Source organism: Megalops cyprinoides, chromosome 4 (assembly GCF_013368585.1).
Source record: "Megalops cyprinoides isolate fMegCyp1 chromosome 4, fMegCyp1.pri, whole genome shotgun sequence".
NCBI classification, from domain to species: Eukaryota; Metazoa; Chordata; class Actinopteri; order Elopiformes; family Megalopidae; genus Megalops; species Megalops cyprinoides.
The window spans coordinates 46412240-46484328 of NC_050586.1; the positions used below are offsets into that span (position 1 = coordinate 46412240).

At 41.5% G+C, this 72089-nt stretch overlaps 1 protein-coding gene across 1 annotated transcript; it reads left to right on the forward strand.

Annotated features, from left to right (window-relative positions):
- The first annotated feature begins 416 nt into the window (after nt 1-416).
- Nucleotides 417-28917, forward strand: fgf10b (fibroblast growth factor 10b). Its single transcript, XM_036527803.1, has 3 exons — nt 417-797; nt 25671-25774; nt 28726-28917. Exons 1-3 carry the CDS (start codon nt 488-490, stop codon nt 28915-28917), a joined length of 606 nt encoding a protein of 201 aa, XP_036383696.1. The 5' UTR covers nt 417-487.
- Nucleotides 28918-72089: the final 43172 nt, after the last annotated feature.

Here is a 72089-nt window from a genome sequence, read left to right on the forward strand (position 1 = left end):
AGCCCAGAACCCTTCAGCAAAGAGGGAGTTGTTGGGAGAGAGGAGCGCTCACTCATTCAGAGAGACAGAAACAGGGAGAAGCAAGGCGAGAGAAAAAGAGAGGGTGCGCTTCAAACACACAAAACTAACCCACAGACTCCAAAAGGGATTACATCTCCTGTCTTCAGTTCTCTTCTTTCCTTGTTTTGCGAAAAAGACAACCCTTGGAATTTTTCCTCTGTCTCCCAGAGGCACCAGTGGCCAGCTGCTGCGCTTTCCGTCAGGAGAGCCTTGGCTAGGACAGGAGGGACAGCGAGACCCCCACAGAGGTGATCCCAAATTATGCGCGCCTGCGGACCCCATTCTGACAGGAGTAGAACCAGCCCAGGAACACACAGCGACCACATCGGTTCGGAGGCCCCCCTCCCGTGCTTGCCCCTTCTCCTCCCTGCTCCTTCAGCATGTACCTTTCCATGAGGCTCCTCCTGATCCTCCAAGCTCAGTTACCATGTGGAAATGGGAATTGACTAAGGGTGCCTCAGCCTGGTTTCACCTGCTCCTGCTCTCGCTCCTGCTGGCGCTGCTGTTTTCCTCCCTGCCCTCCGCTGCTGCCACTGACGCCAATTGCCATGCTCGCCTGGTCGTTCGCTTGCCCCGCACCACTGGCTCCTCAGCGGTGGTCGGCCGGCACGTGCGCAGCTACGACCACCTCCAGGGAGATGTGCGTCAGAGGAAGCTCTTCTCCTTCCAGAAGTTCTTCCTCAGGATTGATAAAAGTGGCAAAGTCAATGGCACCAAGAGGAAGGACGACCCCTTCAGTAAGTAGCCAGAGCAATGACTCTTCACTTCTTGGTTAATCTGAAAGAGTAATAGTCTTGATTGATTCTCACGCGGAATGCTGATTTTTCATCTGCTGCCACTGTTTGCGTGCACCCGTCACATTAGGATGATAAGAACACAGACAAAAATAGTAGCAGGAAGCCCCAGCCCTGTATGGTAGCCACTGACTCTTGTGCAATGTTACCCATAACAAACTACTGGAATCTGAAAACAACCAGATGCTGCCTTTAAAGAGGCAGAGGAAGGAAACAACACGTTAACAAGTTTTAAACATTTTAGCCATTATTATTATTATTATTATACAGTCCTATCTGAGAGCAAGAGAGAACAGAATTGATATGCCCATGTAATATTTAGTATCGAGTTCCTTTGCGATCACAGTAAATTCTCAATGTGTGACACTTCTCAGTTCACCCGTAACTGCTACAGGAGAGTTATGTCTCCTCTCCTCTGTCGGCATGACTTTAAAGCGCAGCGTTTACCGCCGCGCCGTACTTTATCCCACCCCGACAGCCCAGACCCACCATCGTGGAGCACCAGCTCGGGGCACCTTGCGCACTTCCGAAAAAAGCCACACGCGCTTTCCCATAAGTGCCGCGCGCACACATGGGTACCAACGATAATAATGAAAAAAAAAGCTTTTTCATATGGTGCCCATGTGCCCGGGCTCTACGCATCAGACAAGGGGAACTATGCAAGATACGGTCTTTGGAATTTCAATCAAGTCTCTTTCCTCTCTGCAGGAATTTCCAGCAGCAGCCTCTCCCTTCTCTTTGATGGCTTGGAATCCTCGCTAATGCGAGACAATCCGTTTAAAAGTATATGTTTAAAACATCAGCCCCTAGAACATGTGTATATCATAATTTTCTCATGTGTTTGATGGTGACTGATATTTACGTTTTCCAATGTTATGACTGCAAAAAAAAAAAAAAAAAAAAAAAAATTCCCAAACTTTTAGGAAAATAAATGCTTTCGTCCCTCATTGACGGTTACCTTTAAAAAGAACCGTGTAATGCTGATTTAAATATTTGGTCCAATATTGAAATGGGTAACTTGCAATTTTTTCTTTTATAAAACGTTTTAATTTAAAAGCAAGGCTTCACAAAGAAAACTGATTTTAAAGCCATTTTGTAACTTTTCTACGACATCTTGCAACGTCATTTTGATTGTTGATTTCTGTAACTATTTACATACTGATTTAATGTAATGAACATCTCATGTCTGATAGATGAATTCTCACAGGGAGCTCTACAGTATTTTCGGCTGGTCCTAGTTTCGCAGCGTGTTACGAGATTATATGTTTATGTTGTGTGAATTATTATCAGATGAAGGTGCTTTGCAGGCAGTGAGCTATATGTCAGTCTTAAAAATGAGATATTCAACTTATCTTTCTCTGAAAGGGGTACTTTGAACGTTTGGGTTTGTTTTGGTGACACCGTTGGCAATATATTTTCTTCTATGGTCTGTAAAACACTTTCTGTAAAACGCTTCTTCTGTAAAACGCTTTCTTGATATAACAGTCCTGATAACCACACATTGTTTATTTATACAACAATGTGATACCCTGATCACTGTTCGTCCTATTCAAACGACTTACACACTGATAGTGATATTTCAAAAGAACATAAAACAACCTGATTCAACAATGTTTGTCTTGCAGTATTGACTTTTCATAGGTAAACAGTACAGATAGTACCAATTGTAATTCAAGAAAGTGGGGGGTGATACTTCAGTTAATGTGATGTTTAGAGACGGATTCTATGTTTCTCTGGTTGATCGGGGTAAAAAAAAAATAGTGCTGGGGCATTATTCTCTGGATGAATCCACACATGAATGCACACACCCAAAAACAGGCAAAGAGACCTAGCGTATCCACACAAATACAGGGACATATGTGTGCAAGCTATGCTTGCATGCACTTCAGTATATTCCTGTTAGACTGCAAAATACTGTAGAATATTGATGTGTGATAAAACAATCTGTGTGCAGTTCAGTAGAGGTCAGTACTCTGCTCCTTATATTTGCTCTCACAGATGGATTCCAATGGTGGTTGCATTTTTATCTGTCATTTCCAGTTCCCATTGAAAATAAAATAAATACATGCATTATCCTCAGCTTTCATTTTGAGTTCAGTTTATTTATTTACGTCTTAGTTTTTTGTAAGATTTCCAAGGAAGCCATAGTTTTCTAAATAATAATATTTATTGGTTGAACATCTTTTATTGTGCATTCTGGGGGGAAATGTCAGTGCCTACTTAAGTAGTTGTTGTGTTATATACATATATCCAAAAAGTTCTTGAAAAATAAGACCTTGGAATTGTGCATTTGGGGGGAAAAAGTCAGTAACTACTTGAAATAAACTGCAGAGAATGTGTTTATTTGGACCTGCCTGCACCAAGTAAATGACTTTGAGACTGTACTTAAACACAGAACACACTGACCAGCCAGGCTATCAGATTTTTCATTAGAGAAACTGTTTTATTGTGTATTTGATTTGTCTGATCATATCTGCATAAGAGTACTATATGGTGTGGGCGTAACTGACACAGTCCGGGAGGGATGATCAGGGAGAGGAGGATACTGAGCCTTAGTGTTGCTACTGCGACACATGTCAGGAAGGAGAGTGTGTTCAGTGATTCTGCAGATCGGGGTCTGCAAAACAGACACAGCTGACAGCGGATTCGGCTCAAACAGAACTCGTCTGCATCTAACTTAAGGCCCCCTGTCAAAAGTGGAGGAAATCAATAGGATGTTTATGGAAGAATCAGTGCCCTCTGTGGTCCAAGCAGTCTCAGAGATCAAAGTCCATTTTAATTGTTTAATGTAGGTGTTCCTCATCCTTGCTAGTAATGGTAATTCATTTTTATCCTTTGGTTGTGTCTGTGGTGGGCAGTTGCTGGTCTGGGTCTGCATTTTGGCCACCTTTGGATTCCATGCAGTCTCAAGGAGCACCGCATCAACATTTATGAACTGTTAAGGTGCTGGCACACAGTGATTACTTGTGGTTCCTAGTTCTGAAAAGAGAATTTAAAAGTAAGCCCTGTGTTTCCTGGCTTTGTTTATAACGTCCTTACAATGTCCATACAAACATATTTTATAGCATTTTTCTAAGGTAATGATATTTGATTTGTGACTTATCAATTTTCATGGATGAGGAGGAAATTATAGATCTCCATCAGCTGAACAAAATCTAGAACAAGAAATCTCTGTGTGTGTACATGGAGGCATGCAGCCACTTCACAGGAATCTCTATGTAATTCTACCCTCAAGTTTAATGTCTCACATGAGCAAAGAGCTAAACAAATGTATAAATTTCAGAGGAACATTCCCAATGTCACAGTGACTTGTCGTCGACTGTAACAAATTACCACACTTTTGGGCAGCATGTTACTGGGGGGATGATTTGGGCAAAGCTTTTACAGATCTTTGTCATTTTTATGGGTCTTTTAAACAAAGCCTTTCTGGAATGGGACTGGCTTGCTCTTATCCTCGGTCTGGCTTTAGGACTTTTTTATTTTTAGATTTGTGGACAAAGACACAAATGGAATTGTTCTATGTAGGAAAGATAAAGGACTGCACAAGAAAGTAAAATCACATACAGCAAATACTATAGCCTAATCTGAGGGCCTCACCTGGCTTTGAGCTTCCTTTTAGCAATGTCAGTCAACAGTGCTTTAAGAGAAGAAAAATAAAAGACCTTCTTAGGACCAACTCAGAATCCTCTCTTATGTTAATTGATCTCATCCACAAATTTGTCTGCTGAATATCACGTTATTTTAATAACAGTTTATTTAAAAACACACTGCACCATACAGCAGAAACAATGATTGCAGGCGCAAGGTCACTGAGATCTATGATACAGTGAATTTTCGAATTTTGTTATTAGCTAGTCAATATACACCCTACAAAACACTTTGTGTCCATAAAGCCTCAGATATATACAATTATATATACAATTTCAGTACATCTAAAATTTAGTGATAATAATTAGATTCACGGTATTACAGTAAACAATACAAAACACCATCAGCATTATCACAGAGATTCTGCAAATGAAGTCACATCACAGACTGCTTACATCCATCCATACAACAATTGAAAAAAGACCCAAAAAGTCAACTTTCATCATTCCAGCATTGAATTAATTTTGTGTCAGTCCCACAGTAATTGCCACAATAAGAGAAATGTGTTACATACAATTACATTATGTCTTATGTGATAGGGAGTATTTAGCTGCCTCCTATCTGTGGTTCAGAGTTCAACTACCACTTAGATTAAGAGGTCCATGCTGTAGGATTTTTTTTCATTCGTGTTGTCAGGTTTGTGGGCTTCACGTGCCACTGTCTGTCTCTTCCGCTTGCACACAGTTTCTCAACCAGTTTAAACTGGTTCTGTTGATTCAGGATTAGTGCTGTTACAAGCCTCCACTCTCCTTGAAATCTGAATGTGCAATGTTGTGAATGTGCCAGAATGAATCCAATGATGTATCATGGTGTTGCAGCAGACAATTTGTCAACAACCTGAAACCCGTGCCCTTCCTTTGGGAAACATGCTAGAGATCCCCACCAATTCAGAAATACTGTACAACACCACTAATGAATACCTATGTTGAAAGGCATTTGTTCCAGATGCCAAACAACTGAGTTTTGGATATAAAATCAATATAATAATACAGTAAGCAACGGATTAGTATGTGTAATTACATAATAACACTATAGGCATGTGTAATATGTTAACTAAATGTAAGGGGGCATCTGTTGCTATGATCTGAGGCCTGGGAACAGGGTGAAGCTTTGAACAGGACCTGCTGCCTGGTGTGAACACTTCAAACCACAATTATTTGTCCTCTAGGAGTGTAAGCACCATGGAATAAGTGCTGACAAGAAGATTCAGTTACAAATGCACCAAGACATTTCATAAGGAAAGCAACAGCCTCAAACAGTTATATTTTGAAACTTCAACTGGATAATTCTGATATATGGACTTCAAATGTTACATTCTAAAATCATTGGTTACTCTGGATGGGTATAAAAATAAGTGTTTGAGGGTTCCAAAATAATCTGTGGTAGTATATAGGTTTTCAATAGAGGCTGACACTTCCTACCCCTCTTTTAGTGGCTATGTTTGCATAGATCTACTAAAGTAGTCCCTAGCTCTTCATTGTAACAAAAGATGCGATAAGCTTAAGGTTTTAAATGCCTACATTGTGTGAAGATATTAATTAGGCAACACTTTACCATACAGGGCTTGTTTACACAGTGATGATGTATTACAAAGAACCTCTAAATACTATAGATGACATTCATTATTTATCATCACCAGTTCTTTATAAACATCCATAGCCAGTTGTAACTATTATGGCAAAGGTTGTAAAACAGGCAGTGCACCATAAAAATGCAACATGTTGTCAATATAGGCTTTTCATCACAGTATTTGATTATACCTAAACAATTTAGAAATAATTACAAATTTCATTAGCTTATCTTTTGAATATTAATGAATGGTTATGAGTGCTAATATACAGGCTACTGTAGAGCTTAATAAGGCCTTTTTTATGTTTATTAACCCCCCCTCAGTACTTACTGTATATGTTACAGGACTATCTAGACATTGTCTTTCCACTGGGAATCACAATATATGCACCTTCCGATTATCACTGCATCATTCATGTCCCATTTTTGTTCTGCTGCAAAAACTTATAATTTTTGCATCCCCAGCTGGCTCCACACCGGAATGGAGCAGTGAGAGCAAGAAGAAAGGGCATTGAGGGGGATTCTCTTATTCTGCCTCTCTACACCGTGGGCCTGCAGTGGTACTCTGTGCAACAACCCCAGTAAACATCGCCAGTATAGACCAATTAAATAGGGCATCCTCATGTGATGATGAATGAGGCACACAAGCCTTTTTGCTGAATGTGTGTGTGGCTGTTTCTCTGTGCGTGTATGTGCGTGTCTTTATGTCTGATACATGTGTGTATGTATGTGCTCGTGTAAGCAGCTGTCCATTATGACAATGTTTATAGTTCTCTTTTGTGGTTCTCGAGGGAGTTCTCAACTGCACTTACAATAAAAGTGAGTTATAAGGGGCAGTGAGTGAAAGAGCAAGAGCACTCTCAGCATACCTTTATGTATAACCTGACCGGAACGTCTTCACAGACTTTCCCTTGTTTGAAGCTTAAGTAAGAAAAACACATGGCATCCATTATTCACTGTATTTTTGACAGCTAAGGTTGCATGTTTTCCAAAGCATGTACTACAGAAACTTACATGTCACACTATATCTGCATTTTTACATATATATTCATAGATGTAACATGTTTACAAAAGAAACTTAGTCATAGGCTTTCCCTGCATTGCCTCTACAGCTGTATATTTGAATCGATTGGGTGTCTGCTTAGGTGTGTTGATTAAAATCTCAAAAATTATTCAACATGTGCACAGTAGTCAATTTAATTGATACAGTTCTTTGTTCTTTTGTTTGCAACACATTTAAGGATATGCTACTGGTCTTCTGATTTGTGCTAGCCTTATATAGCCACGCAATGGTTCAGTCAACCACAAAGATCTCATCACCTAATGTATTTCTAGTTTGATTCATTGTAATCATTTAGTGTTTTGGTTGTTTTATGTCAGAAATGATGCTACAGCAATTTATGTGCATATTACATATGTTTTTGGCAGTGAATATTGTGATGATCATGTGGAAGTGTTGTGTATTGTGATGATCATGTGGAAGTAGAATATGAATGAGTATTCTGTGGACTGTATTAAAGATCACAGCCTGCCATTACTCCCTTAAAAATCACAAAAAAATATTTTTTACTTAGAAAGAATGGAAACAATTTAATCATGAACATATATGATAATAACACTTTTTAGTTGTACATGTATTAATGCATTCATAAAGCTGTCATGTATGCAGAAGTGTAATTTGAAGTCAATCAGTGTCAAATTTGGATTTACTTACAAGCTGAGGTTAAAAAAAAAGAAGAAGAAATTAAATCAATCTCACCTCAATCCTAAAAAACGCAGCAGGCTCAAAACCTAACCTCACAATTCTGACCCACTGGCAGGTCCATGAATCTAAGGGGGCTACACTGTGTTTTCTCATAATGACATTTACTCCCACGAATGGACACATGACTCGCCAGTGCGGCATTTGTTTGACATAACGTATATAACCCCGAACAAAAGGTTCAGGGTCATATAAACTGTCATTCCTTACAAGCGTACTGCAAAGGGACATGAGTAATGAACGAGCAGAATCTGAGACGACTGCACAGAATTCTGTGTGTATCATAGATCCATCACTGTCTTTTTCGGAGTCTCAGTGTCTCATTATTGAGGGTCAATGGATATATTTTAAACAAAACAGAAATGAAAAGCAAAAGACTTGAAAGGTATTTGGTTTTGTGGTTCAGTCAAACAAGGTTTGCAATAATATCAGTTGCCTTCAGTGTCTGTTCAAACATTTTTACCTGTGTGTGTGTGTGTTTTCACATTTCTGTGTTCTTTGAGATGAGTCTGACTGCAGAGGGCTTATATATCACATTGCATTAAAAACGTCACGCGCACCCCAAGCAGGGCTGTGAAGTTTCTGCCCACCCCTCGACCTCCTCCCACCTTTGGTGAAGGAAACAAGCTAAACTCCTGTGTAGTAATCAAAGGCAGACTCTATCTGAACCAGAGCCCCTTCAGAGTGGGGGGGGGGGGGGGGGGGGGGCAGTCAACATTAAGTGATGGGCAGTCTGGTCATCTTATCTGCCAGTGTTGTTTGAACCAGGACTCCAAGTATTCATTCTTGCCCCCAAAGGATTATTATTTGTTAGTTTTTTGGGCCTTAGGCATTTGCTATTAATTTCAGTGACCATTGAACGCATATGAAAAGTAACACTTGTTGAAATTCACTACCCAATATCAAAAGTCTATTGCCACACTGAATACATGCAATAGCAATGGTGTTGAATCTTTGAATGTGTGATTTACTTCCCTCCTCCTCTCCTGCTCCTTTTACATAGTGGTCAGCTGAAGGTGTAATATATAGAATGATTAACTTCATATTCCAGTTTATGCAATCTGTGTAGCCCCTTAACATTAAATTTGCTTAAGCTATCAAGCATGAGATATGTTTACCATTACTGCAGAAGAGCATCTTTTATGCCAGAAGGTTTGAGTTGTGGTTCCAAACAACGTCCATTATTGGACAACTATTTTTGTTGTCTGAAAATGTTGGATTTATTGTGACAGTGACAACATGATTATCACAAGGGCCAGAGCTGTATACCATAACAGCATCTGCAGTTTTCCTGCATAGAGGGAAATGTGTATTTTTAAACTCAAGTCTCATGTTAAGATGGTAAATCTAAACAGAAATCATTATATAAGATAAACTCCTCCTTTGGTGTGCATCACTCGGGTCCTCTTTCATCCATGCATTGAGTATCTCATATAGTCTTACTGACCAGCCACTGATATATTTATCAACCTCCAGACTAAGAGCTACTAAAGAGCTTCCTCCAATAAAAAGGTGATTGACTGCCTATGATGTTGGTCTGCTCTGGCTGCATGTTGCAACTGTTGTCAGTAAAGGGGAGAAGAATTTACAAAGGAGTGCACCCTATGCTTGTGCTGTAGCTTGAAGGAAGAATCAGTTAGTCTAGGAAGTAGAGTTGTCACCATAGACAGAGCACATATGAATATAATTGCTTTATCTACTGCGAACTGTGTGTTTGCCTTTACCAAGAGAGGTACTTTCTTTAGCAGTACCAGTTAAAGACAGACTAATTAAACCTTCTCAGACAGTATTGTGGCATAAAAATATAATTAATCCTGATACTCACTTCATAGTTCGCGGTGCATTTGACCAACCACATCTATTGCTAGTATAGAGAGCACAATACATAACATGACATAAGCAATTACAGATTTTGACTGAAATTCTCATTTGATGGCTGGAAACGTGAGTGCAATATCTATACACTGTGTGACATAATATCCGTAAACATTCCCAGTGTGCTAACAAATATTACATGTGTAACATAAAGTAAAGACAACCTAAATGATACCATTAGACTGGTGATAGGAATTTCAGTCTGAGACTGACCCACTTGCCCTAACCTCTTATTTAGGATTTTCTCAGTGTTTACCAGATACTGCTGCTCTTTGCATGACAGTAAAATATTTCAAAAGTATAAGCAAGTTGATGAGCTTCCGCACGAGCCCAAATTTATGGGAAAAAGTGTTAAACCCATTTTAATGTGTCATGTCACAAAGCCGCTAATTAGTTGCTTCTGGCTCTCGTCACTGACAGCTTAATGTGGCCCGCTGGGGGAGGGTGCTGCCACAGGCTTGTTTAAGTGTGGTTTCCCCCATGAATCAATTTGTGCAGGGCCTGGGTATCCTTAATGAGCTCTCTGTGATGTAGGAGCCATATACCGCAGTGCCTCCCACCAGCCAAAGCACAACCCCATCACACAATGCAGGCTCTGTGTTGAAAGAAGAGGGTTAGGGTCCTGCTCAAGCTCTGGATCCAGCTTCAACATTCGGGGTGCAGACTGCTATAGTGGAATCCTACCTGAATATGAAGGTGAAATGTCTTTATCAAGAGTTACAGTAACCCTACACTTTTTATGGCCATAAATGCATAAGAGAACTTCCAAACTTATAACTGGTAAGATTGGAGGCAGATGTAATGTGGACTGCATACGCTCCATGCATCTGTGTTTCATGGACTTGTTGTGTAATTGCACTGCATAGGACTATGCAACCCAAACATTGGTACAGTTTGTTTGCTTGGCAGAAGCACCTTTGCAAGGCAGTATAGAAAAGTTTACATGATGCACATAATCTAGCACTGTATATATGTCCCTTAATAGTGGTTACTAGAGCCCACCTGGCCATCAAACCTGCAAGCCCAGTGTCTTAGCTGCTCAACTCCACATATACACTATTGTGTCAGGCACTTCTCCGTTTCCAGTCTTCCTTGAATTATCTGCTATGTCATGGCCTGGGAAATACTTAGTGAACAGGCTGGGAATGGGGGAATGGCAGGGGTGTGTGTGTCTGGGAGGGTTGGCGTAGAACCTTCAATTCAGATTCATCAAAGTTAATAAAGGGGGAACAGCGCTCTGACCAGAGCTCCATCTGGATGGGCACTTTTTTTAAAGAGCAGGCAGGAAGGAATGCAATTATCCATTGCGTGCACAGGAGGCTGAGGGGAGGGGGAGATGTTAGTTGGGAGTCCTGAGGCGGCTGGTGGCTGGTCCAGGGGCCTGGTCTTATCCATGGCAGATCTTAAAATCCCGCCCCTGCTGCTTTACGGGACACTAATGCAACATGTTCCCACACCAGCCCACATGCTGCCAGGTGCCTGCTCTGATATTTAACAGGGAAGCTGGAACCTATTCTCCACCACCTTCCTGGGTGTGTGTGAGGACACATGGACGCAATTCCTGCTGAATACCCGCGTGACGCCAGAAGGTCAACTACATATGTACTGGTGCTCTTGCGTGACCTGAAGGTGACACTAGTCACAGGAAGGGATGTCCAGTAATGGATTTTGCAATTTTCTCAGTTCAACAAGGGGATGAAACTGAAGTTATATTCATCTGACATCCATCCTAAAAGGATTTGTGTTTTTTGTTTTTCTTACACACTATATTTCATATTTGCATAATATGCAGTAGTGTTCTCTTTGTCATTCATTAAGGGTTCTTGTGCAACCTCATGCCAGGTTAACAAGTGGTCTGGTATTCATCAGCCTTCAAAAGGGTCGCAGAAGGGTCTCACATCCTCACATCCATCCTCTTCACAGATTCATCATTCACAGATTCCCCACAGATTCATCATTCAATTTTTGTGAAGCATGAATTCAACTAGAGTTAATGCTGCTGCCAATTATTAAAGCTATTTCCTTTGTTTTCCACACAGCTGAAGTCTAATAGGGGGACAAATAATTGGGCTGTAGAAACTCTACTCATCCACTGCAGGCTTCATTGTCTCTCTCTTTTTGGAGGTAATTAAGACACCCAACAAGATAAGTGAGTCCAAATCAAATCAAAGAAGAGACATTTCAGAGTGCAAGTGTCATGAAGGGAGTCATGAACATACTGTTCAGCATTCTGCTACAGTGTCGTGTAAGGCTTTTGAAACCACTCACACAACCTACTCTTGTGAAGTTGGTGGAGATCACATCACATTAACTATTGCCAAAGGGTTTGCTCATGATGATGCCCTCATTTTTGGACTTTTGAGAATGGCTAGGCAATACTTTATTAAAACACACTATGAATGAAATGAATTGTGCATCACAAAGTTTTGTAAAGGTTTTATCTTTCCTGTTTACACTATGCAACGACATATGGTTTTAACATGTAAGAGTCACCATTGTGATTCATGTATCCGGTCTCAGTATCTTAACATCAACCCCCTTGTGAAAACCCCCGCATGTGAAAGCATTACATAGCCATTCTGGTGAGAGGGAATGCATATCCCAGTGACTGTGTGAGAAAACTGTACCAGGAAGCAGTGTCAATACAGTGTTCAGGAAGATGAATGGCTCCAAGACAAAGCAGTCTAATTTCAATGCTGAGTTGCATTTTTAGTATTTTGCAAAAGAGAGGGGAACAATGTGAGAAAGAGGTGGTCAATTGGACAAATCAAAGACAAGACATCTGAACCAGTTTTGCTGATTGCAGAATTACAGATAGCATGCTGCCAACTATTATCAATAGGAAATGGCTGATAACACCAAAGCTTATCTTAAAAAGGCACGATTGAAGTTCCTGATGACCTGTGTTACCGCACAGGCTGGCCCATGAGCCCCTGCTGGGGGAGGGAGTTAGCAGGGAGGCTGGGAACCAGCAGAACAGTAATGAGAAGTGGCAAGTCTGATAAACATTCACCATGCATTTTGAGTAGATTTCCATGTCCTTTTAACTAAGGATCGTAAACCTTGCACCTTGAAAATTCAACTGTCAGTGGATCAAACTAAATTTGATGAGCTCTTAAGACTAATGAATGATTTATGCAAACTGAAGTATGCTGCATTGTACTTTTGTTTTACTGTTTTTCCTGTAAAAAGGTGTTTAAACATTATTTGCTTAAGAATTAATATAGAGTACTTGATGGAAATCTAAATATTCTTTAATATCAAGACAGAAAAGAAAGAAACTCAATATTCTTACCTAAGAGCTGAAATGGGAGCAGAAATGTGGCTTTAAAGTGAGTTTAATACTAAATAAAGGGAAAAATGTCAACATTTTGACTGAAATAACTTAACTAACTTAAGAAAGAGAAACAATTCACTGTTTTAAAGACAAAGTTATTCTGCACAGCCATTGCTGGTCAAATGCATTTCATTCATCTCAGATATCAGGACTCAAGACTTAAACATAAAACAGTTGTACCAGCAGGTAACAAAAAAAACAAAACAAAACAGATTAAGGGCCAGATCAAGTGAAAACTAAATCCAGTTTCTTACACTCATGTTATTGACATGAGGGTCCTTCCTTCAGTAAGTCAAATGAGAAAGGCTGGATTGGTAAACCAGACTCCACCTGCAGTAGCAGTGTTTTTTTTAACATAAAAGAACTAAGAAGTCTATGCAAACCTGCCTCTAAGACTTTGGTGAAACCTTGAAATGTAGTTTGGCATATGAAGACAGGGAATGGATAAGGAATCATATTATGTGAATCACATAATGATTATTGTACAACAGATATTAGCTTACACAACATTCTCTGGTTCAAAACAAAACCAAACATTTGTATCTAGTTATATTTGTCCAGATACAGAACTTACCAGGGCAGAAGTGAATGTACTATAGGCCAATCAGGCCACAGAACACTGCCCAACCACGCTTCTAAATATGTGTCAGTACATTGCCAACTACATTTACATTTACATTTATTTATTTAGCAGACGCTTTTATCCAAAGCGACTTACAAAAGTGCATACAGTAGGTACAGCGACAGTACGGGGACAGGATGTGTACAGTTCCACAATGAGACAGTTCTCAGCTGAGAGCAAGGTCTGTTTGAGGACGCAGTACTATCAGATTTTTACAATTACAGCCTAAAGGGCAACTAGTACGATATACTTTCGAACGGCAAACTTCAACAACTTCAAACGGCACAATGAGCGTCAGGGTAAAGGCGGCAACAAGAGACAAAATTTAAAAGCACAATTTAAAAAGCACAGCAATTTACGACAGCACTGATGGGCGGGGGGGGGGGGGCAGCAAATGTGTGCTGGGTCAGTCCAGGTAGAGTCTGAAGAGGTGCGTCTTCAGGCCCCGTCTGAAGGACTGGGGTGAAGGAGCTGTCCGTAGCGAGACCGGGAGTTCGTTCCACCACTGGGGAGCGATGTATGCGAAACGCCGATGTCTGGCAGAACGAGCACCTCCTGCCTTGACCATGCAGGGAGCAAGGCGTCCAGTTGCTGCTGAGCGTAGGGGTCGGGCTGGTGTGTAGGGCTGGATGAGTTCTTGGAGGTAGGCAGGGGCTGTCCTGTTGACTGCAGAGAAGGCGAGGGTCAGGGTCTTGAATCTGATCCTGGCAGCGACAGGAAGCCAGTGGAGGGATTTCAGCAGGGGAGTAACATGGGAGAATTTGGGGAGGTTGAAGATCAGTCGGGCAGCTGCATTCTGGATGAGCTGGAGAGGGTGGGTGGTGCATGCTGGGAGGCCTGCAAGGAGAGCGTTGCAGTAGTCCAGTCGAGGGAGAACTGTGGCCTGGATAAGGAGCTGCGTCGCGTATGTGGTTAGGAACGGGCGAATCCTCCTGATGTTGTGGAGGAGGAATCAGCAGGTCCGTGACGTGCGAGCAATGTACTCCTTGAAGTCCAGGTTACTGTCGAGGGTGATGCCCAAGCTCTTTGCTGTCCGAGAGGATGGTATTGTGGTGCCATCGAAGGTGATGGAAAGGTCATGCAGGGGGGAAGGGCCGGCTGGGATGAAGAGGAGATCCGTTTTACTGAGGTTCAGCTTCAGGTGGTGGGATGTCATCCATTTGGAGATGTCAGCCAGGCATGCAGAGATTCTTTCGTTGACCTGGGGGGTAGAGGGAGGGAAAGAGAAAAAGAGTTGGATGTCGTCAGCATAGCAGTGATAGGAGAAACCATGCGATTTGATAACTGAGCCAAGAGAGTTAATATAAATTGAGAAGAGTAGGGGTCCCAGGACAGAACCCTGTGGGACTCCTGTAGTGAGGGGGGTGGGTGCAGAGGTGGAGCCTTTCCAGTAGATCTGGGAAGATCTACCAGTCAGGTAGGACGTGAACCAGGAGAGGGCAGTTCCAGAGATGCCCATCTCAGACAGCTTTGATAATAGTGTCTGGTGGTTGACTGTATCGAAAGCAGCAGAGAGGTCGAGGAGGATGAGGACAGATGACGAGCCGGAGGCTCTAGCCGTGTGGAGAGCCTCTGTCACGGCCAGGAGTGCAGTTTCTGTTGAGTGTCCAGCTCTGAATCCTGACTGATGGGGGTCTAGGAGGTTGTTCCTGAGAAGAAAAGGGGAGAGTTGGTTAAGTACTGCACGTTCCAAGGTTTTAGATAGAAATGAGAGAAGAGATACCGGTCGGTAGTTTGTAGCATCGGATGGGTCGGTAGATGGTTTCTTGAGGAGCGGTGTGACCAGAGCTTTCTTGAAGTCTGTGGGGACAGTGCCAGAGGTTAGTGAGGAGTTGATAAATGAGGAAAGAAATGGGGCGATCTCACCAGATATGGATTGGAGCAGGGTAGAGGGGATGGGGTCCAGAGGGCAGGTTGTGGCGTGGTGGTCTGTGATGAGTTGTAGTACTTCCAAGTCTTTGAGCGGCATGAAGGAAGACAGCTGGTTGATGGAGTTGCCTGTGGTGGTCAAGAATGTTGTTGAGGGAGAGAAGGAGTCCCGGATGCTGGTCACCTTTTCCTCGAAGTAGACCCTGAAATCATTGGCAGAGAGGTGGGAGGGGGAGGGGGGGTGAGGAGGGTGGAGGGTGGAGGGTGGAGAAGGTGGAGAACAACTACAAATCCCTTTTCAAAACAAACTTTTCATCGCTGCTCTAAAAATTGCCACCTAGTATTTATCTCTGGTGCAAATAACCTATTACAGTAAAAGGAAACAACAAAGCAATTAAAATAATTTTCCTGAACATCTGTTTCATAATTTCATATTTCTTCAAGCAGATAGATTCAATTATAAATCCATTCTTTGGGGGCTGTACATCCCACCCATCTGGCAAGAAACATCTTTGGAAACCTATTGCAATACTGCTGCACCACTGGTCTTTGTGCACTATTATTCTAACTGAGGTCATGGTAGAACTGACCTGGCTTTAGATGGAGATGTGTGGATTGTGAGATGCAATCTCTCTGCCTCCCACTGGGGATTACACAACCTCATTGGATGATGGAAACACATCAGAAAGCATCACACTCTACATACAGTTCCATTTGCATACTGATACCTGGATTGGACATTTTCCTTTAATGAATAGATACAATGTAAATCTGAATTATGGTGCCATTTTCTTTGGCACCTCCAAGGTATGGAGAGTTTTAAAACACAGAGACATCTGGGCTGGATCCATGCAGTATCACTGTGTTATAGAAATATGACATGATATGATAATATATCACTTTTACAATACATTTTATGACACAGGCTGGGTTACATTTATATAAAATAAGTCTGGAAGATTTTTGCCATGGAACTTTTGACATTTTGCAAAACAAAAATATATGCTCAATCAATACCACTCATTGTATGATAGGGTTTGAAATATTGAACAAGCTACATTTTTTACACCAGAATTGCACAAAATAAATGCTGACATGTAATGTCCCCCATATGTGATAAACCTCAGTTTGAAACTACCCTGCTCCATGGTTATGTTTTACATCCCAAAGTACAAAACTACTGCATAGTCAATGTTAAGGCAAACTCCAAAATTTTTAACACAGGTAGAGCTGGAACCCAACCCAAAAGAGAGATGTTTTGTTTTTTGGTAGGGGTGTAGCAAGCAATGCTTTGTTTTTGTGATATTTATTCCGTATCATTTGTGCATTTTTGTTAATAATAAAAAACATAGTGTGAACACATTACAGCATAATTCACAGATGAAAAGATAATAATGTTCTCCACTGTAATACTGTAATGTCTATCTTGGTTGTAAATAGGGAAAATAAGTGGGGCTGAAAAGTTAAAAGCCACAGCATTAAAAGTTCTGGGGACATTTCTCTTGTGAAAACTGTTTCATCTTAAAAGAAAAGTGCTAACTTCATTATAGTGCGATCTCCATAGTGCAGATCTGTGTGTATGGTTCGGCAACATTTTTGAAGAGTAAAACAGATTATAGAAAATTAAATCACAGAGCCACAGTGGCATTTGTGTTTTGTGGCAGACTTCATTGTGCTTGTCTTCTGCCCAGTTGAGTTACACACTCTGTGGCTGAATTATGAACCGCGGGAAAGAGCTCTGATATCTTCAAAAGAGGGTCGTTCTAAACAGCGGAAGCTCTCTGACAGCCTCCCCACCCTCGGCTGCTGAAGTTAATCTAATGCAGAGGTGTCAGACAGCGGGCCAGATGCAGCTGGAAAATAAATAATGCTAGGATCAATGACCCAGGTGGTTTGTGTAGGCTGTCGAACAAGAACAACGGCACTGTCTTTCTGATCATTTAGAAGTAGCTGTGACCTATGTGTGCACTGTTGTTTTTCACCGCCAGTGCTCATGTTGGTTACATCTGTGGGAACGGCTCTGTGTATTTCAACTCAAGCCAAAAAACAAGAGTTTTGGTATATGTTTATGTTTATGTATGATTGCTTCTGTTTGTTCTTCTTCTTACTATTGTTATTATTAGTATGCAAACCCACCTGAAAAGCTGGGTCAAATGCCTAAGGATTGAGGTATATTTAGTCTGCTTCTATGGCTTGTATACGCCCACTTGCTAATTCCAGAAGTTCTGTGTCACCCTGTGATCCCTATGAAATGCAGACTGTCTGAATCTGTGACACCCTGTGGTCCCTGTGAAAAAGCAGACTGTTTGAAACTGTGACACCCTGTGATCCCTGTGAAATGCAGACTGTCTGAATCTGTGACACCCTGTGATCCAAAATGCAGACTGTCTGAATCTGTGACACGCTGTGATCCCTGTGAAAAAGAAGACTGTCTGAACCTGTGTCACCCTGTGATCCCTGTGAAATGCAGATTGTCTGAACCTGTGTCACCCTGTGATCCAAAATGCAGACTGTCTGAACCTGTGTCACCCTGTGATCCAAAATGCAGACTGTCCGAATCTGTGACACCCTGTGTTCCAAAATGCAGACTGTCCGAATCTGTGACACCCTGTGTTCCAAAATGCAGACTGTCTGAATCTGTGGTGCCCTGTGATCTCTGTGAAAAAGCAGGCTGTCTGACTCTGTGACACCATGCAATCCCTGTGAAATGCAGACTGTCTGAACCTGTGACACCCTGCAATCCCTGTGAAATGCAGATGTCTGAACCTGTGACACCCTGCGGTCCCTGTGAAATGCAGACTGTCTGAATCTGTGACAGCCTGTGATCCCTGTGAAATGCAGACTGTCTGACCCTGTGACACCCTGTGATCCCTGTGAAAAAGCAGACTTTCTGAACCTGTGACACCCTGTGATCCCTGTGAAATGCAGACTGTCTGAATCTGTGACACCCTGTGATCCCTGTGAATTGCAGACTGTCTGAACCTGTGACACCCTGTGATCCCTGTGACAAAGCAGACTGTCTGAACCTGTGTCACCCTGTGATCCAAAATGCAGACTGTCTGAACCTGTGTCACTCTGTGATCCACAATGCAGACTGTCTGAATCTGTGACACCCTGTGTTCCGAAATGCAGACTGTCTGAACCTGTGACACCCTGCAATCCCTGTGAAATGCAGACTGTCTGACCCTGTGACACCCTGTGATCCCTGTGAAAAAGCAGACTGTCTGAATCTGTGACACCCTGTGATCCCTGTGAAAAAGCAGACTGTCTGACCCTGTGACACCCTGTGATCCCTGTGAAAAAGCAGACTGTCTGAATCTGTGACACCCTGTGATCCCTGTGAAATGCAGACTGTCTGACCCTGTGACACCCTGTGATCCAAAATGCAGACTGTCTGAACCTGTGTCACCCTGTGATCCAAAATGCAGACTGTCCTAATCTGTGACACCCTGTGATCCGAAATGCAGACTGTCTGACCCTGTGACACCCTGTGATCCCTGTGAAATGCAGTCTGTCTGACCCTGTGACACCCTGTGATCCCTGTGAAATGCAGACTGTCTGAATCTGTGACACCCTGTGATCCCTGTGAAATGCAGACTGTCTGACCCTGTGACACCCTGTGATCCCTGTGAAAAAGCAGACTGTCTGAATCTGTGACACCCTGTGATCCCTGTGAAATGCAGGCTGTCTGACCCTGTGACACCCTGTGATCCCTGTGAAGAATCATCAGCTTGATCAGGCCCTGCAAACCCTTCTCTGAGGTATCTTTGCAATCACGTTTATTTGCTGACCAAGAGTTAGCAGCTTTTCAGTGACCCATCGCATATAGCTACTTACTCAACAGGCGACCCACAGGCCGCATCCGGCCCATAAGCCTTTATTTTGTGGCCCCTGACATATCTGGTTATGATTGTATAATTATTATAATTAGTCACCAAAAGTCGTGTTGAAATTAAGCCGTACCCCTTTAATTTTGTGCCACTCTAAGTTACAACAGGAATGTTAAGCATAGCCTATTAATCGCTAGAGCTCATCTGTCAAGCTGGCAAAATACTTTGCACCTTTATTGATGATGGCAAAAAGGAAAGTGGATTTCAACCCTGCGTGTGAAATGGAATTTGCTTTTACGTGGCAAACCAATGTGTCTCATCGGTCAAAAAACAATTTCTGTGTCAAAGTGAGTTAATCTGCAACGTCACCATGAAAAGCTTCACCCCGAGTTCAGAGATGTCTATCTGCCTGACAGCGATCTCAGGAAACACAAAATACAGACTTTGCTAGGTGGGTTTCAAGTTCAGCAATCCATGTTCTGTAGCATTGTTAAAAACAGTGACAACGTTGCAGAGGCCTTGTTCAAAATCGCCTGGAATATTACGAAAGCCAAGAAGCCTGCTACAGAGGGAGAATTTCTCAAAAATACATTTATGGAATGTGCAAAGTATTTACCCACAAAAATGTTGTTTTTTTTTTGTTTTTTTTTTTACTCAAATGGAGAAAATTTTTGGTTTTCATATTCCATGATGCTTTGGAATGCATTAAAAAGCACTAGCAAGACTGTGCAGCATATTAAACAGCAGTAGTAAATACATTGAATAAAACTGTAAAAATATGTTGATAATAAGTTGTGGCCCTTTGCGTCTTGGTTTAAATGTGGTTTAAATGTGGCCATCTTTGCCTCTGAAGTTGAGTATCCCTGGCATATAGAATTCTACAAAAGCTACTGTGCAAAGCTGCCTTGCAAAAGCTCATAAACTACCTTTCTATTCTTATCTGCTTATTTTCTGTGTTCATGGTTGCAGAGAGTAGAGGCATCCCAATACAATCTGATACAGTCTGACTAGCCCTGATTGCACCTTTGCTTATTTAAAATGCCTTTTTCCCACTCAACCATTTGTAACCACCAATTATACATCAGGCTCATCTCATTGCAACAACCTCTACACTAATGCAGGAGCAGTAAAAGCAAGCTTACACAAGACCCACAGTGCACCAGGACACACACACAGTAAAGGATAGGCACATATCCATGACATTATTATAAGCAACTAAACAAGTTGCAGGGTGCCAGGAGGGGTGTGATGAGGTGACTTTAACCAATCTACCCAACCCTGTGCCTGGTTGAACAAAACCTCTGTTCTGCCACTGTAGGATCCTGGTAGGATCCTTGTGATGGATGTCACAGCTAGGCTCAAACCTGGCTGAGAATAAGGGCCTTGACTGACTAAGCTGTTCATGAGCCTGACATTTGTGCTTTATAATGTCACAAATGCTTTGTGCTTGAAATGGTTGTAGAGAACATTTCACTGAGTCGGCAAGGCACTGCAACAGCATGTGATACTTTCACAGTTTTCTTTGTTCTTCCATAGAAAACAATACATTATGGTGTCACACTCTGCATCTGAAGTTTCTTATGTGTTTTGTGTTCCTACCTTGAGGGGAGCAGGGGTGCATGAGAGTACAAAAAAAATCTTCAAAGTAACATCAGGCCCCAAATGGGAGCACACTGTTCCACTGTAGTGGCCAGATCAAAGATGTGAGTCACTACCATTAGAAGCAAGTGCAGGGACAGATGCTATGATGAAAAGGGAGTACACTCCCTTCATGGACCTGGAGGAAAGGGTTACCCGAAAACATGTCAGTCAAAGGAGCTGCTCAGGCTAGGCTTCTCAAAACTACAGATCAGAATTGGAGAATGTCAGATCACCCAAGTCCTGCACAACATGCAGACTTTGGTTAATCAATGAGATCAGAATAATGTCACCAACTGAACTATGGGCCAATTGGGTGAATGGCACACAATCTCACATAGAAATGCTTCCTTGTTAGTGCTGTCCTTACCAGCAATGGGAGTTTCAGTGTTGCTAATGCTAGCTTAACTGCCACAAGCAGCTAAGCTAGCATGGCATCCATGAAATGGAATTTACTGCATTAATGGTCAACAGAGAGGAAACTGCAAAATATTAACAAATAGAAAAGAGCAGCTGGCAGTCATTTCACTGATCCATTGTTCCCATTCTCTTTGGTTAACTGGTCTCAAGCGTGACTGATGGATACCATAGGTAATTTTGTAATTTTGTTATCACAAGTCATTAATCAAACAGTTCCTTGGTAAATTTCATACTTATCTGTTATTGTCATCAATCGATATGACCCATGCCATGCGAGCATTGTAACTAATAATGCAACTGATTTTTTTTCCCTACTCCCAGACAGAGCAAAGCTACACTTGATAAACTCTGTATCCAAGACAATATATGACCAATTTATTGTCATATGAACTGACACAACCAAAATCTCTTTTGGTTAATTTTGGTGATTATTGTTTTTCCTTTAAGGAGAAATGAACATCATCATGACCAAAATGAATATTTTATTTCCATTTTCAATCCATTCTTTGTAGTGAAATTACTATTCGAGGCCAAAGAGAACCCTTTTAGGATTAGCCATCATTGTTTTTTTGGTTCACCAATGCTCTTTGGAATAAAAAGTGTCCCCTGTTTTACCACAATTTCATTTCTTAAGCATTTCTCTTTGACAAGAATGACCCCACGGAGTGGAAACAGTTAAGCATCTGTTTTTTATGACTTATGACAGATTTTTCTGCAACTTTTCCCAGAATACCATTGTTGTCAAGATGTCAGATGGAGTGATGCTGGCTGTGTAAGGTTACAAATAAAAGGCAGCAGCCGTTTATAATTATGGCAAGCCCTGTCAGCCTGCCTAGGACACAGCCCCACCAATGAAGTTGGGGCAGACCGCCAACGGAGCAGCGGGTGGTAGCCAGGTCCGCCAAGAGATGCGTGCACCGACCCGACACCAATGCTCTCCGGACCCCTGACAGACCTGGCCCAGACCTCTGAGGGCTGGTCACTGTCGACACAGGCTTCCACTCTAACATGGCAGACAGATCACCAATCACTGCAAGAGTGTCTACAGTCCTTCTATAACAGTGTGTCTCAATCATTGAGTCAGGATTTTTTTGTAGTGCTGGACAGGGAGTGAGGTAATTCATATTTAGCACCTTGGTCAAAGGCCCTTTCTGAGATGTGTAGAGTAGCCATTACTCCAGCCTAGCTTCTGGATAATTCTACAGTAAAATGAGAACATTCAAGTTGTCTAAACTTGCACTGAGGGTCATGAAGTCATGAAAAAAATCAACCAAAGCACTGATGTCCACTCCTGGTCTTAAAGACCATGTTTCCAAACAGTCAACAGCATTACTGTAACAAAGTAACAAAGATCTGAAGTGGAAGGAAGTCCAAAGGGCTGTGCATTTCCAGTGAATAATACCAGGTGACCTTACTAATACAGGAAGCTGTAAACATATTTTGATATTTTATTTCAGTTGCCTATTATAAAATGCTCCTCAGCTCATACAGACATTACCTCAGCCATATGCTCCATCCACGTGGTAACATCTAACAGTATCATAAACTAACCATACTTTACATTAAAAAAGCTGATCAACTAAATGCTATAAAGTTTGAAATGGCCATGTCATGACTGGGGGGCATTTTTTTTTACATTTGTCATATAAAACAAAAAAATGTTGGAATTATCGAACATGAGCTCCTTTTTTTTTTAAAGAACTGGTTACTGGATTTAAGGTCTCACCCATTAAAATGTGTCAGCACTTAAAGCAGCTATTACAGAAACATACATCAAAGCATTCGGCCAACAAAGAGGGCCTCTCTTTTGTGTACAGGGAAATAAAAAACATCTAGACATTACTCAACAGATCCTAGCACCTCGCCTGAGTCAGGTGAGGCACAGTTGTGTTGCAATTTGAGTCTTTTGTTGCAAAGCTGCCTTTCAACTCTGAGCGCAGACAATGTGCAGGTGACTGGGTAGGGGGCCACAGAAATCCCTGCTTTTTTCAACTGAGCTCACTACATCAAAGAAGCCTAAACAAACATTTAAAACAGGTGCTTTTCACTGTAATATCTCAAGCCTGTATTCTATGCATAAGGATTCAAGCTGTTCCCGTGACATTCACCTCACGGCCTTCGGTGACCATGCACCTACGCAGGCTGCAGCATGCATGCGTGCCTGTCTGTCTGGGGAGTGTTAATGTGAAGTGTGTGCACGTGTGTGTGTTTCCATTAGAAAGTACATGTGAGGACACCTTTTTTCATCAGACATTTTGTTGTCCAAGGCCCCCCAATAATCCGTCTTTGATCGATGATCGTTAAAACCGTTCTAATCCCTCCCTGCCTCTTTGTTGTCCCATCTCTGTTCTCCCTGCTTTCATCCCCCACCCCACACCCCCCACCCCCCGTTCACAGAGTGAATGGAAAATGGGCTAGATTGTCTTTCATGCTCACTTGATACCCTGCAACCTGATCCTTTATGGAAGGACCTGTCTCAGATCTTGAATGTCGTGTTGTGTCATGGTCGCAGAGCTTGTGTCACTGCTTCACAGGTGTTGATTAAACCTCACTGCCTTGAGGTGACATTCACAGTGATGAACTGCACGTTAATAATAATGAATGGACATGTTCAAATACCTAGCCTAAAAAATACCTGCGTCCATTTTCATATTTCTCATTCTAATGTCTACTTCAATGTACATGCTCTATGTGTCTATTGGTCTGCCTGTAAATGTCCTTTGTTTATTCATTTATTATAGTAATAATCCAGAATCCAGTTGTTTCTTGAGAATGTTGTGAGTTGCTCAAGGACTTATAAGAGAGCTCTTCTGAGTTAGGTCAATAATGAGTTAGAATGAACAATGCATCAAATGTAAAGCTTAGCTGTAAAATTCACATGAATACCTGACGTAGTAGTGTAGAATGGGACTGATCCATGGGCTGATCTGATGTAGGACTGAAGGACAGAAGTGACAAGCAGCAATCACATAAGGCAAAGAAATCTCGCAGGAGGAAGGAAGTCATCAAGGACAATATGGAAACCTGCACAGGACATGAGGGAAAGCTAATTAAATAACATCAAGTATTGCCTGTTAAAACAATGTCTCCACTGACCTCTCATGCAAGGGGCCAGGCTCCCAACCACAACAACATGCCTCTGCGTCATTTTGGGCCACATCTGATCCCCTGTAATCCCCAATGGCTGCATGGGTTTATGTAATTGACTGAAGGAGTGAAAGAGGAGCAACTACTACTATGTAAATCAGTAATTAGTTCAAGAATCACATACCCCACGAAATGGCATGGAGCTTCTGGTTTAGACTGACTGTGCCAGCCTTCTCAGAAAACAAACAAGCAAAGGACAACAGCTTCCAGAGCGCAGCCCAGCCAAACAACTGTCAGAGAGGCCTTACAGGCTGTTAGCATGGAGATGAAACTTAAGTGCTGTCTGTTCCCCATGACCATCTGTGAGTCAAGGAGGCGACACGCCAGGGCCATGAGTAAGCTGAGAGGAACTGCGGAGATACCTCTCATTACACAAGCACAGACAGGGGTCGGCTGCTGTGAGAACACACTATGCTGCTTTATTTTAGACCAATGGTGGCGCTACACAGTTTACTTTAGACCCAAGGCAATGGTACGGGGAATCTCTTTCAATGCATCCTACAGTGCAATGTCTCATAGCTAGGGCAACCACTGTATCACAAACTCCAAGCATCCTAGAGCTAGGGCAATCACTGTATCACGAACTCCAAACATCTCTGAGCTCTCAGAGCTAGGGCAACCACTGTATCACAAACTCCAAACATCCCTGAGCTCTCAGAGCTAGGGCAACCACAGTATCACAAACTCCAAACATCCCTGAGCTCTCTGCTTTAAATGTCAAGCACAATGGCTCGTCATGGGCCAGCAGCTTGTTCACTGTAGCCTAATATCTTTATTTTCTTTCAAAAGACGTCAACTGAGAATACCATTGCAGCATCATAAGGTCGTTTATAATTAAAGCCTGAAACAAAAGCTAATCTGACATTCAGAGGGATGGAAATGTTATACGTGTGGAGTGATGGGGAGGAGGAAACACACGCATCATGTTACAGCACATCACTATGATCTGTCTATTTCTCAAACGCAAGACTGAAAGAAACAGTAAAACAGTTTATTGATGCAGATAATAAAACAGCAATAACAGTATGGCAGCATATTTATAATTGGGTAATTGTATAATAACATATGCACTGTACTGTACATATTCTCTGCCTTTTAGGTATACTGGAGATTAAGTCTGTGGATGTGGGAGTTGTGGCCATTAGAGGGCTCAGCAGCAACTATTACCTGGCAATCAGCAAGAGGGGGGAGGTGTACGGGGCGGTAAGTATCCAGCACAGAGATCCACCAGCAAATCACACACTACAAACCTGGTGCAGCACACAAATTTTCTTGTAAGAGGTTACTGGTTATACTCTAAAATAGCCACTTGAGTCTGACTCTAGCCATTAAAGAAGTAGCATCCATTACAGTTACACAGTGCTGTATACACTCCTAATTATGGTCATCACATTATGCAGACAGATCTCTATCGCTGAAGATTGTACTGACTTTGCCATAGCCACCATGTGATGTACTGTATCCATAACTAGTTTGTGGCATTCATGAAAGGTGAGCAACATCTTATCCATTAGGATTCCATAATCAGTGCAGGGGTAGGAAGGTTTCTTTAGGTTTCAGGAATTCTGAACTTAATCTGGCTTCTAGACCCATGAAGTAGCATGTCATGTCAACATGTATACATATTTTAAATCTATAAAAATCCCTATGGCCTTTATTATTTCATTGTTGTGATATCTGAGTAAAAATAAATGAATTTCTCTTTAAGGTGAGTGATGAAGCTCCACATTAACAGTAGTTAGTTGTGTTATGTAAGAACCATGTTTTTTTCTCCACTTTTCCCATATCGAAGTTAGCCTCTGCTCCAATATAATACATCTAAACTCCAAGTCTCAGCTTGTTTGATGTTGGCAGAGATACTTATTTCTTGGGTTTAAAAAGTCCCTTGTGGTGGCTTTGGAAATTTCATTTCATTGTACAATAATCCCTCAGCAAAAGGAGAACTTCAAAGAGAAGATGCAACTGTGAGCCACCCTGAGGCTCTCTTCACTCCTTCAGAAAGAGTCTTTCTAAAAATTGTCTATTAGTTCTATTCGGATGCTGACAACACATCTATTCCTTTCATTACAGGTTGGCTGCTTTCAGCAAAATCATCATTACATTAATTTTTAATTAACATATAATATTTACATCTCATTATAGCTTGAAATCAATTTGACATTTCTAGAAAATATTGATTTTTTTTAATTTCACCTTTATTTAACCAGCTTAGTCCCGTTGAGATAAAAATCTCTTTTCCAAGGGAGACCTGGCCAAGAAGGCAGCAGCACATAACAGGCAAAAAGAAAGATAAAAAACTATTCAATATAAAACATTAAAAGGCAATAACAATATACCAATAGAATGCTTCAGAGCACCAAATAGAGAGCACACAAGGCATTGAGGTAGAAAGAAAAAGAGGAAAGAGAGAGCGAGAGAGAGAGTAAGGGAGAGAGAGAGCGGGAAAGAGCAGAGAACTTATTCAAAGAATTGACAGTTTCCAATACATTCTTCTTCCATAGCCCTAACAGCAGATTTGAACTCCCATAGAGAATGAATGAGTTCTGATGAACTCCTGAAAAAGTGTTTAGTTTTGCATTCCAAGCAAGTGGTCCTTACAAGGTAGATAATAAATGTTTAACATGTAGAACCAAACACTTTCCCATAATTGTGTTTCCTGTCACGTGCCTTCAAAAGGTTATACAAGACCCAGCATTTTTCTCTTCTTCTGTTGAAAGGCTTTCTATTGGTCTATAACCTTTACTCTGCTGCCTTTAAATACTAAAGCAATACAACATGCAATAGGAAAATGAACATAATGTGTTACAGTTTTTATTTCACAGTATACCAATGGAAATTAAAAGCAAATGTCTTCTGAAGTTAAATGTGTATCTTGCACATCCTATTGATTGCAGTTGTGTAGTCAAGAGTTACATTATGTTCATGATCTAATGGGTTGACAGTCACAGCACCGAATGAGTTAACTCCCCGTTAGAAGTTAAACACCCAATTAGGTTATATGGAAATTCAGCTGACACAAGTGATTGTTATGAAACAAGTTAAAGAATGAAAGTGTGTTGGCTGGGGGTGTCCTTGGTTTTATCAGTTTTGCGAATACCATTACATCATTGACATAAAAGAGCAAGCATCATTTACTGTAATGAATTATAGTGCCACAAATTAAAATTAAACTGCATGCATATGGCCAGTGTTAATAATTTTTTACTCTAGGGTTTTTGTAATGGGTGTATAAAAAGTCTGATTCAGAGTTTTCAGTAAATGTTTCCATAGTAAGAATAATGAATAAGCCCAGGTTTCGCCAGTACTCATTAGACCTTCCTAAACCTAGGTCTCTTAATGCAACAAATTCTCATATTTTTTTACAACACTGCTGATCTTATGTTTAAACATGAAGTGATTGTCCTTTGAGTGGCTATACATGAAGCCTCACACACAGTTTGCTCCCAAGCAATGGGATTTAGAGCATTCCATCTGAGCTGCATTTCAAGCATCCTTATTAGACACCATCAGATGAAAAATGTATTCAGTTTTGCAGTGTCACAAAAGTTTAGAAAACAGGGGTAAATGTAACTGCTAAAGCATGAAAGCACATTGGACTGAGAATGGAAATGAGAAGCTTATTGACCTCTGGTGACAACAGGAGTTTTCATTTGAGCTACTGACTATTTGGCAGAACCAAATATAGCTGCATCCAGAGGTGGAGACACATGCTACAGCTTCCCAATTTCAAAACTTGATTAACTTGATTCACAGAAATACATCTTTGCCAGCTTGTGTCATGTGATAGGTACATTTGTTTACAGTTTCCAAAAATCACATTGTGTGTTTTCGCTTTAATTTACATGGCGACTAGCAAAACCACATTTTATACGGACCTGTGTCATGACCTGGATCTGACAAACATGGTAACATCTGTAGCCCTGTATTTGCATGCCATCATCTGAAAGGTCATAGAAATTAAGGGCTTTTGTTTTTACTGCTGTAGTTATATAAGAAACCATACTCAGTGGTCTCAGGGCTTCAAGGTTTCATGTTGGACATGAACCCACAAACCACTAGAATAAAACAAAGGCCACAGAACTACTTCAAACAGCTACACAGGAGTAGACTAAAAACAAAGAGGTTACAGTATTTTTCCCCTTCTCATTTTCTAGAAGGAATTCAGCATTGACTGCATGCTGAAGGAGCGCATTGAGGAGAATGGATACAACACTTATGCGTCCGCTAAATGGAGAAACAAGAACAAGCAGATGTTTGTGGGCCTGAGCGCCAATGGCAAGTCAATGAGGGGGAAAAAGACACGGAGGAAGAACACCGCCACACACTTTCTTCCCATCATGGTGTAGTCACTACACTGGACTGAGCTTGAGGGAGGGTTTTACTGCACTGAAGAAAAGACAACCTTCAAAAAACTAGAAAATTTCTCAAAAGACATCTGTTCTAAAAAAGGAAAGCACTATTGAAAGGAACAGTCTGGGCTCTCTGTACAGCCAAAACTGCTTAATGTCACACATTCATTGTGGATGTTTTAACCTGTGAGCACATGATGAAATTGGAACTCCCTTTATCTGTGCCAAATTGTTTTAAAATGGCAGTCAAAAGAAAGGAGGAAGTGGGGATGAAAAAAAGACGACATATTATTCTGTTATACCCAGTAAGTTAACGGACAGTGGCCACTGATTTGTGTGTGTGCATGTGCGTGCGTGTGTGTGTGCATGCGTGCTTGATCTTAGAGAGAGGTTATTTATATGTACACAAGCTCATTTAAAAGACTTTGAATTCACACTTGTGTTTCAGGACCCACTGAACTGCTAACGACGCAAAGTTGCTGGAGGAACTGAGGCAAAATGAGTACTGTTTGTGTCAAATTAACACAGCAGCTGACAGAGTGACTGATATGCAAAGCCACTGCATTGCGTTCATCCACTGCTTATGTGGGCTGCTCTCAGATAAATTATTTATTTTGTGTAATATTTAAAGAAAAAAATACTAAACGGACACAAAATGTTTGCCTTGCTAATCTTTTCATACCTTTCAAATACTTTCTTTAAGACACCCATAAATAAAAAATCTGTTCCATGTCTGAATGGTGTAATACCTTTTATTCTCAACATCTGAGGCAGAAAATGTGCTTCACAATATGCTACAAACAGTATGTAGCCTTTAAAATGAACTGATGTTTAGTTTGGGTAAATCAAAAATGTGTTTCACAACTAAGCTACTAAGACTGACGTGAATGTTAATTGTCCTTTTGTTGAATTTGTTCACTGATGTAACTTTTGGGCAGGTTGTTATTTCGCACAGTGGAGTTCACTGTACTGATGTGCACAAGAATGTATTTCATCCTTAAGAGTCACAGATTATTTCCACATGATGTGGGTCATTTGCATAGAGTGCTAATCCTGTCTCTTGGCATTTCTGGCATAGATGCAGTACATTATACATATTTTATTTATTTATTGGTACATGTTTATTTATAGAACAAATACACTATGAGTCACAGTGAGAAATATATCCACTGTATTTATTTGAAAAAATATAGCAAAACCCAAGAAATGGATACTAAGAAATGTAACAGTTATCTAAAACTTTTGTATTTAAATTAGTTAGCATTTATCTAGAGTTATCAATAAATTAGCAATCATATGGACAAGTAGCAGATAAGTACATCATCAATCATAACCACAGCAGTCACAGTCTGAATCCCTTTAATCTGATTTACATTATCTGAAACATATCAAGGCTCTTGCAGATGCAAGACTGCACTCTTTCCATGTAAGAATACATGGGTTGAAGATCACACCACAGGAGCAGCTGTGAATTGTTTGAATCCAGAGACTGTTGGAACTATAGTGAAAAGGGCTTATTTTAATAACTGACAACTGTTATTTGATGAAGTCCACAGGGCCCACAGTGTTTTGGTTTAGTTTTTCTAATCTAACGGGTTCCAGGAACAGAATAAAGCCCGAACAACAGAGGGTAACCGGTCTCTTTTTTTCAGGCAACAGGCTTTGTGTTCTTCAGAGTGCTGACACTCCACTGAAGCATTTATAACATACATTAAAGGTGAGGCCACGTCAGACAGGTGCCTGGAGCCTATCAAGATCTCCCCAAGTTTCCAATACCAGCACAGTAGTTGGATCAAACATATGATTTGGCCTTGGCCTAGGTGATGCATATGTTTACATATTGCAGGAGAGTGGTGGGTAAGAGAAGTAAAATACAGAGACATCATCCTTTTCAACACGTATAAAAGCAACACATCATAGTAATCATACAAACTGCCATAAAGGCTCCTAGGGATGACTGGGTTATAATTTTAATGTCAAGTCCAACATTGCTGAAGCTGAAGAGGAAAATGAATGACCTGTGTATTCCCACAACCTTTACAAATATATGGGCAACTACACCGGCATTATATTTGCGTTGAAATTGTAATGTGAAACTAATCAAATTTGAACCTTAAGGAACATACAGTATATTATGTGAGGCAACTTATTCAACAAATGGTTTATCAGAGTTCATTCAATTACAGTATTTTACAACTTATCTTTCCACAATGATGTCACTCAGCCAGTTGAATCACAGTACAGTTGAAAGACTGAAATGCACCTAAATAACCCACAATCCACATAAGCATACTGTTAGGTTACAGTGTCTATTTGATCATTTTTAAAAGCCCTTTTAAATGAAAATTACTTAAAGGTGATAAACACCTGCAATTATGCCACATGGCATCCAGAAGGTTTCAAGAAAATCTTTCCTATTTCCAGAACCGTGTACCATTTCCCAAAAGGGCTTTGCAAAGACACACAGTCACTGAGAATGGATTTCACAAATGCTATGCTGTGAGATTGCACATTTCACCTATAATTCTGCCTAGTTGGTCTCATGCAGAGAGTTTGCTGTAGATAGGAAAGATGCCTTTCAGGATGATCCAAAATTCTACGGACGAGCAGTGGTCCATTCAACAGTTGTGGAGAGTTGGAATATGTTAACTAAAAAAAGAAATGAACATCCCAAAAAAGTCCTTCCAATAACACCTATATTCAAGGCAAGGTACTCTTTCACTAATTACAAATTTTAAATACAGGTTTTATAGTTTTATATTATACTCTAGCTTCATAGTGTCATTAAAATTGAAAAAAAACATAGACCTATAAAAACTTTGAAACCCCTTTTAAATACAACAAATCCTTACTCTTTCACCCTCACAAACAATGAGAAAAGGACAGGTGTTTATGAAAAATATTAGGCTTCAGTGATTGAACAGAGATATATCTCAACCATCACTTTGGTGTACTGTTTTTGAGTCCTCCCATTATGCTTTGAATGTGCTGTAAGGACGCACCAGCCTGTCGTGGGATAGAGAAGGATCTGTCTGTGGTGAGCTTGAGTCAAACACACCCACAAAAACTTTAACCTGTCCTGTTTATGTCCTTGTAAATGTACAAGAATGATTGCTTTCCAAAAGGTGCAAGAACATAGTACACTTACTTTAAGCACAATCCAACCCTTGATAGACAATTACACCACTTTGGTGATGTGATTGACACACACTGAGTCAAGGGTACAGAAAAAGGATTTGTAAGGGACACGGACTTCACGCTACCATTGAAGGAAAACTCACTTCTATGTAATATTTTATGAAGAAGTTTGACAGAGCTTTCCACTCAGTGGAAAAGAGAAATTATATCAGATGAGCACAGCTGGGGAAAGAATTGTGATGCAAAGCAGAACATTTTTATATGTACCCATGATGGAGATGCTGAAAATGCGGAAGTAGAAGTGTGCAGAAGGAAGTTTTCATACCTCCGAAGACTGAATACTGTAAGGCTGCCAGATTTGCATATTTTGATGAATCTGAGGCTATCGACCTACTGGGTTCACATACACACAAACACATACGCATATGCACATGTACGCATGTGCACTCTGTTGGTGTTCTACTATGTTTTGGGAAATCTGCATCATGAATATAATTTTAAAAAGCCTGTTGTGCAGCTCCCTGCCAAGTATAAATGTGTGGCAAGAGTATGGGTTTCATAATATAGCTGATGTGAAAAATGCAAATTTGGCAATTCTTGAAAGAGTGATCATAGTGGTTCCAGGCATCCCAAAGAAGCCGTATGGTCCTGTGATATGCATTCGTAGTGATAAAAGACCATCAGATTCATGGCCTCAGTGCTTACTTTGATCTAAACAACCTTGTGGACATCACACTTCATTATGGGATGTATTCTGTAGATGAGAATTGGATGCACAATTTGTAGATGAATGCAGTTATGATGCAGTCATGATAGAACAAGATTCATATCAGGCAAAAATATACCCCTGTATACCTCCTGAGTGGCTCAGATGGTAAAAGCTCTTGCTGCAGGAGTAAGCTGAGGTTGAGCCTCACAGCAGAGGTTTGAAATCAGCCACATCAATGGCAGTGACTGTGAAACATGTTAGCTTTGTTCCACTGAAAATAGGAGTGGTGAGTAACTGTATAACTGTTCACTACCAAAGTTGGCTAAGAAGGGAGAAAATGTAAAAAAAAAAATGTAGCTGTTTGATTTTAGTGTTAACCATTACAATTGATATGTACCCTTAAATGCAAAGCTTGCATTGTCTGATTTCTATTTTTCACTTATGTGGGGGTTGTTTTTCATGCTCATTAATGATATAAAATCTACAATTAATGGTGACTAAAGAGCAAAGTTTCTGAAAAATTACACATGGTGTAAAGCCAGAGTAATACTGTCAGGGCTCCGCCCCCCTAGCTGTGGTGTTTTTGTTTTTCCCTGTCCATGTGCTTTTTGTTTTTCCTTGTGTTCCAGCCCCGCCCCGCTCCCCGCCTGGTCGCCGCCCACCTGATTGCCCCATTACCTTCACCTGCCTGCCTGCCCACCTGCATCTCATCTCCTCATCAGCCCAGCCCTATTTCTACCCTGCTTGTTCCTGTCTTGTTTGCCAGTTCGTCTCAGCGTTTTCGTACCCGTTTCGTTCCCGCAGTTTTTTTGGATTTCCGTATTCTCCGTGCCTGACTCTGCCTGCCCTTCGTCTTCGTTTTCTGCCTGCCGTTTTGTCCCTTTGCCTGATCGTTTGCCTGCCTGGTTCCTGATCCTGCCTGCTTCGGTTATTCGACCCTGTTTTTGTCCACGGACTGCCTTCTGGTTTTCGACCCTGCCTGCTTTTGTTTCGCTACTTTCCTGCCGTCATTTATAATCCCGCCTGCAACGTGAAGCTCTCTTGGTCTGCGACTGAGTCCCTGCCTGAGCCCTTACAAATACTATTTCTAGTAGCAAGGGCTATGGTCTCAAAACCGGTCCAAAAGGAGCTGGTGTCTGACAACAGAAAACTGCTCCCCTTTTTGTTACTGAATAAGAGCTCATGCCCCTGGATCCTCAATGCAGTTTAGAGCTTTCATGAAAGTCAGTCAGTGCCTTAAATGAACCCAGAAAGGCTATGTTCAGAAATGAACCTCCCAGTCACAATGACAAGACTGGCATAGTATCAGCTCTATTCAGTTAACTCACAGCAAATCTAAAGCTGTTAGCAGTACGTTGTTTGTGGCAACTGGTTGTGGCTTTAACATCTGAATACCCTCAGTGAAAGCCGTGCTTTCCCTTTACCTGCAGTGGGAGAGATGTTGAAACATTTGTCAGGTTGTTAAGGAAAAGCATTGAAAAATGTCTTTTGTCTAGATGATACAGTATGACTATCTATTCCACCAGCCTATAAGTGTCACTTATTGGCTCTACAGAGTCTAATCGCTTGAAGAGTGCAGGGCAGACACTTAAGATCAAAAAGTGTCACTTTGGTTTTCCTGCTTTTAAGTTCCAAGGATATGTCATGACTGTGAATGAGGTTGCAAGCAGACCCTGAGCCCATCAACCTGAAAGAACTGCTATGATTAATTGCCAGGGCTAGCTGATCCCATACATATGTGCCCAATTTTCCAGAATCTAAATTCAGATGGATACCTGAGTATCAGCAGACTTTCCAGATGCTGAAGGACAATTTTTCACCACCACCTGTTTGAGGGTATCCAAACAGACAGTGCACCTTCATGGCATACACAGATGCCAACTTGTCAGGTATTGGCAGAGTGAAATTACTCCAATGCAGTGCAAGAGTGCTTAGCTGTAATGTCAAGACAATATCTGGAAGGCAAGCTGTTAATCACATTTGTAGGTATTCAACACCACCCAGGCTAGTTCAGCCCATCAGATGGGCACTGTGCCCACAGGGGTTTACTTTCAAGACTGAGTATTTCGAAACATCAAACACGCACTGTCACAAACTAGCATAGACAAGCCTGAAAATTCCTTTGTGGCATTTGTACATCCACATCCAGTGTACACATTCACAGCCATGGAGAGGATCACTCAATTTCGTTTTATTCAGTCTTATAATGAGGATATCTGGCAGGTGATAAACCCACAGAGCCAAAGTTTGGTGGACAAGGTGCATCGGAAAGTTTGCCATCCAACCTGATTGAGATTTCATGAGAACAGTAAACCGGAGCATCTGAGAGCAGTTTTCACGACAACCTATTTAGTCACTTTAGTTGTTTCAAAATACAAAAGACACTCATGGAGACACATTAGCCAAACCAGTGGAAAGGAATATTTGCATATGTATGGGACTGCACAGTTTGTCAGCTGCATAAATTAGTCTTAGAAAGGAATGGTATCCAATGAAATGGGGACACCATAGCAGATAAATACCATTCAGTGTTGAAATACCAATACAGTGTTGAACAGGAGGTTACAAATTTTGACTTAGGCTCCAGTCAATAGATGGCAGAAGGAATTACATTTGTGCTTAAAGTTACTTTAGGCACAACTTGTCACAGTTGTAATTACCTTCTTCAATGTTGCCATGAAAGGTTTTCTGGTTGGGGGTGGTAGGTCTAGTTTAACCAGTAGATCTTCTAAGTGAAGGCTAGGGACAATGATGTGACAGCATTTTTGATTATGTTCTTAAATACCACACCTAGTGGTGAGTACTGAGTACAACATGGTATCCATTTGTTTGTTTTTACCATTCACATTGCATTTAAACATTATGACCAAGAGGTGTTTAATTGGCTCCCCTTCGAACTCAGCTATCCCAGTATCTCTTCTCTTTAAATCTAGAGCTTAGGTCTTTCACTTGGTCTGCATAATGACTGTCTAAACTACAGATTCTCCTCACCTTATTAAGCTTACTGATAGGAAGGCTCTTTGTAGGACGATAGGGGTGAAAGCTGTCCCCTCTGAGGAACGTGCTATCATCTGGGTGGGTTTAAGGTAAAAACATCAGTACACATAGTGTGGCTTTCTTTATAATTATAGTGATGTCTAGAAAGAATTTGTTATATTCTATCAAAGTCTATTCAAAAGCTGACAGAAACTAAGCAGTATTGCTTCATTGCCTAGGAATATCATCGAGATATCATCATTTATATTTTTATATGTAGCAGAGAAAGGTTGTTTGGATGTTGCATACAAACATATGTTCAATGTCTCCAGTGTACAGATGAGAATAATTTGGGGCTATAGTGCCCCCCATTGCTGTACCTCTTATTTCTGAGGAAAAAAACATGTTTAATCAGAAAATGATTATATTGTGGAAAATGCTGTGCTAAGCCTCCAGTACAGTTGGTGCTGGGCACTGTCTCAAAAGAATGGTGGTTCAGACAGAAAATCAAGCATATGAACCATCTTCCTGGGAATTGTTAGTATATTGGCTTTCAGCATCAGATTACACTAACAATGCATGGTCTTCAGTGGAGTCAACATATCTCAAGACATTAATCATGTCAATAGTGTCATATTTATAGAACGGAAGTGCTTTAATTTGAAATTCCAGAAAATGTTAACGTAGTGGCATTTTCTGTGAAAGAAGGACAATTGTCTTAACGTGGGCTTGCTTTATTATAGGTTTATGCGCTTTGGGAAGGTTATAGAACACCAGGTAAACCAAGTCAACTTTCATGAAACAAATTTGTTCTTGGCTATTTCTCGGCTATACTTCTCAGCTAATCTCTTCAGTTTCTGGTGAATCATAGTTTACAACTGTGGGATCAAAGTGCAATTTTCACCATTTTGAATGAAAAAGCACTACCTTTGTGAGCACATTCTATGATTAGAGCAGCATTAGTTTGATGTTCTTTTATTTCCTCTCTCTGACTTGTACTCTCTTTTCTTGTTTAGTGTTGAATACGCACCTTTTTCAATTAGTTTGCAATAGGTTTTGAGGGGTGATTTGCTGTGTTAGGGCATGAAGGTATGAAGGTGAATTTACTCTTAAAAAGGGTCTTATCTCTCATAGGCTGCAACAGGAGTGAATTTAAATCAAATACCAATGCACTAGTATTTTCAGATGTTAGAATGGAAGAATTGCATTCTCAAGAGTCTAAAGATGTCTTTTCCCTTTTGTTACAATTCTGATACCAAATCGTTACTATCCATTGTCAAAAAAAGCAATCTACTCTTATGGGTTGAAATACAATCATTAGCCTCCCATGTGACCTAGAAGTCAAACACCATTGAGTTGGGCTGCACATGCATGGAGGGGAGAAGTCTTGGTATCTTGCCTCAGTTTCATAGTCAGTAACCTCTGTCTTGGGCAGTCATTATGGATTTCATTGCAAGTCAAAGCTGTAACATTTTTATTCTGAGTTGAGTTGTCCATTGAGAAGAGTGAGTTAGATTAAAATGATATAGACACACGAAACTGTAGCCCTTGTTCTCATAATGCTCTCCACACATGGACGCAAGATTACCTTCAGCTGTGGTGGAGAGGAAGAGTGAGCTGAGTCTGGATACACTCTCCATCTCCTGTTCATATAGTTGAGGGAGGATACTTCACACCATTGCTCTACTGACTGGTGAGACAAGCTTTCAGAAATGCTATTGATATTGAGTGGGGCCCACTGCTTCCTCCCTCGGGACTCACTTATCACATGTTTGACCTTGTGGGTGTGAAGTGTTGACTGAGGAGAATTAAAACCAATGGTTATATAGGTAACCTTGGTTCTATGAGTCCAATATGTTTCACAGCCTTACTGCATAGGGGTGCACTGTGGGGTGCAGTTTGCAAATGAGGAAGTAGTTGATATGCAACAAGGTTATGTAGAATGTGCAGGATCACAGCAGTCTCCCAGGGTGTGGTTAGTTTGATATGTGGTTAGTTTGATATATATACTTAACATACAGTAATGTCATGGCTGTCACATGTTGACCTTCTTAACAAACCATGGTCAACTACATAACTTTTATATACTTAGATTTTCTTTAACAGCTCAGTCATGCTCCTTTGGAAATCAAACAGAATTGTACACATTAAGAACCAAAAAGTGTAGATCACACAAAATAATTTCTGTCATTTTTATAGCAAGCTACGGAACCAATGAATGAGTTACAATCCACAACACTGATTATTTAGAAGGAAGGGAGACTATTGTCTTCAATGAAATGTTTGTGGTGGGCGCTTAAGCAGGCGGTGAGAACTGAAACAGGATATCCATTTTCGTGTAGCTGCTCCATGGTGAGCTGCCATGACGCGCTGCGAGGTGCCAGTATTCAGGGTGCTGTGTGCTGCTGAGAAAACGTGAGCAGTGGGATGGCGGCACAGGGTCCGGGAGTACTCGCCTCCACAGGGCCCTATTGCATCATATTGAACACCAGCGTGGACATCTGGCCACAAGATATTCTCCTTTTATCACCCCCCTCTCAGCGCAGAAAAACAAGTCTGGTTTCTCTCAAGACGACAGATGCTCTCCCCTATTCTACTAATTGCAGTGCTTACTGCATGGAAGAAGAGACTGTTTAAAAAGGAGACAGCAGGAGCCAGACCTTTCTGCAGAGAGGGTCGTTGTGAATCTTTTTTTAGGAATAATTCAACAGATCCCTAAATAAAGCTTTTACATATATGATACTCCACCTTAGTAATCCATACGAGTATGCATTATAAATGCAACAGCCCTCTTTGGACATACTGCATTCATTCATTATGCATTCTTCTGCAGGAACGGTTTGTTTCTCATAACATCATTCCTGAGAAATAGAACATTTTATATGATTAGTACACCACAAAAAAAGTTTCTAAAGTAACTGTAAATTTACCCTCTAACACATGATTTGTTTTATTTTCACAAAACATGAGTCTTTGAAACAAAAAAGCTTCTGAACTGCTGAACTGTTTTCAGTTTGAGTTAGGTTTTCATGTAATAAGAAGAACAAGAACAATGAGAGCATTTTTCTGTTTATTTGTTTTTTGTAATTGAGTTAGTCAAAAGATCAGATTTGAGTTGGAAGATAGGCTCTCATGGTTGACTGTTTTTCTCAAGTGAATAGCAAGAACATACATTTATAGTGTTCCAGCAACATTATGTAAGAGTATCTTTCATTGAGCATTTCCTCATAGCAAATTTAACTTTCTGATTGTGAACAAGGTGTGCTAGTCAGTATAAGCACTTCCATATATTACCTCATTTATCAACAGAAATTCAGTCACATATTTTATTAGCACATAAAATAATACTGAACTATTCTTTATGTCACTTGTTATAATTATAACTCTGATTCAAGGCATCAGGTACATGCTCCATGATCAGCTATATGCTCAACTTTGTAGAGAATCAAAAACAACTGCTTTTTAATGTTCACTAACATATGAATGTTTGATCTGTGTCAGTGGAGTGGGGGGGGGGGGGGGGGCAGAGGGTGCCCAGTAACAAAGGGGCCCACCTTGGGCCGAAACTTCCTGACTGAAAATTTTTGTTGTTTAGTTTAATATTTTGAATAAAGTTTGTTTGTGTCTTGATTGCCACAAAATAATAATAATAATAATAATAATAAATAAAAAGTCAGACTGAGCGTGTAATGGTTTCGACCGACCTCTAGCTAAGTTTCTCGACGCGATATTTATTTTGAATGAGCAGAGACACAATAAAGTTACAGAAAACTTAATTCGCTGTCCAATATCCTTGTGTAAGTGTACAAAAAGAAAAATTACGCCCTCTGTTCGAGTGCCAAAGTAGGAACTAGGCGATCGCCGGCTGTCTTATTTCTCATCGCCGTCACTGCTGACGGAGCCGCGGTATTTAAAAATGTATTTAAATACACAAAGCAAAGCCTGAAGGCATACAAAAGCCGGGACATTCTAAAACACTTAACGTAATGTTACAAAACTGCGACAAAACTCCTGTCAAAAAATCAAAACCGAAATCCTAGGAGTATGGTCAGGCGCGGATTAATGCACAAACTGGCCTAGGGGCCCCACGTGTGCGAGGGCCCCGGATTGGCCAGACTATTTTTAACCCTTTCACAGTAATTTATTTTTATGCTATGTAGCGGATGTTGTGTTACATGGTTTGTTACGTTTTCATTAGTGTTTAGCTACTCATAGTTTTCAGTTAGCAATCGCTATATTTTAACGTTAAATCACTGTTTCCTCAAAGATAAAATTAGCTAGAATTTTTCCAAGATAGTGTTCTAATCGCACCGGTTTTAGCATAGGTGCTAAACTGCAAATCACAACCGTGTGACCGTACGTGCGAAAGGGTTAGTTATTTAAATTTACTTCAGAGGAAAAGAAGACCTGGTTAAGTAGCGTTGTCGCCGACAGGCTAACGGCAATTTGCCTTTAGCTCAACTGGCAACGACGCTGGCTTTAAGGGGTTGGCAGCGAGCAGTAAGAACCTCAGTTCGAAACTCGCTCGCTCGCCGACCCACGTAACATCACATTAAAAAAAAAAAAACACAACGCAAGAGACCACCCGTTACACATGGAGTTGTGTATCGCATCGGCCTCAGTGATGGAAATGCACACCTCTGTTTTAAGCATGGTACTAAATTACTTATTTTCTGGTATATTTTTTTATTATGGTATATTTTTTTGTATGGTATATTTTTTCTGGTATATTTTATATATATATATATAGCTTCTGGTTCTGGTAGCATAATGAGTAAGCCCCCCCCCCCCCCCCCCCCCCCCCCCCCCCCCCCCCCCATACACACACACACACACACACACACACACACACAATGACCCAATGGCCCATGACCACCTTAATCCAAAACTGAGTATGGTCGTTATCTCACGTTAAGCGCTTTCCTCTCCATTGACGCCCATTATAAGGACAAAGTTTACCGTGGTTTAATGTCCCAAAACAATGATCAATGATCACCAAATTTGTCTGACATCTCACATGTCATAAACACTATCTCCTTTCAAGAGACAGTGATTATTGGACGCTATTTTGGAACATTAAGACACCTCAAGCCTTTCCTTAGCCTAGGCTATAGGCTAATGGGCGTCAATGGAGAGGAAAGCGCTGAATGTAAGAACGTCCATGCTCACAGGATTTTGGTTTTGATTTTTTGACAGGTGGAAGTGTTTATGACAAGAGATGTCTGAGAGAAATTTGGTGATTATTGATCGCTGTTTTGGAACATTAAGCCACGTTGAGCCATTTCACGTTAAGCGTTTTAGAATGTCTGCAAAAGCCTTGATGCTTGGTCGTACTTCAAGACGGGATTTGTTGGCGAAAGTGACGAGGACACCAGTGGATATTCTGGTTGTATGTGGGCAGGTTTGCACAAATATTTTTATTTTATTACAACTTTTATTTGGGAAAAAAAGTTTGGAAAAACGGTTTTGATTTTTTGACAGGTGGAAGTGTTTATGACAAGAGATGCCTGAGAGAAATTTGGTGATCATTGATCACTGTTTTGGAGCATTAAACCAAGTTAAGCCGTTCACGTTAAGCGTTTTACAATGTCCGCAAAAGCTTGGTCGTACTTCGAGGCGGGATTTGTTGGCGAAATTAAAGTGACGAGGACACTAATGGATATTCTGGTTGTATGTGGACAGGTTTGTACTAATATTTTTATTTTATTTGGAAAGCTGTAAGCTACACGTTTCTGTGCCTGGATTCCAGTTGTTCCTGCGAATTGCAGCGATCCATTTGCTTCTCTTTTCCTTAGCTTTGGGCAGTCTGTAAAAAGATAGCTCCGAATTCTTGTTCAATCTATTTGAACAGTCAATCACACAACAGCCCTTTTCATTTTAGATGTGTTTTTTGTGTTTTCGCGGCATTCAAGCTGAACGCTAACGCTGCCACTCAGTGAGTCTTTCTGCCACACTCAGTGGGTGTAACCCGCAGTGACCCCGCCTACTGTGACGTCATGTGCCCACTACAGGTCCTCGCCCTCTCTGCAATGAGCCATCGGCTCCGCCCCTGATCTGTCTTCATTTGAGGAGAGTAACAAAAACCACATATTCTATTGTAGAGTTTCTCAACGGGGGCGGTACCGGGCAATGCTGGGGGGCGTTGTGAACGAGGTAGCTGAAAAGGGGGCGCTCAGGAATAAATGGGGGGCGTTAGTGACAGTTATTCATCACAACTTTTAGGCTTCTGTCAGAACAAACAGTGTTCATTTGAATTTGAAATATAACATATTCTGATGTCTTTGTGCGAATGATTAGGTGCTTAGATTAAGCGATTTTTCAGTGCTTTTATTTTGAAAGGCCACACTGGAAGTGATGGGGATGAGTTACGCGGTTTTGACTGATGAATGAAGAAGTTAATAAAGCTTGTCGATCGGTTCGGAGCTCCTTGTTTAATTAATTATTATTAAAAGTATAGGCTTACAACAGAACGCTCGGTTACAATTATAACATTTTCATGCTGCCGGTGCTCTGACTTCTCCTCATACACTACCGGCAAATGATCTCCATAGCAACGCCTATAAACTTCTGACGGCTCTGACAGCAGTCCAGTTTCGCGGGTTAAGATTCCATGACCAATCAAAATGCATTCTAATTCAGTTAATTTCAGCCTACTTTTGTCGTTCGTTAGGTTCAGTGAACTGGTCTTCGGTCTTCAATAAAATGACCGTTGGAAATTTGGATGTAATATAAGTTAAAGACAGCACGAGGGACTGATCGTGATCTTGAAAACAAAGTTTTGTGTGTTGTCCTAAATTTGTTTGAATTTTCAAATACATATCTTCACAATATTTTTTCAATCAATTCCCAAAGTGTTGTTGTTGTCGTTATTGTTTTTTTCCCCAAAAGACAATATTTCCCAACTCATATTCAAAACATCAACCATTCGAGGCCTTTTCAAAACCTGAACAGGCTACATCACTCCAAGGGGTGACTAGTGTTTTCAACATTTTGACATTAATTCTGACCAAAAACAGTTCTCCACAAATGAGTGTAATAACATAAGTCTCTCTCTCTCTCTCTCTGTGTGTGTGTGTGTGTGTGTGTGTGGTGGTGGTGGTGGTGGGGGCAGGAGGATCATGATGAGGTCAGGGGGCGTTTGTTCAAAAAAGGTTGAGAACCACTGTTCTATTGTTTCTTGACATTCTTTTTTGGACCCGAGTTATAGCTTTTACTTGCAATTCCCTTTAAATGTTTAGCTGAGCCCTTAGGGTTAGCAATCTGTTGTGTCATTTTTTTTAATGCCTACCAAACCCTTTGTCTTAAATATCTGTTATGAGTGAGTCATGAGTATGACATGATTCAACATATTTTTTGAACATGTTGTTCCTGTAACAGTAACCTGAGCTGAACAATGTCTTCACTCAAGGTGATTTAATCCACTATCTGATGTAATGCCATCAGAGATGTTTTGACTCAGGCTTTCTCTTACTACAGTAGTGTGAAACCTGACTGAATTATAAATTTGAATCAAATTGTATCTTTTTGACAGCATAATCTGTCAAGATTTCACTTTAGTTTTTGTGTAGAAGCCTTAGACAGTTATTTAATTCCCTAATTGAAGGTAGTTGAACATGTTATCTGCAGCTCTAACTAGTTTCACCTGAGATAATTCAGACATCCAATGCAGACTGGTTCAGAAGTAGGCTTAGGGTCACAGGTGTATCAAACCTGATGGCATCAAACAATATGTTTGCATCATAAACGCAAGTGCTGATGATGAAAATATCAAATTCTGCCAATCCAAGTTATGATGAAGAAATGAATGTAACTTTGCTCAGTAGTATTAAGATGGCAATTTTTTTAAAAAAAGGAATTCAAATATATACATATTTTCATACATGGTAATTACATGGTAGTATTTTGTGACCATTTTTGACAAATGTCAAATGTTATGATACATTAAAATCTGAAAAATACAAATTAAGTTCAGTATTCCTTGAGGTATGCTCCTAAATTCAGTCAACATTTGCCCATGAACTCAACTGACATAAATGAACCAACCATAAAACCAACACAGACACATTTTTAATTAATGTTGGTCACCACTGAACTCACCAAACTGTAAAAGTAAACATGTTTTTTTCCCAGCCAAAAATTACTCTCTCTTAGAACAGATCAAACTGCAACTGATTCTTGTCCACTCTCTTAAGTCTTTAAGTATTTCCCTTATATCTGAATTATCCACTTATCATTTTTGTACTAAACAGAGGCCACTGCCAGCCAGGTGGACCTCATTCAGATCAGTAAGGGTGCTGATGCTGCTTTAGAGCAGTGTTCAAACCCAGTTATAGTTTGGATATTTTTTAAACAGGAACCACAGACACAAAGAGAATTTATTGGCTGTACATTATCCTTTCATCCCTTGACCAAAAATAGGAGAAAAACATTCATCACCGTAGTTGAAAACCAAGACTGTTGACCATCATGTCACTCATGTTCTTGTTCTTTCCCAGACTACACTGGCATTTCTGTTCCAAAAATTCAAGTTTTTTCTCATTAAAGACAAAAGCAGCTCTTGCAGACAGTTTCTTTTCATTTGGTTTTGATTAAGGCCAAATGGAATTTCAGTAGCTTTTTTGAAAGCTTCTTTGGCACTGGATATTGATGTTAACTAATGATTTGGATGGCATGAGTTTGGACCAAAAGGTATAGATTCTGCTGCAAATGTGTTTTATTATGCCTAGCTAGCTAACTGTTTTCTGGAATGATTTATGTAACTTACACATTCTTACATGTTATCCATTTATGCATCTGTATATTTACTTAGGTAATTGAGTTTAAGTACTTGTACAATGGTACAGTAGTGACCCACCTGGGAATCAAATCTGCAATTTTTGGGTTCTCCTTGGGATTCCCTATCTAAAGTGTTTCTGATCCTAGAACATTACTTTTTGCACTACCTATACCAGTTTACCAACCATGTATTTCTTTATGTAAAATGCAAGTGTACGGAGTAAGTGCTCTTGATATTTGATATTTTGATCTTCCTTGTTTTGCAGTGGTTATGATAGAAAAAATACTGTGCTGGCTGATGTGACACAGAATAGGGTGCAAGAGGTAATGTTCATTTAATGTGTATGCCGGCATATGAATGGACAAAATCAGATCTAGCTCCATCATGCATAACAGGCGTGATTAACACTATATTACACCTGACTGAGCATATGTGTCATAGGTATGAATGTGTAGCGATGATGGAAACATCACTCTAGTGGGTTTACCTGTATGCCTTCTTATTGTTTTAATTCCTCCTATATCTTAACTGTGGGAAAGCATGCTGATTGGCTAAATAATGTCACTCAATTACTGCAATATGCAGCCCCTTTCCCTGCTTTATTAAGTTTGTCAGGTTATGCCAAACCTGTGTTCTTTGGTGCCATTTTCAGGCAACCTGCTTGCATGCTTCAGAGTTGCACAATTGTGCTCTGTGACTGAGACCTAGTAACTCAATGTTGATGACTGTGTGCCCTTGTCTGCTGTTTTTGCTGTAGTTAGATTTTTTCTTAGTTGCTAGTTTTGCTGCTCTCCAAAGTCCTCACTGAGCTGAATCCTGGATGACAGCCAAATATGTTGCCCATTAAATCATAAATTGTACAGATTGTAAGACTTTTTTCTGCATCATCTGTTTGTAATTCCTTTTTTATTTTGTCCTGCCATTCACCCACATCTGTCTTAGTTTGATAATAAATCCTGCCATTTGGCACATACCCTTCCAGGTCATCTTAAATTGACTGCTCAGACCAAATCATAAATTCTACTTCATTGCTTACCATTTCTTTGAATGTAGATAAATAATGAGAAAATTGTTCTTGTATTCAATTGCTGTTGTATCCAATGACCTGTGATTTCACCTGTGCCAATGTATGATAAGCAAGCCTAATTCTGCTTGACATGACTTGGCACAGGGCCTGGTCCCACCTGTGGATATGGTCAATGCACTGTTAGCCTGGATCTGTTTGCTGCGCACACATTGCTCATCTCAGGTACAGCTGATTTACTGAGAAGCAAGGTCAGGGGACACCAATCTTTATATATGTATCTGGCAGTTCCACTTCTGACAGTGAGCTTTTATTTGCTGACATGGCACATCTGTGCAGCATCACACATTCTGATTCAGCTTTGCAGAGCTTGACATATTTTCACTAAGGTTTATTGTTTGTGGAGTTTGACACAGTCTGACAGATTTGTTGAGTTTGTTTAGTTTGGCTCACTCTGACTTATGTTTGTAGAAACTAGATCATTCTGACCAGGGCTCATTGAGTTTGACACACTGGTGAGGACTTCCGTCGTTTGTCACGTGTTGTTTGCTTTTCTTGACTGGTGATCCCTCATCACTCTCCCCAAGATAATTGTGTATTGTACTTTCATCTCGTGCAGCCTCCACAGTTTTGCTTGTGTCTGCTTGTCATGTATCACACTGTTCAGTTCACTACCTCCCTAAGTTTCCAAAGACAAACAAAAAATGTGTATTCTGATACTGTACATTGTCAGTGTATTCTAATATTAAACTTTACTTGTAAAAAGCACATGTAACAGTAGAGTGGTGTGTTTTGAAAAAAATGGTCTCTTATCAATATGTAATGGTGAACCTACAGTTCTAACAGGCTGTGAACTTTTTCCACAAATTGTAATCTATGACTTTGTCCAACTAATCTGTGACCTTGTCGAGGTAATCATCTAGCATTTTTAGGTGTGATGACAACCTGATAACTGTTCAGGATATCTTTTTCAAAATGTACAGGACAATTTAACTCAACTAGCTTTTTGGAATATTTTCAACATAATTACTTTATTTCTGTCAAAATTGTTTGTTGGCCAAGCAACACCACATCACTGAACTCTGATCCAGAGTGTAACTGATTAGAGAGCAGTCAAACAGGGCTGCTGAGTGGCTCAGTCACCCAAGGTGCTCATCTAGATTATATCTTGGACCCTACAGCCCAGGTTTGAAATCAGCCATGTCACTTGCTGATAATGAATGGGTGTCCACAGAGGCAGAACTATTTGGCTTTACTCCACTGGCAGACAGGGGTGTGTAGGTCAGCTAGGGTTTCCTCATATCACTGTCCTCAGGTGCCCTTTGATTTTTGAGGTCCCAGCAAGTTGCTTTGGTGATGTCAGGAGGGCCCATCCACCAATGAGCACCCACTTCACTGTGGTGCACTGTGTGACTTGCAGTGTGAAAAATAGCTGTTGGCTGCATTTGAGTGTTTTGGAGGATTAATTTTGCATCAGTGTTGTACAACTACTGATTCCAAAACAGGGGTGCGTAACGGGGATAAAGCATAAAAAAGAAAGCAGCCAAACCATAGCTTGGCTGTACAAGCATGTTTATACATAATACATGAGTGTAGAACACATAAACATGCTTTTCATCTTCCATCCTATGTACAATTTTACACTTAATTACAGGAAAAGCTGTTCAGAAGTATCATTTTGACAATTTGTCTCACAACAGTTCAGCCTGAATAACAAAACTGGATGTAAACTTCAGCTTTTAACCAGCATCAGTGTATGCTGAAAATGAGAGCAACCACATGGGTATGATGTTTTTTTCGAAAACGCCATTCAGGGAATATTTCTTGGACTGATCAAAATGAGCACAGCCATTTACATGCTGATATGTACATGTCAGGAATCATAGTTGAGTAATAGTTGTACAGAAGTTGTACACATGTCTAAATACCACTGGTAGTCGTCTGTGATTCCTGATATGGTGGAACAAACCTGGTGGAAAGATAACACCAAAGGTGTCATTTTATTGGGAGGAAACACATGTAAAACCCAGCCTGTTTTATGAAGACAGTTTAATCAGAAAAAGTCAGCCTCTTAAGTTTATCTACAGTATTATACAGCCGTAATGGCAGAATTGAGCTACAAAGACCTTGATGTATAGTTGCGTATTTGCAGTATTACTGGGACAATTCTCACTGTTGACTGAAATGATGAGTTCTTTTCCTTGAATGCATGGCTAGGGTCCTTGCTCCAGTCACCTCTGTAACTGAACAAACTCACAGAGGCGCCAAATACAGCTTGTCTCTGCAATTGTTGAGCCAAAAAAGCTACATGTGAACAAGGCCATACAAACTTGGGACCATTTCACTGTCTGCTTCCACTGCTGTATCCTGTTTGGGATTTGATGGTGGTTCCACAGACGTAATGCCTGCCCAAACATTCTGTGGGTTTTGAGAGAATCACAAATGTATGTTACTTATTAGCTTTGACTTTCAGCACGTATGTGTCTGCCAATGAGTTCTGCGGGGTGACCTCATGGTAGGTTTCCTCCTCAATAACCCAGTGTCGTCCATCATGTCCACAAGGTAGATGAATGTAGTGTATCTTTTGGCCAGTTTACTATTTACCCAAGTCAAAAGGTCATGCAGAAAACCTTGTAATCTTTCATCTTTGGCTTTGGGTATTGGCTTCCAAATGAGCTTCTTCTTCTGCCTGGACTGTGACTGGAGAGTTGGCTTGGCTGGACCACAAGTTCAAGTAAGAACTCGCTAATATAATGATTGATTTTCACCTTGCTTAGTGAAGGGCTGGTTCCATGTGTTTGATGAATATACTGTATAGTACATGAAGAATAAATTCAGCTTCAGCAGTCTTAACAAAGAGGGTTGATTCTATGCTTCAGCTGGAGACCTAATGTCATATTTTACCCAAACTTGCTGAGATTGTCCAAATGAAACATAAAGAATCTGCATGCAGCAACAGTATTATGAAATTTAATTTTCTGAAGTATGATTTAACTTGTACTCTTTGATCGGTGGTACTTCTTTCCCGTTAGGCCTTTTGAACAAATCAGATTGATGTTCAGATACAATTTCATATGATTTAATAAAGAAGAAATTATGTTAGTCATATGATAAAATTAGTTTAAGGAAATGAAAAGAATTAACATTTGATCATAATGTTAGGCACCTGATTTTCATGGTCTTCAGTCCAGGTGCTAGTGCAATGTGCAGGTTTGTAAATTTAATACATGAGGTCAGGAAGAGAGCAAAGAGAGCAAAACTTGAAATGTTCATTACATGGAGTACCTGGCCGTTGACTGGATTGGTTATACATTGCAAAGAAAGGAGGTGGCACAGTCATTTTCCTGCCAGTGTTTCCATCATGCTGCCACTTTACCTTTAAAGTATACTGAGCTGAATGACTGACCAGAGCTAAGTGTATAAATTATTTTTGCCATCTCACAAAGGTCTACAGGGGCTTCATTACAATGGAATTTGCCTCACAGACATATTGTCTATGTTTGCAACAATCATTATGTTTTGAAAGTATTGAAAAACTTGTTTACCCATGTTTTTAAATATTGTGTCATGACAAAAATTGGGCCTTTGCCTTTCCCTGGCAAGCAGAAATCAAAATTCTACATCATTAAAAGGGATGTATGTCAGCCCTCTGAGTAATGGGGGATTTCAAAAGACACCGAACTGAATAAATCAATATCTTTAAGAACAACTGCAGAAATATAGACTAAACACATTCAACTAACTATAAAAGATTCGAGGTGGATATCAGCCCTGTTCTCCACCACATTCAGGCAGTAATCTACAGCTGAAATGTTAACTCAATTTGTCAGTGTTATCTTTGTGTCAACAGTTCTGCTTAAATATTTATAGTAAGCCCTGTACTACGAGGGGCAGCGAGTGCGGGATGAATCTGAGAATGTTAACAAGCGGGACATGTTTTCCACAAACTCTCACAGGGAAATGTGCAATGGCCTGAACAGTTAGAATCATCAGCTAATAAATTTTATTTACAGTAACTCTTCCTTTTGTTTCTCATTTATATCATGTACACGTTGTTAATAAAATGCATAAAGCCTTTCTATTTTGAAAAACTACTAACGCAGCCAGGGCATAAATTTAGCATCATAACAACTAAGACATGAAGTTAAGCTGAGAACCACAAAGTTGAATTGTCCACTAATAAAACACTCACTTATCAGTCAATGTATCTATTCTAACAGTAGTGTATGCTGTAGAACACACACAGCTTGTACGCACTATTACTGTTATTATTCTTATTTATTTGACACACACTCTTATGCAGAGACACATAGGTTTGTCAGGTCACCAGACAGAGGAGCAGGGTTGGTGACCCCAAGATGTAGTAATCCGTAAAAAACAAAAAAAAAAAACATTGTTTATGCCCTGCTCTGTCTTGCTAATGAATCCTTAATGCATCTGTAATCCGGTGAAGGACTTCAGACACAAGCGATCAGTGTACGGACTCCTGGGAGACTGCTAATGTAAACAGATGGGCTCTTAATGGTGTTAATACTGCATTTCGTGTAACACTAACACTCCTCTGGGTCACTGCACATAGGCTGTTTTTTGGACCTCTGCTGGTGCTTTAATGTTACTTAACCCAACAGAAATAAAGCAAATGAAAATCTTGAGCTTTTGCTTGTCCAGGAGGATGAATATGGACCAGGTGCTCTTAGAGCTTTGTCTCCTGCATCTTGCATTTCTTTTTTAATTTTTTAAAATGTGTTGCTGAGTGAGTGAAACAGGAGATCGGGGTAAGTGTGTTTGAAATTCAATCAGCTGATAAAAAATTCACGCAACATTAAAAGGAACATGTTTAAAAACTTGCTCACTGAACAGACTTTGATGTTAACAAAGGGGGTTAATTTGCTCTTTACATTCATGTAATTGCAAGAACCTAGAAGGTAGTTACTTTTCAGAAGAATGTACCTCTACCTGACTATTGATTATATTACAGATTTCTCCAAAAGGATGAAGAGGTTTATATCTTAAAACAGATTTGGAATTGCGGTCAAAGCTAAGGATAAGGTGTCCTTATATGGAAACTGCTTTAAAAGGAAAGGTTGTTGTGAAATAAGCTCTATCAACTTAAAAATAAACGCATTCAACAAGAAGGACAATGCTGACATTGATATTTAGCATTAAAGAAAGTAATGAGTCTGGGAGCTGTGCTGAGATCTGCTGTGATGAGCTCACATAGACACTATGGGGTAGCGTGGCTTGGCAGTTCAAGAGCGGGGCTCATTGCAGGATCAGTTTCAAGGCAGAGCAAGACCATTGCATACTTGAGCAAGGTACTTAACCTGAACTGACTCAGTATTGATAAATTTGTATTCATCAAGCACGTGGAATCAGGCATTCAGTAAACAAGGTAAAAATCAATCGTTATATTAGTGATTTGGCTTAGGATCGCTGATATATTTGTGAGGGACTGACTTTCATCTTGTCTTGCATTAACTAAATGGCCTCAGCACAGCTCTCAGTAAGGTCCTCATTACGTTGTGGTCATACTGCTCTTCAGTCTACATTAAGAACACATGCTGCATGAAGAGAACATCCAGTGAAATATGTCATAGTCCTGCATACATACACACAGACACACACACTTATACAAACATAAGCATAGAGAACTGTTCCCATTTCATACCACCATCACTTGTTTTGTGACATGAAATCTTCATTTTCAACAAAAGAGAGACTGGAGAGTGAGTTTACAGGAAGGCACGCTGTTGTGTATAGGAATATTTGGGGCAGATTTCCAGGTCACCACCTAAAATTGGTCTGGTGGTAGGTTTAATGAAATTCATTGATTTAACCATGCAATAGCCTCTGAAAGGCTAAATAACAACAACACAAGATTACTGTTTCAAAATCAAATAATACGTTTATTTCACAGCAGTGGTGAAGCCAGCATTAAACCTGAGTGTCCTCGCACAATTTAGGGAATCGGAGCACTCGGAACGCAAAATAATAGAATTTATGAACAATTCTAACCACTGAGAGATGACTGCTAAAATCAAAATAATAGCCAACAGCATCAGGGTCATTAAGTAAAAAATGATGATGAGGTCGTTTTGTCTGTCTTTCTGATCATGCCACGCACCTCTCTCGCTCTCTCTCTCCCTCTCTCTTGTTGACCGAAACTTCACTTCCCTATGTCGTTTCCAATGAGTATTCCAACGTTTCCAGTACATAAAACATAAACTGGGGGGGGGGCAGAAAATACAACTGAGGGGGCAAAACCCCCTCTTGCCCCCTCATGGCGCTGGGTGCGCTGATTGTTAGCCAGCAATTAGGGGAATAAAAAGTGTAGGGTAGCTGCCAGTAGCAGGGAGGTAGCTCCAACGGTGATTCCAAGAGCAGGTTACAGTGGTGGCAAGATCAGTGGACGGACACCTGCCTGGGATGGAGCACAGAGGCCCAGGGTGAGAGCCCCACTTCCAGAATAAGGAACAGGCTCTGTGTCAGTTGTGTGTATGTGTGTCTGGTACTACTAAGTGGAACATAGGTCTGCTTTCCTCTTCTCGCAGAGCTGTGTGGTTCTTGTGTGGCACACAGATGGGGTGACAGGATGAGACCAGGACAGCAGACCAGAGAGCAATATCCTAAGTTTCTTTTTTTTTGGGGGGGGGTGGATAGGCCTGGCAGAGTGACCTGGGCTGATCCTACACACATCCACCTGGTTATTCTTTTTGTATCATTGTCATTTGATGTATGTGTGTGTGTCAGTGAGAGAGAGATTCCCCTGCCCTCGCCCACTGTACCCTGACAATAGGGGAGGGGTGGTGCATGACTGGCTAGGAGGAGTTTGCCTGGGGAAAGGCCAGAGGTATGGCGTGACCTGGGTTGTGCTACTGTGTATACTCATGTGCGATGACCCTCAGTGGAGTATCAGGGAAAGGGAGAAGTGCAGTGGTTAGTTAAGGAAGGACTGAAAGTGCTTTATTTGTTCTTATGAATTGAACAACAAATAAAGATTGCATATTTGTACTTACTGCTTCAATGGCCTGCTTGGTGTGGATGGGTGTATTCCTGTGAAAAGGAAGAAAGATTCTGGTTAGAGCTTGGGAGAACAGAGGTACATTCCTTATGACACTGTCTGAGAGAGTACAAGACTGAGAAGCCCTTCTGAAAACATGAATATAGATACTAGATAACAATGTGCCTTTGCATTGTCCTGCCATGTCCTGAAATCACATGATAGAATACAAAATCTGCTTTTATCTGCTAAATTGATATGGACATATCAAGACATTGTAATGACCGTGAGGAAGAGAAAGGACTCTGAACAATGTGACTTAGAGGAAAGTCCTACACCCCTCTCACTCTTCTCTGGTGATCGCTGGGGTACGGTTAGATCATCTGCCAGATGTCTTTCCTTTAAGAATTGCCTTCTATTTATTTGATGAAAAAGAAAGTGTTGATAACACCACTTCTGAAGACCACAGGCTGAAAGTGTGGTGCATAAGGGGAGATCGGTCAGGGGGACCCTCTGCGCACACATCAAAACTGTGGCTCCACATCCACAACACAAGCATAAATATTTATCTGTGGCTAATCCAGAAAGAACATACTTTCAGCTCAGAGGAGGTTACAATCATCAGCTGCCCCTGCCCCCCCTCCCCTGACCCCACCCCCACCCCCCTTTGGAAGCACTCTTCTCTTACAACACATATTGATGTAAACCCTTGAAGAAGAGCTAAAACATCAATCAGGAGTCCAATGAGTTCACCTGATCTTACCCAGCTCCGTCTGCCAGGGACCTCCAGGAAGAAGAACCGAAACGAAAGACTGCAGCTCTTTCTCTTCGTTTTCTGTTATTTACAAAGCTAGAATGAGCAATAATGAACAGATATTTTCATTTGTAGCCATCTGTTTGAGAGAGCGAACACGTACATTATGTTTGTGTGACATTTGATATCAACATTACATAATTAAAGGTTTTCTTTATGCCACTGATAGGTGGAGAAGATGAATGCATCACATAGCCTTGGCCTTTTGCACGTTTTATAACATCCTGCACACATTTGCTTACATCAGTTATTGGTTGCTCATCTTCAGTTGCCAAATAGTAGAGACAATGCCAAATTAAACTGTTTGAATTTGCCTTCTTTAGTGGAGGGCCAGTGGTGTGGTTGTCTGTTTTCACCACTCACTCAACTCCACATAATGATTCCTGGAAGCACAATCTGTGTTCTTTTAAAAAAGTCACTCAATATTAGTGATGACTGGAGTCACTGGCCAGAGAGTTATGAAAAATTATAGTTCCTCAGAGGTCAAAATTTAGGTGGTGTTAGATATTTGTGTTAGTGTACACAGTTGGAATGAAAACTGCACAACCTTGCAAATTTTGTCTATAACTGAAAACTATATTAAAAGCATAGTTGCTACCCTTTCATGTTACTGTTGGAAAACACTACTGTAAATTTATCATGTGAATCATGCACAAAATTATATTGGTTATACCGATTATATGGATGCCCACTGAAACCCTGTTATCCTAAATTTGCAGATAGATGAAGTTCAGACCCATAAATGATTTCTCTACTATATGTAATATAAATATAGCTGATCAACAGTATCAGTTGTTTTGCATGGCATGTGTACACATACAGTACCATTTTAAAGGAAAGGAAATTATGCACAGCAAGAAAAAGTCTGATTTCCAAAACTGATAATGTCATGATACATTGAGAGGAAAGAATGTGAAAAATGTCTGGATTCTGACCTAGATTAATGGTATCACACTGTGCTCTTGGCAAGATAATTCCTCATTATAAAGACACTTTGGTGGTTTGGAGGTTTGCCTCCACAGTTTTGAAAAGAAACCACAAACAAGCAATCTGGTCTTTGAGGTAGGCATTCTCATAAACAGACGTGCAGCTGTCTGTCTTTGCATGTATTTTTTTCCAGTTAGTGTTACAGTGCTGTCCTTGGATTCTTTATGATCTAATACAATTAATGTTCCCATGACTCATTGTCTTTGGGGCATTGGTGTTGTTGAACTTTGATTTATACTCTGCCCTAAACTCAAATATTCAACATTTGTCATTTGTACAGCTCATGTGTCTTGTACTTGTTGATGCTTTAAAATGCAGTTTCTGATAAAAATCTACCACAGCAACCTCCTATTTGAACAAAAATCCCACAACATTGGGCCCCTGCAATGCAACGAAAGCTGGTATTTATTGAGTAGTGATCAGAGATTTGATTCTCTGTTTCTTTTGATTTTGTGTTTATTGCTGAGCAGGTACGGCAGAACTTGCTGGGTTCAGATTCTGATTACTATGGATATGCACACAAATGCTGTAACAGCCAACTCTTCCTTAACTAGATATGATATACATCTGGCCATTTACAGAAATTGGCTATAACTGGAACCCTTTAAGCGGGGACTTGCAGAGTGGGCACCCTCTCTAGTGATCAGGGATTGATGTCAATACATTATATTACTGTGTTGCCTACTTGCCAACATGTAGTAGCGGGAAATCTAGTTGTTAAAATCGATTTGCAGTTGTTCCTATAGTGTTGCCGTAGGCAGTTCGAAAGACACCATGTGTATTAGACAGACAGATTTTTCTCCTCTCTTTGCTGTCTGGTCATAAAAACGTTTGCCTGTGAGTATTTTATGTTCAGTTGCCTCGTAATTGTTTAAAAGGCACAGTCGATGTAAAACAGTATTAGCGAAAGTTCGCTCTGAATCTTTAGTTAATTATAGTTACACCGCACGTAACACGCGTATGCTAGCCGTTAGCATGCCTATGGAAATTATAATGTAAGTTAGCATGAAGCTAAATGTATTGATATGTATTCGGTTTGTTACATGTGTACGTGATGGTACGCGCAGATAGCGAATGTATGGATTTATTTTGAACTCTTGAATACGATTGACATGTATTTTATTTGTATGTTTTAGTTTTACAGCACTTCTCAAGTAAAGACTTTAAACAGAGCTCCTTCTGCATCAGTACCTTTCTTGGGAATGTGTTATCTACCTGCCGAGCTAGCATGCTAGACACCACACGTTAGCAGGGGCAGAGTAATTACATTACATTAATTTAACAGATGGTCTTATCCAGAGTGACTTCCAGCACAAGGGAACAGGGTATCTATCCATGGTAAATGAGCAACAGTGTTAGACCAGGCTAACAACACTACCAGACCAGTGAGTGTGAGTACAACATCATTCAAGCACTACAAGTATACTTGTGCTAACCTGAAACTTAGCAGCCTAGAAGGGAAATCAAATACATCCACTAATGTATATCACAAGATCAATAGCTCACAGTATCCATAACACAGTGAGATACTACAAGTAAAATAAGTGGTAAGTAATACAAATAATAGGTGTTAGGAGGTGGGGACTGAGGTGGAACTGAGATGCAGTCTGAAGAAGTAGGTCTTCAGTCTGTGTCGGAGGATGGTCAGTGATTCTGCTGTCCTGACCCCCAGTCTGTGCTCTGCAGGTGAGGTTACTTCCTGTCTGTTGTGAACGATGTTATATTCTATCTCTGTGAGAAGTATTGTAGTATTGCTGGATGAAATTATCCAGTCTTGTTGCAACAGCATTAAATATGCTTCCATTTGGATCTCACAGTCACCTGCCATGACTCATTAGTCATTTGGATTCATTGAATTGAAGCCATTAGCATCATTCCACTTTTGGCCACCTAAATAATGGAGGACAGCTCTGGTCTACAAAAGCTTTCTTTCCACTAGTTGCTAATGGTAGCACATTATTTGACTTCCCATATAAATGCAAATGAGCTGTAGTAGTTGTAGACTTTAAGAACTAATTGGTCCATCAGGGCTTCAGAAAATACTGCAGCATAGAGACCTTAGTGTTGTGAGTGGTCTTACTGACTGATTATTGATGGAGATTTCACTGCTCTCAATTTCAGATATCTTAGAATACCAGTGTCCGTTCTTGCAAATGCCTCATGCCATCAATGTCATTTCAGTTCTTGGAATAAGTAAGGTTGAGTCAGAGAATGGACGTTTGCAAGTGTAAAGGAATGGACGAGAGGGCGCCACTGAGGGCTCCTGGGTCAGACCAAAAACTCAGAGTGCGAGTGAATAAGATGGTCAAAAAGTAATTTTTATTTTTGGCTTAATGTTAAAACTAAGCAATAGGAGTCCATGTTCAAGGTTCAAATAACACAAAAATAGTTTTAAGTAGAAAAAGAAAAAAAAAAAAAAGCAAACAAAAAATAGCAATCTCTGAATGCAAACAAACTACAAAACAAAGTACAAAATCTGCTAGGTCTCTTTTGAAAAGCAGAGAACAATACTACAGCAGCAGTACTCACAGTCCAACATCCAACACTAGACTCCCCTCCATGAGCCTAGACAGACAGACATATCCCAGGTGACCAGCACCATTCACATAAAGGGGGAACATAAAACAATCAATCAACACAAACAACAACATGACAAACCCTGATGCAGCATCCTAACACCCTACAACATTTAAACAGCAGATTTTAGCAATAATACAATTCATCCAAATGACACATGAGGATTAAAATGGAGGCGGCTTGATCAGGGCCATCTCTGTCACCCCCCATGACCACAAGCAGGGTATACTGGGCCAGTCGTGGCCGGAACGAAATAAACGCTACGCTGTTTCCCCCCGGCACCCCTTTGCCATCGGAGAGACATTTGCCAACACCGAGGAGCAGCATTCAACACGGTATGACTATGCTACGTTGTTCTTTTTTTTTATGCACTCAAGTTTGCGCGCCTACTTAAGTACAATAAAGATGTTTTAGAGCATAATCACAAGATTGTCTAGTGTTTTCATTTAACATTGTAAAACGTCCATTTCGTGGGCAACAACATTAAGTACGTCAATACCGGGATCGCATTTACTTGAGCGTGATGGCTCCTATCGGCGTCTGTCAGCGTGTGTGTGTGTTTACGAGTGTAGCGGAGTTCACACAAAGGCAACTCGTGCCCAAGGAAGGCAGCGGACATGTACGGTCTCTCCATGACCGTCACACACCCCCCTCCCTCTAGTCTCACGCCGGCAGGCAGGATAGGAAATCCGCTGTGGCGTTGCTCCGCCCAGGAATATGGCGGATAGTAAAACGGTACGGCTGCATGGACAGGTACCATCTGGTAATCCGAGCATTGGAATCACACATACGGTCCATCCACTGCAGAGGCCGATGATCAGTCTCCAGCAGGAACTCACGGCCAAGGAGGTAGTACCTGAAGGCGTCAAGGGCCCATTTCACCACCAGGCACTCCTTCTCAACTGTAGAGTACCGCACCTCCCTCGGATACAGCTTGCGGCTGATGTATGCCACTGGATGCCTCTGGTCTGGCCATGCCTAGGAACGACCACACTTGAGTCTTGGTCACACCGCTGGCAAGGGACACCGCTGAATGGCCTCGAGCTTCTGGACCTGTGGCTTAATGACCCCCCCACCAATTACATACCCCAGGTACTCTGCTTCCCTCTGGGCAATGGCACACTTTGCAGAATTGATTGTGAGGCCTGCAGACTCGATCCTCCTCAGCACCTCCTTCAGGTGATGGAGATGATCCTCCCATGATGCACTGTAAATGATGACATCATCAAGGTAAGCTGCCGCGTAGCCCTGTGTACCGTCCAACACCCGGTCCATCAATCTCTGGAATGTAGCAGCAGCTCCGTGGAGCCCGAATGGCATCACAGAGAATTGGAAAAGACCCCAAGGGGTACGGAATGCAGTCAGCTCCTTGGTAGAGTCACTCAGGGGGACTTGCCAGTAGCCTTTAGCTAGGTCCAGTGTGGTCACCCAGCTTGCAGGCTCGAGAGAGTCAATGAGGTCATCAATTCTGGGGGTGGGATACGAGTCGAACTTTGAAACAGAGTTGAGGTACCTGAAATCAACGCAGAACCGGAGACTTCCATCTTTCTTTGGAACCAGTACAACCGGACTGCACCATTCACTCTTTGAAGTTTCAATGATACCCATGGCCAGCATCTGGTCAGTCTCCTTCTTTAGCCCCCCAAGGAGCCACTCCGGGATTCTGTAGCTCATGCAACGAGGAACTGCCCCCTCACACAAAGCGACGTGATGACTTACCAGCTGGGTGTAACCTGGTTGCTCTTTGAATAGGTCTGGGCCACAGAGATGCCTGATGTCCATTTGCTGGTCAAGGGAGAGATGGTCAAGGTCAAGGGTAAAGGTAGGTAAAGGTAGGTACTGCTCCTCAACCTCGTCCTCCTCTGGTACCCGTCGGATCATAAGCACCTCAGTGCTTGGACTTGGACGCTCCCTCCACTCCTTCAGGAGATTGATGTGCAACACCTGTCTGGAGTGCTTCCGTCCTGGCTGGGCAACCTCGTACATTGTAGACCCGAGCCTCCGAGTCACCTCAAAAGGGCCTTGCCATTTGGCTAGCAGCTTGCTCGCGTCACTCGGCAGCATCACCAACAACTTGTCCCCTTCCTTGAAACTCCAGGCTTGGGCTCTTTGGTCATAATAGGACTTTTGGCGCTGCTGGGCGTGCTCCAGGTTCTGTTGCGCCAACTCTGCCATGCTCTTCAGTCTCTCCCGCATCTGCAAAACGTAGGAGAGGACATTCTGCGACGGTGGGACCTCCTTGTCTCTCATCCAGTTCTCTCTCAAGAGTGCTAGGGATCCTCGCACATCACGGCCGTAGAGCAACTCGAATGGTGAAAACCCGGTCGAGGCCTGTGGGACCTCACGGTATGCGAAGAGAAGATAGGGGAGCCAGTTGTCCCAGTCGGAACCAGACTCATCCACGAACTTGCGCAGCATTTGTTTAAGGGTCTGGTTGAACCTCTCAGTTAAGCCGTCCGTCTGTGGGTGATAAGGTGTGGTCCGAATACCCCTTATCCCCAACAACCCATAGACCTGCTTGAGAAGCCTGGACATAAAGTTGGACCCCTGATCTGTTATTATAGCTCTAGGGAACCCCACCCTTGAAAACAGCTGGATGAGACAGGTGGCTACAGTTCTAGCTTTCACTGCCTTCAGAGCAAAGGCCTCAGGATACCTTGTGGCGTAATCTGTGATAACCAACATAAACCGGTTTCCAGCTTTGCTACTCTCAAGGGGGCCCAGCACATCCATTCCTAACTGCTCAAAGGGTGTGGCCACTACAGGAAGAGGCTCTAAGGGAACTTTAGGGGGACATCTGCTGGCAGTTTTCTGACATTCGGGACAGGGCCTACAAAACTCTGCAATGTCTTTGGCCATATTGGGCCAATAAAAATAGCGACTGACTCTGGAGATTGTCTTCTGTTTGCCTAAACGGCCTGCCCATGGAATGGAATGGCCTAGGTCAAGGACCACCCCTCTAACCTTCAATGGAACTACCATCCTTGCCTCTGCCCCTCCTACTTTATACAGCACCCCATTCTTAATTGCAAACCCCCGTTCTGGGGTCTCCTCCTGTGCTCCTCCTCCTCCCCTGTGCTGATCCACCTGAACCTGCTGATATAGTGGACCAGTGTCTGGATCTTGCTGCTGCATTAAACCCATATCTTGAGGAATCTCTAATGGCACCTCCACCAGTTCTGGACTAGGCTCCTCCTGACTCTGAGCAACACCAAACTGGAACTTATCGTGTCTTCTCTGTCTTTTTGACTTCCTGGTCTTACCTGGCTGAGCCTCAATGTCAACATTAAAAAAGGGCAATGCAGAAAGTGGGACCAAATTGGAAGACACTAAGGACTGCATACTACCAGTGTCTACCAGTGCCTCAACCTCCCGCCCATTCAATACTACAGTATGACGACGAAGAGCTACAGGCTTCCTAGGGGGGCTAGCTCTAGGTACTGTACAGATGTTGGCTTGGTTAGCTGGATTATTGGGGCACTTTGGCTTTACATGACCTTCCTGTCCACACTGGTAACATACTGGTATTTTGGGGTTACTGGACTTGAAAGCAGGGTTGGGCTTGTAAGGACCACTCCTATCACCCATAGACTTACTTTCGCTGTTGAACCTCCTTGGTGGCGGAGGTTGGCGATGGGGTCTATTAGATTCTTTACCCACCTTCCATTGGGTGTATGTCCATGGCTGGGTCTTCCAGCGGGCCGCCACAAAGACATCTGCTAAGGAAGCGGCTTCTGCTGCAGATGCGGGGTCACGCTCCTTAATCCATACCTGGAGGTCTGGGGATAGCAGGCGCAAATACTGCTCCAGTATGATGGTCTCCCCAATCTCCTCCTTTGTGAGTTTTTGTGGCTGGACCCATCGCTGGTACAAGTCTTGGAGGCGGACATACAACTCCTTTGGAGTCTCTCCCTCTTTCACCTCAGCTCCTCGGAAGTGCAGGCGATAGGTCTCCTTGTTGATGTCATACTTAGCCAATATGGCCTCCTTCAGTAGCTCGTAGTCAAGAGCGTCAGCCGAGTCCATACTGACGTAGGCAGCCCTGGCCTTGCCCGTCAGGAGGGATGCTAGCCTAACTGCCCAGTTAGTTGTTGGCCACTGACACGCCACTGCTACTCTCTCAAAGGTGACCAGGTAGTGTTCAACATTATCCTTCTCGCCCAAGCACTGCAGTCTGGACTCCCTTTCTACCTGCACTCTAGCTTGGCTACTGGGGCGGGATGGTTCAGGCGGCGGTGGTGGAGGGTAGCCCATGGCTAAGGATTGCCGTTGTGGTGGTTCCGGGACGCCGGCATCGCTAGCAGGGGCTCCAGCAGCTGCCTCAGGATCTGGCGTGACTCTGACATGCATCTCCTGCTGCAGGAGGCTAAACTGATGTTGCAGAGTCCTCCACCGATTCTCCTGTCGCGCTGCTTCCTGCTCCTGTTGGGCATCTCGTGCTTGTTGCTTAGCCATCATCATTCTAAACATGTCCCGCAGTTCCTGCACCGAAGAATATTCAGCCACCCTGGCCAATTCTGGGTCAGCCCTGCTGTCGCCTTCCCTGCCAATGGCCCCGCCTCCCTGCTGGCCAGGTCTCCGTTCTGGAGCAGCAGGTTTCTTCGGCCCCATAGCATCCACCGGAAATGTCAAAAAAAATGCTGATGCAAAAAAAAAAAGGAGAACAAAAAAAATACTCACTACTGCACTCTACTGGCCTTAATCCCACTCTGACACCAGTTGTAAAGGAATGGACGAGAGGGCGCCACTGAGGGCTCCTGGGTGAGGCCAAAAACTCAGAGTGCGAGTGAATAAGATGGACAAAAAGTAATTTTTATTTTTGGCTTAATGTTAAAACTAAGCAATAGGAGTCCATATTCAAGGTTCAAATAACACAAAAATAGTTTTAAGTAGAAAAAGAAAAGAAAAAAAGCAAACAAAAAATAGCAATCTCTGAATGCAAACAAACTACAAAACAAAGTACAAAATCTGCTAGGTCTCTTTTGAAAAGCAGAGAACAATACTACATCAGCAGTACTCACAGTCCAACATCCAACACTAGACTCCCCTCCATGAGACTAGACAGACAGACATATCCCAGGTGACCAGCACCATTCACATAAAGGGGGGAACATAAAACAATCAATCAACACAAACAACAACATGACAAACCCTGATGCAGCATCATAACACCCTACAACATTTAAACAGCAGATTTTAGCAAAAATACAATTCATACAAATGACACATGAGGATTAAAATGGAGGCGGCTTGATCAGGGCCATCTCTGTCACCCCCCATGACCACAAGCAGGGTAAACTGGGCCAATCGTGGCCGGAACGAAATAAACGCTACGCTGTTTCCCCCCGGCACCCCTTTGCCATCGGAGAGACATTTGCCAACACCGAGGAGCAGCATTCAACACGGTATGACTATGCTACGTTGTTCTTTTTTTTTATGCACTCAAGTTTGCGCGCCTACTTAAGTACAATAAAGATGTTTTAGAGCATAATCACAAGATTGTCTAGTGTTTTCATTTAACATTGTAAAACGTCCATTTCGTGGGCAACAACATTAAGTACGTCAATACCGGGATCGCATTTACTTGAGCGTGATGGCTCCTATCGGCGTCTGTCAGCGTGTGTGTGTGTTTACGAGTGTAGCGGAGTTCACACAAAGGCAACTCGTGCCCAAGGAAGGCAGCGGACATGTGCGGTCTCTCCATGACCGTCACAGCAAGTAAGCAGGACAAGTTCTGTAGGTGAACAAGTAAAAGCAGCAGAAAGACTGGCTGATGGATACTTGGAACAAGACGGTACCACTCTCTCCCTCCCCAATGCACTTTCTTGGATTTGTGTAGGTTTGGAGCCTGTTGTACTTTGACTTAACAGACCCCTGGCAATAGGAGCATGATCCTTCTCGGATAAATACCGGGCAGAGCAGATGGTTTCATTTGGATGAGATGTTAATACAGGCGCTCACAGTCTGTTTGTAATCAGCACAGGTGGGTGCAATAAGGACAACTGGATCACCCGCTGGAAGGTATAGTGTCACATTGAAATTTTCTTGATTCGGCCCAGCTGGGGTGTTCTCGCAAGCACTACAACTTCTCCCAGCCTTCCCTGCCACACCACCATCAGATCTCCAGGAAAACGCAGCAGGATTTCCGTTAGCTGACAATTTTTCATTTTTAGATAATTGAAAGCTTTTACAGAAAGAATTGAGAACTGTTCATCGCAGTAATGTACACATTAGACCTTCTAAACATCTTTGGTTATGTGTCAATGTGTCAGTTTTCTTGCAAGCCTGCTTCAACTGTGTATCGTCAATCACATATATTAGCCAGAATTTTGCATTAGTATTCAAAGCATTATCCTGCATTTTTCAATTACACTTAAATATCTTGAGATGGTACAGATGTGTGTGCTTGGCAAACTCCTTCTGACCCACAAAATGTTCAGCATAAGCAAAACCAACTCCAGCAAAGAAAATCCAATTGAGTCATCAGCAAGACATCCATTGTATATGATATAATCCATATGAAACCAATGGACATTATTGGAAAACTACCCAATCCTAAACTGAGAATATACTCACCAGGCCAACGTCTGAAAAATGTGAATAAGGGTTAAATTTGCCTGGTTGAGGGTGAAAGTGCTTAGATCATTTCTTTTAATGTCAACCCCTACTGAAAATCAGCAGCACTCTGGTTGGATATGTCTAGCCTGTCACATGGTCAGAGGCCTCTGGCTATCCCAAACCCCCCCATAGTCTGGAAGTTATGGACCTGTTTCCAATTACTGTGATGCAAACACACACACGCAGCATAGACCCGTTCCTCTGTCTCATGCACACACACACACACACACACACACACACAGTCGGTTATTCAAGGAGTTGCCAATAAACAGCACAATAGCTTCTTTCCCAGTGGTCTTCTCACCAGCAACATTTCTTCATAGCACAGTGGGTATAGATCTTGCTTCCCAATCTTGTGTCCTAATCTTCAAATTTCCTAAGCGACTGAATTTAAGGATATATTAATTAATTGCATGCATCTTTACCTGTGTCAAGAATCTCAGAGCACAAACACTGGGTGATTAGGTATGCACCTTGGCTCAGTCGCCACAAACAGCATGTAGCATCCGTCTAGGTGATTCATGAATGCAATTTTCAGTTGAAGGGCATGGGTTTTGTTTGACCAAATGAACTACGGAATGATGAAATGACCAGATGGTGAAGTTGGCTAGGACACTGGGGAAGCCCCAAACTGTGGCACTAAGTGCCATGGGATCTTTATTTACCACAATGAGTGAGGACCTTGGATTAACATCTGATTCAAACAAGTACACCTACAGCAATGTCCCTTGCACTGGGAATTTTTTTTTTCTCTCTCTCTCCCTTTCTCCATTCAGGGGAGCACTGCCCCCTAATGGCCAGCCACTAACACATCCTGCAACAGCCTAATGTTCCTTGGGGGTCTTACTTCCAAGAACCCACCAAGGCCAGCCACACAGCTAAAAGTTTACAGCTATACACCAAAATAATACATTTCAGAAGCCTTCTAGCTGTTTGTTTTATGAAGCATACTACGAAAAGAATTATGATCTCAGTATTCTCATATGTAGTTCCCTGCTGGTGGAACGAGCTACCTTATGCTATCAGAGCAGGGGTGTCCCTATCTATCTTCAAGAACCTCCTGATGACCCAGCTCTTCCGAGAGCACCTCCTCTCCTAACACTTCTAACAACTCTAACACAATTCCATCTCTGCGCACTTTCTGCCTGGCACTTCTTTCTCCTGTCACTACTTGTTTGTCTCCTCTGCCTGTCTATCCTTGTGCTTTTACCTCGTTTACCTTTGTTTTCTGCTTTTCTTGACTTATTTAGCTGAGTTTAGTTGTTTAGGTTGCACTTAAAGCTTACTCCAAGGTCTCCTATACTACTGTAGCTTGCTTGCTGTTCCTCACTTGTAAGTCGCTTTGGATAAAAGCATCTGCCAAATGACCTAAATGTAATGTAATTAAATGTCCATAGTATTGAATGCATAGTTGTTCTTCAGGAACTTTAGGGTGTTCAGAAAATTAATTTAAAAGTGATATGTGAAAAACTGAGCAGTGTAAAGCGAAGGGATAGAATATGCAACATGTATATCTTATAATATAAAAATCAGCTCAATATCTCAATTATGGATTATTCCCATTTTATGTCTGGTAGCAGAGTTGCACCCCATGTGAACCCCTAGTGGAGACCCAGGGAAGCACTGGCAAGTCTGTCTTGTCCCCGGCCACCCATTTCCCCCTTTAATCAGCAGCAAATGCGCTAATCATTGACAGCTGCCCGAACGCCAGATCAAAAGAGCAGGAGAAAACTACCAACACAAGCTCCTGGTTTATTCATCTTTCTTGTCATCTCTCCACAACAGAAGAACTCAGACAGTGGGTCAAAGAAGATGAAGGAGAGAAAGAGAGATGGAGGGAGAAGACAGTGCAACTCTTCCTGAACTTCTCCGGATATGACTTCTTTTCAGCACCAAGCACGCCCAATGGTAGGATTAAAACTTGAGAAGATAAAAACTTCTTCATCATCATATATGCAGCAACATTATGTGTGTGTGTGTGTGTGTGTGTGTACAGGGAGAGAGAGATTTAGTTAGTTGTAGATATTGCTATTTAAAGGGATTTACGGTATGTACATTTACATTTATTTATTTAGCAGACGCTTTTATCCAAAGCGACATACAAAAGTGCATACAGTAAGTATAGCGATAGTACGGGGACAGGATGTGTACAGTTCCGCAATGAGACAGTAGTTTTCAGCTGAGAGCACGGTCTGTTTGAGGACACAGTACTAACAATGTACATAATTTATGACACAATTTATAACATTTTCCAAAATAGGGAGCCCATGTTGGGTCCTTAATCCAGGTTAGGGTAGTGCTGGGATACGGTATGACAAAGAAAATGGTAGGCAAGAGAGAAAAAAAATTAATCCCTGGTCATTTTGTGAGCCATGCAGGAGGACCTTACCATTGCTGTACCAAAGTTAGTGAGTTCCGTGTTGCCCAGTACAGCTAAGATAAGAACCAGTGCTGTTTCCTGTGTGTCCAAAAACTGAAGTGCTTCCCCCTCACTACTCCCTTCATCAGTCAGAATATATCCTCCCATATGCCACCAAGGAAACACATGAAAGGAGTAGGAGTGAGAGACACATCACACAACATACACAATGTGCCATTTTACCATCCCCTCCGATCAACAGCCACACACACTGATAAGCAAACATACTAACAAGACCCCACATTAAACTTGGCTTCCTGCTTTCTGTGGTGTGGTGACAAGTGGGAGCATGTTACATGTTGTTTACCCTTGGCATTTGGATCTGAGCACAAAACTTAGATTTTTCCATGAAACAACTCATTAAAATCTCCCTGAACAGAAAATGAATAACATTACTTAAAAAAAAGTTGTAGGAAAAATCAAGATCTCATGGAAATCCATGCTTTTGTGTCAGGAGCCAATGATATACAGCATTGCAGAACTGGTACTTATTAAAAATTAGCTCAGATAGTTTATTTGAATCTTGATGTCACCATTGTACAATATCTATCTCCCAAACCACTGCCCATACACTTTGTGAGTACTAGTCAGAGCAGGTCAACATTTTTAGATCTTGGGATCATTACATGTTAGAGCACATTTTAAACATATACAGATTCTTCTTCAGAATTAAGCTCATTTCAGCCTCAATTTGGTTATAATCTCTCTTTGGTTTTATTGCAGAGACAGTAACCCCTGGATTCAATCACCATTTTGTTAGTCTCACAATTAACTCAACTTTAACTCACAGTTGAATTCACGTGTTACCCAGTCTCAGACTTGTTTCCCAGACTCAGTTTGATGAGTTCAACAGCCATCAAAATTAATTACAAGAATTCTGTTAGTATGTAAAGTACAGACAAAGTTAAGACAAGGTTAAGGACAGATGTTTATTGATACAGAGGAATACCTTCTGCTTATCTATCACAAAAAGCACATATACTGAAATTAGCAGATTTTAACCAAAATGTGGTTTAGTTGACTCAAACCATGACTCCTGGTTTGCTCACTGTTTCAAACCAGTGTGAGACTAGCCTAAATTTTCCACAGGTAATTTATTGACTTTTTTTTACTGATTTATTATCTTACTTCCTTTCCCTGTTGGGAATCAGCATTTGTGCACCTTGGTCTGAATCAGACAACATGTTTTTAATAGTCCTACATGGATGCCGCTCTTCCTGGCAGTCAGGTGATGACTGGAAAGGAAATTATTGACCAACAATTTACAATTTACAATTTGGCATTTCGCAGACGCTTTTAAACCAAAGCAACTTACAATTTGTGCATCAATCAATATGACTACCTCATAGGCAAAAGATTGCAGTAGGAATGCAAATTAATTATTTACAGTACCATGCTCCTGTATATCCTGCAACAATAAAACAGAAATCTGCAAACAAAACCTGCAACATAGAGACATAGAGAAGTGCAGTGAGTAGCGGAGTGACATGAGAGTGGAAGATTGAATACCAGATGAAGCGAGCTGATAGCGCAGGCCAGTAAGCCAGCCAGTAAGGCATTGCAGTAGTCAAGGCGGGAGATGACTAGTGCTTGAACTAGGAGCTGGGTTGCTTGTTGGGTAAGGAAAGGGTGGATCCTCCTGATGTTGTAGAGGGAAAATCTGCAGGACTGGGTGACCACCGTGATGTGGCTAGAGAAGGTTAGCTGGTCGTCCAGGGTCACGCCCAGGTTTTTGGCTGACCCAGAGGGGGTCACCACAGAACCTTCAATGGTGATCGGAGTGTCGATCGTTGGGGAGTTCTTTGCTGCTAAAAAGAGAAGCTCAGTCTTCTCCAGATTGAGCTCAAGATGGTTAGGGGACATCCAGGAGGCAATGTCAGCTAGGCAGGCTGCAATGCGTGGCTGGACCTGAGAGTCAGAAGGGGAGAAAGAGAAGAACAACTGTGTGTCATCTGCGTAGCAGTGGTAGGACGGACCATGGGCAGAGGTAACCTGTGATTTAGTGTAAAGGGAGAAAAGGAGTGGGCCAAGTACGAAACCTTGTGGGACCCCAGTATGGAAAGGGCGGGGGCAGGAGACTGATTCCCTCCAAGATAGTTGATAGGAACGGTCAGACAGGTAGGATTCAAACCATGTGAGCGCAGATCCTGAGATGCCCATCCCAGCAAGGGACAAGAGAAGAATCTGGTGGTTCACAGTGTCAAGTAGTATGAGGACAGAGCTGAGTGACTTCGCTCTGGCTAAGTGAAGTGCTTCTGTGACTGCGAGGAGGGCAGTCTCAGTGGAGTGGCTGGCTTTGAATCCCGACTGGTTCAGGTCCAGGAGGTTATTCTGGAGGAGATCGGGAGAAAGTTGGTTATAGACCATTTAACATGGTTATGTTGACCATTTAACTTTACAACACAATCAACAAACATTACCAAACAAATCCACATCAAAGCTGAAAAAAATATTTCTTAAACTATTTCAATCTGTATTGTAAAAAGTATTTGTAACCGGCAGAGTTACCCTTTTGCCTCTCAGCCACCGTAGCTCCTTCCCTTCTTGGCCACACCCCCCAACTAGCACTCGGGTGGCTAACCACTAATTAGTTTGTATATATATGGCCGCTTCGTCAGGTATGGCAGTTCGAGTCCCTTGGTTCACTGCTTTCCGGTGTGTAACGCTATCGATGCTGAAAGGTATGTGCTCCCTGTTTGGTTTTCAATCACCGTTAGATCATTGCTGTGTCCATCCGTGTTGCAAACAAGTGATCCTGTATTTTAAATATGCGTGTGTGTAACGGCGATGTTTTAATTTAGGTCTGTGCTGGAGACGCCGAGTAGGCACCAGTCTCACTCACGCTAACCGGAAGGCACATAGAGGTAAAATTTAAACTAGGGTTGCCTCTTCCCGTGTGTGAAGCTCGCGGCAATCAGGGGTAATGTGTGTTGTGTACTCAGTACTGCTATGTGAATGCACGACCATGATGAACATTGTTTTTTACCTCTTTAGGAAGATTTGCCACTGCTGCTTTGTCTACCGTAATTTTAGTTTAGCTTTTGCCTTGCGAGGTTTTTATGTAAGTGGCCTGAGTTGGTGTGTTTGGCCACCTGTTGTGCGTGATTTTTTTAGGCGTACTGACTGCCCCAGTGTTTCCTTAATTTTATTGTTTTTTTTTTTACTATTTGTGCTCAGCATTTTTATATCAAATTTGTATTTAGTCCTTACCCAACTGGTTGGGGTTCTAATCGTTCCCCCTTTTTTCCCCCCTACATAGTTATCAGGGAGTGTAGCTGCTGGTCTGCAGGGTGGGTCGCTGGACCTGGGCCCCCTCCTTCATGCACTGCATGCAGTGTCGTACTGGTAAAGTGCACTTCACTATTTGCTGTGCGTGTGTATATGTACGTGTGTGTGTTAGCAGGCACCAGGAACAAGGGCACACGTGGTGTGTCGGTCTCTCCCCTTCCCAGAAAAGGTAGCCTCCTTGGTGATCAGCCTACTCATCCCCTATCATTTTTCAACAGTTTATCTCTGGTGGCAGCCATTACCCCGTCCTCTGGCGGCATTGTTTGCCCTTATTACCTTCCCACCTGTTTTTAAGAGTTTGTAGCAATAAGGGCAGGCTTATATTTTTAACTTAATTTATTTGTTAAATAAACTTTTGCATTAAACTGAAATACGTCTCTGTCGTCTCTGCTAGCTTACCTGCATGTGAGAACCCTCTTGTCTCCGTACTATATTTTAGGAATATAAGCCGTAAGCATTTCTTGGGGTGAAAGTCCCCAGGTGGCGTAGTCGAGTACCCTAGAGCCAAGACCTTTGACTGTTCCACCAGGTCACATATTGCTCTGTAGCATAGACTAGATACTTTGTCAGTTTCTGTCATCTTCACAGAATGTCACAGCAAGCAGACACACACACACACACACACACACACACACACACACACACATACATACACACACATAAACACGTGTCCATGCACATACGCACACAGTTTTGGCATGTACTTCCCAACCTGTAAGATTAGCACTCCTCAGGTGCTCTGTGTGGAGGCAAGTCTCCAGACAATTACTTACAGGTGTGCCTCTCCAGTTTAGCAAAACATATTCATGCTGGCAAGTCAAAGAAAGCGGGGTCAAATGTGGTCGCTTCTCATCGGGAACGCAACAGATTTGGACTGGAAAAAGAATGGAAGCATGTTACATATTACCAATTCTGTGTTTTTTCATGGTAGGGATTTGTTTAAATACCCTTGTGAAGTCTTTATTCTGAATCTTCAAAGGACAAAAAATAAATATGTTAACTGAAGAAATGCTGTCTCAATCATTTTGTCAGTCACAGGAAAGACTGATATCATTCCAGAATGTTCTGACATCAAAACACAGAGAAAATATAATATTATACACAGAGTGACACTTAGAGGGGTAAATAGAGTGGTTGCTGATGTGCAAGAAAACAAACCCCTGGCCAACCTACCCCTATCCCTTGGTGGAATGAAGCCAGTTCAAACCCAGTCCGCTGGGTTTTAAAAAGTATTAAAAGGTAGTAAATCAAATTAGCAAAAATTAAGGCCATTAAAAGGTATTAAGCGCCATCTTACGAGGTATTAAATTTTAGATTTTTTTTTTCAAAATATGAGTTGTCTTTTTGTGTTTAAAAGTTTATTTGCTAACGTTTGCGTGAATTATTTATATGTGGGACTCAGTTCATTATGCATTAGTAGTTAGGCGATATCTGTGATGCTGACGTCATATTCAGTGGTCGTTTGACATCTTAAACATTTTGCGCACGGAACTGGATAACGGCTGCCGAACTTTGTTAAACTCCTCAGGTTTGTTTGTTTATCGTCGACATGGGCAAATGCAAATTCTCAGACAATTGGCTAGAGGATCCGCCAGTTAAAAAAAAGCTCAGGCCTGTAGTAGTGAGTAACTGGCAGGCTTACTGTTCGGTTTGTAAAAAAAAACATTAATATCACCTGAATGTGGATTAATGCTGTGCGGTTGCATATGCAAAGCACTAGCCATAAATCTGCAATGCTGGGACGCGGAGTGCAGTTTTCAATCTCTACTTTCTGTGCTGCTGCTACCGTTACACCACCGCAAACCAGTGCCACCATCCACACCAATGTAACAGCTACGGCATCTACGGCAGACCTCTGGATGAATATGTGCGCGACACCAACTCGCGCGCGGAGGTTCTGTGGTGTCTAGACACTGCATTTAAACACCAGTCGTTGAACTCTAACGAAGGAATTGGAGAGCTGTTTAAAGCAATGTTTCCTGACTCTGACATCGCTAAGTCATTCACGTGTGGTAAAGACAAAACTGGGTACATAATCAGATTTGGATTAGCACCTTTCTTCAAAAAACAGCTTGTTGATAGCATCAACAAGGGTGGGCCTTTCGTGCTAATGTTTGATGAGAGTCTCAATCACTCGTCAAGGAAGAAGCAGCTGGACATCCATGTTCGATATTGGGAAGATGGCCGTGTCCAATCCAGATACTTTGGATCTCAGTTTTTGGGACATGGAAAGGCCGGTGCATCACATCAAAGTAAGTTTATATTCTTATTATTGCTACACATATAGGCCTATATAGGGGTATGGTTTGAACAGTTTATTAATTTACAGTGATTTTATTGAATTGCTGGATTGAAATCGGTCAACAAGGCTTGCAACTTTGAATGGAATATGGACTACCTGCATGTAAATGTAAACCTGCTACAATGTACAATGTAGGCATCATGTTTGTTGAATAATCCATCACCATTATACAAATGAAACATTTAGCTCATGTTTTACTTTAGGAAAATTGAACGCCACTAAATTTTATTTTGAAAATAGTAATTATTTGAAATGGTATCAAATGTAAATGCAACTATAAGTGGCATTTTGGAGCTAAGGTGAAGCCTATCTTATCTGTCTGAATGCTGAATGTTGAAGCATATTTTACTGTGTCTGAATGCTAAATTCAGTTTATTTCAAGAATAAATATTGTTATTTTTAACAAACTTTCTTCTGTGTGACAATTCACAGGAATGTGTTGCACAGCTGAATATGAGGCAGCTTCTATCAGTTGGTATGGATGGCCCCAATGTGAATTTTAAGTTGATCTTCTCCAAAAGGAGCATGCAGAGCTCTATGG

Coding starts and splice junctions, on each gene's coding strand:
- fgf10b (XM_036527803.1), top strand. CDS start 488: ATGTGGAAATGGGAATTGACTAAGGGTGCCTCAGCCTGGTTTCACCTG. Junction 798..25,670: donor GAGGAAGGACGACCCCTTCA/GTAAGTAGCCAG, acceptor TCTGCCTTTTAG/GTATACTGGAGATTAAGTCT. Junction 25,775..28,725: donor GGGGGGAGGTGTACGGGGCG/GTAAGTATCCAG, acceptor CTCATTTTCTAG/AAGGAATTCAGCATTGACTG.